The sequence below is a fragment of the Mustelus asterias genome, chromosome 21 (genome assembly GCF_964213995.1).
Source record: "Mustelus asterias chromosome 21, sMusAst1.hap1.1, whole genome shotgun sequence".
In the NCBI taxonomy this organism is placed as follows: Eukaryota; Metazoa; Chordata; class Chondrichthyes; order Carcharhiniformes; family Triakidae; genus Mustelus; species Mustelus asterias.
In genome coordinates, this window is record NC_135821.1 from 79511166 (window position 1) to 79582965 (window position 71800).

A 71800-nucleotide genomic window follows, 5' to 3' on the forward strand; every position below is an offset into this window, starting at 1 on the left:
TCCACAAATTCCTCCACACCGCCACACTCCTAAATCTGACCTATAATAAGGAGAAGTGCGTATTCCGCGCACACCGCCTCGCCATCCTTGGTTGTGTTGTGGAAAACGGGGTAATTGGTCCCGATCCCGACCGCATGCGTCCCCTCCTGGAACTTCCCCTCCCCACCAGCCTCAAAGCACTGAGGAGATGCCTGGGCTTCTTCTCGTATTATGCCCAGTGGGTCCCCAATTATGCGGATAAAGCCCGTCCACTCATCAAATCCACCTCTTTTCCCCTGACGGCAGAGGCCCACCTGGCCTTCGACCGCATCAAAGCAGACATCGCGAAGGCCACGATGCATGCTGTAGACAAATCCATCCCGTTCCAGGTGGAGAGCGATGCGTCTGACTGCGCCCTAGCCGCCACCCTTAACCAGGCGGGCAGACCCGTGGCCGCCTTCTCACGAACCCTCCAAGGCCCTGAAATTCGACACTCCTCTGTCGAAAAGGAGGCCTAAGCCATTGTGGAAGCTGTACGGCACTGGCGCCACTACTTAGCTGGTTAACGATTTACCCTGCTCACAGACCAACAGTCAGTTGCATTCATGTTTAACAACACGCAGCGGGGCAAGGTCAAAAATGATAAAATATTGAGGTGGAGAATCGAGCTTTCCACCTACAATTACGACATCTTATACCGGCCCGGGAAGCTGAATGAGCCCCCAGATGCCCTGTCCCGGGGAATATGTGCCAGCGCACAAATAGACCAATTGCAGACTCTCCACAATGACCTCTGCCACCCGGGGGTCACCAGGTTTTTGCACTTCATTAAAGCCCATAACCTGCCCTACTCCATTGAGGAAGTCAGGTCTATAACCAGACACTGCCAGGTCTGCGCAGAGTGCAAGCCGCACTTCTATCGGCCAGACAGAGCACACCTCATAAAGGCCACCTGCCCTTTCGAAAGCCTAAGTGTCGACTTCAAAGGCCCCCTCCCCTCTTCTGACCGCAACATATACTTCCTCAACGTCATTGACGAATATTCACGTTTCCCCTTCGCTATTCCCTGCCTGGATATGACCTCGGCCACGGTCGTCAGGGCCCTGCACAGCCTCTTCACCCTGTTCGGTTTCCCTAGCTATATCCATAGCGACCGGGGATTCTCCTTTATGAGTGATGAGTTGCGACAGTACCTGCTCTCCAAAGGCATAGCCTCGAGTAGGACTACCAGCAACAACCCCAGGGGGAATGGACAGGTGGAGAGGGAGAACGTGACAGTCTGGAAGGCCGTTTTACTAGCTCTGAGGTCTAAAGGCCTTCCAGTCGCCCGCTGTCAAGAGGTCCTCCCTGATACACTACACTTGGTTAGATCACCCCTTTGCACAGCTACCAATGCTACCCCTCATGAAAGAATGTTTGTTTTCCCCAGGACGTCCTCCTCGGGGACCTCGCTACCATCGTGGCTGACATCCCCAGGCCCTGTCCTGCTCCGGAAGCACGTGAGGACCCATAAGTCGGACCCCCTGGTCGAAAGAGTCCAGCTCCTCCATGCCAACCCCCAATATGCCTATGTGGCGTACCCCGACGGGCGGGAGGACACGGTCTCCATTCGAGACCTGGCACCCGCAGGTGCCCCAGGGACCACGACGATCCACAACCCCACACCCCCAACCCCCGTATACAGCACGCCTGGGCCCCAGGAGCCGCCACCATGCACCCGACAATCGGAAGGGACTACAGATGACTCGAGCGACTATGGCCTGGTGCCTGAACCAACACCGCGGCCACCGGAACCGACACCACAACCGGCACTATGACGGTCGCAGCCAGATCAAGCCCCCAGAGAGACAGAATTTGTAAATTTGTAATTCTGTAAATATCGTTCCATCCACCTTACCCCCGCCGGACTCTTTTTTAAAAGCAGGGGGTGAATGTGGTAAACCACTGTTAAGCTTATTGCCTGTGTGTGTGTGTGTGTGTGTGACATGCCTGGGCATGCCCCTGCCGGCCCTGCCTGAGACTCCTCCCCCCCTGGTCCAGGTATAAAGGTGACTGCTCCTAACCCCCCTGCCTCAGTCTCGGGACCAGTTCATCAGCATGGGTGTGCTCCAAGTCTTTTGCGAATAAAAGCCTATTTGTTCTTGCATACAAACTAGTCTTTGCTTGATTGATAGTGCATCAACCTGGCATCACAACAGCACTGAAATTCATATGCCGCATTATTCATTTTATAACTTGCAAAAATGAAAATGACCATTTAGTCTATTATATCCTTGCTGGTACAGATTCTTCAACTGCAATTATCCACACCAATCCCTGCACACTACCCATATCATTTTTATATTCCTTATTTTCAACTACTTATTCAATTCCCTTTTAAATTATGTTATTATCTTTGACTTTTATGTTTAGTTTATCCATTTACTTTCTTAATTCAACAGGCATTTACTTTCAGTGATAGCTTTACACATCCACCTCTGGTATTTCTGGCCCTATTTGGAGAAGCTTTGCAGGGCAATGCAGGGGTGTGGGGACGAGTTGAGTCCCCTTTGCAGAGCGTTGGCAGAGGCACAACTAGTCTCCATCTATCCTGTAACCATTATATTTAGTAATGGCTTAATAAAGAGCCCCATTCCCTCTCCAGCAAGTACATGAGATGGCTGCTTTGTCTCCAGGTAGTCCTAGTTTTTCTTTAATCTTTCAGACCCTTGCTAATTTCTTTTGTATTGACTACCAGTATTCCTTTGTGCTATTGTGCTGATCAGGGGTTGGGAAGCCTGTCTCCCACAATTGGTGGCATTCTGGATGGCACCAACTCACTTAGAAAGTAATCAAATCTGCAGAGTTTTGGATATAACTGCAGTTTGAGTGAATAAAACCATGTCCACTTCAATTAATTTCAATGCCTTGGTTGCAAACCTTTGTGAGATTATCTACCTCCCCACAAGAGCTCAACACCCCTCCCCTCCCCCACACTGGGAGTAATGCCACCTCCCCGCCATCAGGGGGCAGCAGCGGGCCCAGTGCAGCCTACCCTGTTAGCTGGCTGGTCCCGCCCTCCGCACTTTCTATTGGCTGGGGGCGCTGACGTCACAGAGTTTGTGGGTCGGCCCTCCCGGGATGCGGCGTTGTGATTGGTCCAGCCCCCTGTCAGTCAGGCTGACGCGGGGCCCGGTCCCCGGTCCCCGGCAGCGAGTTCGGTTGCGCGGGAGCAGGAGGCCGCGGGTAAAATGGCGCTGGCCCAGGGCGGCGGCAAGAAGAAGGTCTGCTATTACTATGATGGTAAGGCCGGGGCCTGGGCGCGGAGCGACACCCCCTCCCCCGCCTGCCCGGACCGGCCTCCCTTCCGCATCCTCCCCGGGGGCGGGAGCGACAGGCCCGCGGGGGTCAGGAGGCCGCGGGTCTGAGGGCGCTGGAAGCTGGGGGCCCGGCTCTGGGGTGAAGCCCCATCTCTGTATCTCGCCCCATCTCAGGCCAGGCTTCCCCTGAGGGCTCCTCTTATTGCTGAGGGCTTGGGGGGGGTCGGGTGCAGTGCTCCAGCCTGGGAATCTCCCCAAATGGCTGCATGCACCCAGCAGAACCCCATCACCCCCCGTTCACCCCCCTCACTGGCCGGGGATCAGCTCCCCAATACCCAGTGCTGCCTGTTCCAGAGAAACCTTCATACATTGAGCCAATCTCACCATTGTCCCCATTTCTGCTCGCTCTATTTCCAGAATTCATAATTAGTTGGGTGGGGGTACAAAAAAGAATGATCAGTTTTGTATATTTTTCCAAAGAACCTGTGTGTAAGTACTGGGAAGGTTGGGAGGGGGAATGTTTAGGTGCTAGGAAGGTTTTTCACACCGAAGGTAGTTGGGTGTCTGAAAAGTGCTGCCAGTGAAGGTGGTGGAAGACCTATGAACAGGGGGCAACCAGAGGGATAGAAGCCATGTATACGGTGCAGGCTTGGTGGGCCAAAGGGCCTGTTCCTGTGCTGTACTGATCTTTGTTCTTTGGAATACCAGCCAGCAGTATCTGGAATGAAATGGAGTGGAGATGCCAGCGTTTGACTGGGGTAAGCACAGTAAGAAGTCTCACAACACCAGGTTAAAGTCCAACAGGTTTATTTGGTAGCACAAGCTTTCAGAGTGTCGTTTCTGAAGGCGCTTGTGCTAGCAAATAAACCTGTTGGTCTTTAACCTGGTGTTGTGAGACTTACTGTGAGAAATGGAGCCAGTGCACAATTTCTGATGAAACTTAAAATAACGTGAGAAATATGAGCAGGAGGAAGCCATTCAGCCCTTTCCCCCTGCTCCCCATTTAGCAAGACCATGGCTGATGATTGTGGTCTCCACTCCCATTTTTGTGCCTGCTCCCCAGCACCCTCGATTTGACCTGTAGATCAACATTCTGTCCATCTCAGCTGTGAATATATTCAATGATCTAACCTCTGCTGCTGTCTTGAGTAGAGATTAATGATCCTCTGAAAGAAGAACTTCCTCCTTCTTGGATGAGAGACTCCTTATTTTGAGAATGTGCTCCCCCTAATTCTGTTTCCCTCGCCAAGATGCCACCGTGAGCGTTTCCAACATTTACTCTTTTTAAGGTTTCCACATTTAAAATATTTGGTTTCTTAAAGATTTCTTGGCGCGATTCCTCAGCCGTTCACACCTCGCTGCTGCTGCCATCAAAGGCAAAGAATTTGCTGCTCAACCAAATCTCCGTTCACTGCACCGGGACCAGAGAATCCCACTGGTGTGAACTTTAGCGAATCCCTCCCGTTTTTCTTCGTGGATTGTTATATATAGAAGTGTTTTGTAAGTGGATGGGTTTTGCAACAATCCAGTATCCAAGTCATCAGGCTCCAAGCCTGCTTTCTGGACAGCAGAGTTTGCTGATTCTAGCCAAGGTGTCAGTGATATTTGTCTGCGTGGTATGGAACACGAGATGCCAGAAGCATCTGCTGTATTTCATCCATTCCAAAACTAGGGAATTAAAGTCACAGCACAAATGTGGTGGATGCCTTTGACCCACCATGTCAGCGCCAACCACCATGAATCTATTTATACTAATTCCATTTTCAATACTTGGTCTGGAGCCTTCTATGTTATGGAATTTCAAGTGCTCATCCGGGGGCAGTAAGTGTTGTGAGGTTTATAGAGTTCTGGTGGGCCAGCCTTAACTTGGACGGACTTTTGGTCCTCCTTCATAGATAGTAAAGATCCAATGTAAATAAAGATATACAAGATGTGCCCAAATGATTATCTTTCATGAAACAAAATAAATAGGAGCAGGAATAAGCCATGTGATGCTTTGAGCCAACTCCATTTAGTAAGACCATTGATGATCCTCTGCCTCAGCTCCATTTTCCTGCCCATTTCCCAAAGAGATTCCCTGAGAGAGCAGTGATCTGGCTATCTCCCTCTTAAATAAGTTCAACAGTGAAACCACCACAACCCACTTGGGTAGAGAATGCCCAAGATTCACAACCCATTTGAGTGAAGTAGTTTCTCCTCCTCTCAGTCCTAGATGATCAACCCCTTATTCTCTAGCCAGCTGAAGCAACCGCTGTCTATCTTGTAAAACCTGTTCATATTCTTGTAGGTTTCAGTGAGATCACCTTTATTCTACTGAGTTCCAGAGAATATTAGCCCAATTCAGCATGGTTTTATGAAGGGTGAATCATTTTTGACTAATTTGCTAGGACTCTTTGATGATGTAGCAAGTCAAGTGGATCATGGGGATCCTGTAGATGTAGTATATCTGGACTTCAGGAAGAGTTTTGATGAGGTGCCACACAGAAGGGCAATACACAAGATAAGATCACATGGGGTTAGGGGGAAGTTATTAGCTTGGATAATTGGCAGAAAGCAGAGAGTTTGGAGAAATGGGTCGTCTTCTGGTTGGCAAGATTTAACTAGTGGGGTGCTACAGGGTTCAGTCCTTGGGTGCCAGCTATTTACAATCCATATTAATGACTTGGACATAGGGATAGAAGGTACTGTAGCCAAATTTGCAGATGACACTCAATAGGTGGTACAGTAAGTTGCACTGAGGGAATAAATTTACAAATGGTTACAGATAAGTTAGGTGAGTGGATCAAAATGTGGCAGATGGAGTTTAATGTGGATAAGTGTGAGGTTATCCATTTTGGTTAGAAAAATGGAAAGGCAGCTTACTATCCAAATGGAGAGAAACTTCAGAGTGCTTCAGTGCAGAAGGGTCAGATTTGATTTATTGTCACATGTATTAGTATACAGTGAAACGTATTGTTTCTTGAGTGCTATATAGACAAAGCATACTGTACATAGAGAAGGAAAGGAAAGGGTGCAGAATGTAGTGTTACAGTCATAGCTAGGGTGTAGAGAAAGATCAACTTAATACGAGGTAGGTCCATTCAAAAGTCTGACGGCAGCAGGGAAGAAACTATTCTTGAGTCAATTGGTACGTGTAAGAGATTGAATTAAAGCATTGTTGGAGAGTGTAAAAGAGTTAGAATATAGCTTAGAAGCATAGAACGAGAGTAAAAGATAAAAGTAGTGTGTATGCTGGGCACAGCTTGTAAGAAGTTGCCTCGCTCCGGTGCCGCCTTGAATTAACAGGTGAAGGTTCCTCCTCATGCATGAATCACAGAAAACTATGCACTCTCAGCACGTAATAAGGAAAGCAATTGGAATTTTGGCATTTAGAACTAAAAATGATCGTAGCTGCAACTATACAAGGCGTTGGTGAGACTGCACCTGGAGTACTGTATCTGGCTTTAGTCTCCTTATTTGAGAAAGAATGTAGTGGCATTGGAGGCAGTTCAGAGGAGGTTCACTAGATTGATTCCAGTGATGAGGGGTTTGTCTTATGTAGAGATTGGGCAGTTAAGGTCTATATTCTCTAGAGTTTAAAAGAATGAGAGGAGATCTAATTGAGGTATAGAAGATGATAAAAGCTATTGACAAAGTAGATGTAGAGTGGCTGTTTCCTCTTCTAGAACAAGAGTTCAAAGTTTTTGGATTTAGGGTAGCAGATGTAAAACAGATGTGGAGAGACTAATCCTTTCGAAGGATGGTGAATCTGAAATTTACGACCCCAGAATGTGGTGGATGCTGGGAGATTGAGTAAATTTAAGGAGGAGATAGACAGATTTTTCATTAGTGATGGGTTATGGAGAACGGGCAGGAAAGTGGAGATGAAGGCGAGATGAGATCAGCCGTGATCGTTTGGAATGGTGGAACAGGCTGAATTGCCTACTCCTGCTCCTAGCTCTTCTGTTCAATTCTTCTGTTCAATTTACTCAGTCTTGGAAAATAAGGAAGGGCAGGTGACAGAAGTGTTAGTGAGGGATCACTTTGGGACCAGTGACCATAATTCCATTAGTTTTAAAATAGCTATGGAGAATGATAGGTCTGGCCCAAAAGTTAAAATTCTAAATTGGGGCAGGGCCAATTTTGATGGTATCAGGCAGGAACTTTCAAAAGTTAATTGGGGGAAATCTGTGAGAAGGCAAAGGGAAGTCTGGTAAGTGGGAGGCTTTCAAAAATGTGTTAACCAGGGTTCAGGGTAAACACATTCCTCTTAGAATGAAGGGCAAGGCTGGCAGAAGTAGGGAGCCCTGGATGACTTGGGGTATTGAGGCACTGGTCAAAAAGAAGGAGGCACATGACATGCATAGGCAGCTGGGATCAAGTGAATCCCTTGGAGAGTATAGGAGTAGAGTTAAGAGAGAAAACAGGAGGGCAAAAAGGGGACACGAGATTGTTTTGGTAGATAAGGCAAAGGAGAAGCCAAAGAGCTTCCAAAAATACATAAAAGGCAAAAGAGTAACTAGGGAGAGAGTAGGGCCTTTTAAGGATCAACAAGGTCATCTATGCGCGGATCCACAAGAGATGGGTGAGATCCTAAATGAATATTTCTCACCAGTATTCACTGTGGATGTTAGGGAACTTGGGGAAATAAATAGTGATGTCTTGAAGAATGTACATATTACAAAGAAGGAGGTGCTGGAAGTCTTAAAGCGCATCATGGTAGATAAATCCCCGGGACCTGATGAAGTGTATCCGAGGACATTGTGGGAGGCTAGGGAGGAAATTGCGGGTCCCCTAGCAGAGATATTTGAATCATCGATAGTCACAGGTGAGATAGATGCCTGAAGATTGTTTATATGGAGTAAGGGGAAATATGAAGACATTAGACAGCAAATTAGAGGAGTAAATTGGAAGGAGGTATTCTCGGGGAAATGTACTGAAGAAAGGTGGCAGTTTTTCAAGGAATGTCTGTCTAGAGTTCTACAGGACAACGTTCCGAGCAGGCAGGGAGGTGTTGGTCGGTTAAAGGAACCGTGGTGCACAAAAGCTGTGCGGGACCTAGTTGAGAAGAAAAGGAAAGCGTACAAAAGGCTCAGAGAGCTTGGCGAAGATAGGGATTTAGAAGAGTATACGGCTTGTAGGAAGGGACTAATGAAGGAAATTAGGAGAGCCAGAAGGGGTCACGAGAAGGCCCTGGCAGGTAGGATTAAGGAGAACCCTAAGGCGTTCTATAAATATGTGAAGAGTAAAAGGATGAGACGTGACGGAATAGGGCCTATAAAAGGTGAAGGCGGGAAAGTCTGTACGGAACCAGTAGAAATGGCAGAGGTGCTCAATGAGTATTTTGCCTCGGTTTTCACAGAGGAGAAGGACCTGGGTGGATGTACTGCGGGCGTGCGGTGGACTGAAAGGATTGAGTATGTGGACTTTAAGAAAGAGGTTGTGCTGGAATATTTGAATGGCATCAAGATAGATAAGTCGCCGGGTCCGGATGGGATGTACCCCAGGTTACTCTGGGAGGCGAGGGAAGAGATTGCAGAGCCTCTGGCGATGATCTTTGCGTCATCGATGGAGATGGGAGAGGTGCCGGAGGATTGCGGATGTGGTTCCTATTTTCAAGAAGGGGAATAGGGATAGCCCAGGAAATTACCCACTGGTGAGTCTAACCTCAGTGGTTGGTAAACTGAAGAAGATCCTGAGGGACAGGATATATGAGCATTTAGAGAGGTTTAGTATGCTCAAGAATACTCAGCATGGCTTTGTCAAAGGCAGATCGTGCCTTACGAGCCTGGTGGAGTTCTTTGAAAATGTGACTAAACACATTGACGAAGGGAAGGAGGTAGATGTGGTTTATATGGATTTTAGCAAGGCGTTCGATAAGGTCCCCCATGCAAGGCTTCTGGAAAAAGTGAGAGGGCATGGGATCCAAGGGGCTGCTGCCCGGTGGATCCAGAACTGGCTTGCCCAAAGGAGGCAGAGAGTGGGTACAGATGGGTCTTTTTCTAAATGGAGGTCGGTCACCAGTGGTGTGCCCCAGGGATCTGTTCTGGGACCCTTGCTGTTTGTCATTTTCATAAATGACCTGGATGAGGAAGTGGAGGGATGGGTTGGTAAGTTTGCCGACGACACGAAGGTTGGTGGGGTTGTGGATAGTCTGGAGGGATGTCAGAAGTTACAGAGGGACATAGATAGGATGCAAGACTGGGTGGACAAGTGGCAGATGGACTTCAACCCAGATAAATGTGTCGTGGTCCATTTTGGTAGGTCAAATGGGATGAAGGAGTACAATATAAAGGGAAAGACTCTTAGTACTGTAGAGGATCAGAAGGACCTTGGGGTCCGGGTCCATAGGACTCTGAAATCGGCCCTGCAGGTGGAGGAGGTGGTTAAGAAGGCGTATGGTGTGCTGGCCTTTATCAATGGAGGGATTGAGTTTAGGAGTCCGGGGATAATGATGCAGCTATATAAGACCCTCGTCAGACCCCACCTGGAGTACTGTGCTCAGTTCTGGTCGCCTCACTATAGGAAGGATGTGGGAAAGATTGAAAGGGTGCAGAGGAGATTTCCAAGGATGTTGCCTGGATTGAGTGGCATGCCTTATGAGGATAGGCTGAGGGAGCTCGGTCTTTTCTCCTTGGAGAGACGAAGGATGAGAGGAGACCTAATAGAGGTGTATAAGATGTTGAGAGGCATAGATCGGGTGGACTCTGAGGCTTTTTCCCAGGGTGGAAATGTCTGCTACGAGAGGACACAGGTTTAGGGTGCTGGGGGGTAGGTACAGGGGAGATGTTAGGGATAAGTTTTTCACACAGAGGGTGGTGGGCGAGTGGAATCGGCTGCCGTCAGTGGTGGTGGAGGCGAAGTCCTGGATGAGTACAGAGAGCGTAATAGGATGGAGGGTTATAGGTAGGTCTAGAAGGTAGGGATGTGTTCGGCACAACTTGTGGGCCGAAGGGCCTGTTTGTGCTGTAGTTTTTCTATGTTGTATGTTCTATTGGAGGGTGGCAAATGTTGTGCCTTTGTTTAAAAGGGGCTGCAGGGAAAAGCTTGAGAACTACAGGCCAGTGAGCCTCACATCCATGGTGGGTAAGTTGTTGGAAGGTATTTTGAGAGACAGGGTTGTAGGAAGGGACTAAAGAGGGACTACAGGCATTTAGAGATGCAAGGACTGATTAGGGGCAGTCAGCATGGCTTTGAGAGTGGAAAATCATGTGTCTCAGATTTGATTGAGTTTTTTGAAGGGGTAACCAAGGAGGTAGATAGGGGCAATGCAGTTGATGTTGTCTACATGGACTTTAGCAAGGCCTTTGACAAGGTACCGCATGGTAGGTTGTTGCAGAACGTTAAATCTCACGGGATGCAGGGTGAGGTAGCTAAATGGATACAAAATTGGGTTGATGACAAAAGCCAGAGGGTGGTTGTAGAGGGTTGTTTTTCAAACTGGAGGCCTGTGACCAGTGGTGTGTCTCAGGGATCAGTGCTGGATCCACTGTTATTTGTCATTTATATTAATGATTTGGATGAGAATATAGGAGGCATGGTTAGTAAGTTTACAGATGACACCAAGATTGGTGGCATAGTGGACAGTGAAGAAGGTTATCTCGGATTGCAATGGGATATTGATCAATTGGGCCAGTGGGCTGATGAATGGCAGATGGAGTTTAATTTAGATAAATGCAAGGTGATGCATTTTGGTAGATTGAACCAGGGCAGGACTTACTCAGTTAATGGTAGTGCGTTGGAGAGAGTTACAGAACAAAGAGATCATGGGGTACATGTTCATAGCCCCTTGAAAGCGGAGTCACGGGTGGACAGAGTGGTGAAGAAGGCATGCAGTATGCTTGGTTTCATTGGTCAGAACATTGAATACAGGAGTTGGGACATCTTGTTGAACTTGTACAAGACATTGGTAAGGCCACATTTGGAATACTGTGTGCAGTTCTGGTCACCCTATTATAGAAAGGATATTAAAAGTGTGCAGAAAAGATTTACTAGGATGATGCCAGGTTTGAGTTGATAGTTTGAGTTATAAGGAGAGGCTGGATAGACTGGGACTTTTTTCTCTGGAGCGTAGAAGGCTGAGGGGTGATCTTATAGAGGTCTATAAAATAATGAGGGGCACAGATCAGCTGGATAGTCAATATCTTTTCCCAAAGGTTAGGGGAGCCTGAAACTAGTGGGTATAGGTTTAAGGTGAGAGAGGAGAGATACAAAAGTGTCCGGAGGGGCAATTTTTTCATACAGAGGGTGGTGAGTGTCTGGGACAAGCTGCCAGAGGTAGTAGTAGAGGCGGGTACAATTTTGTCTTTTAAAAAGCGTTTAGACAGTTACATAGGTAAGATGGGGATAGAGGGATATGGGCCAAATGCTGGCAATTGGCACTAGCTTCGAGGTTTTAAAAAGGGGCGGCATGGATAAGTTGGGCCGAAGGGCCTGTTTCTATGCTGTAACCTCTATGTCTCATCACAGGATGGCTCCCTCATCCCAGGAACCAATCTGGTGAATCTTTGCTGTACCGTTTTCAGGACAAGTGCCATATGCACCTGTGTAAAAGTCGACACATGTATTTTGGCCAAAAATTTGGTAATTTTTCATGTACTGTGTGTAAAAGACAACCATACATTTTTCAAAGATCAGAGCTCATCAGCTGCCCCACTCTTCACCTGAGGCCTCTTCACTCACTCACTGCAGAAAGGTGGCGGGCAAGAGATGCTGAGCAGGAAAGCCCTGATGTCAATCTGCTTGCCTGCTGAGAGCTGCTTGAACTGATGCTGCACTAACATCGCGAAGAGCCTCACTCGCCGCACTCCCCAGGGAGGCACAAATGTGACTGAACAATCACCCAGCCGCACTGGGTCTTGGAATTAAACAGCATAACCTGTCTGACTGCATACTCCCATCCATGTCATAGCAACAGGTCAGGGGTGGCTGGTCAGTCAGTGGACTCGTCTAGATAGCTAAATTAGGCTCTGTGCACCTAAATCAAGCATACATGTAAATCCCTCAAAGTGTTGCCCAAGAGGTTGGTGTCAAACTCAACTTCTACATGGATGTATATCCTTCCTTAAATGTGGAGCCCAAACCTGCATGTTGTTCCAGGTGGGGTGCTGCCAACGTCCTGTACCATTGTAATGAAACTCATTCTTGTACTCCAGTCCCTTCGTAATAAAGGCCAACATGTGATTTGCCTTCCTAATTGCTTGCTAACTTTGTGTTCTATGTATGAGCAATCCGAATCTCTGAACATTCACATTTACAAGTTTCAGGCTTTTGAAAAATATTCTGCTTTTCTATTAATTCTTCTGTGGGATGTGGGCATTGCTGGCCTTGCTAGTATTTGTTTCTCATTCCTAATTGCCCTTGAAAAGATGGTGGTGAACCGGCTTCTTGAACCTCTGCAGTCCATCTGGTGTTGGCACGTCTACAGTGCTGATGGGAGGGAGTTCCAGGATTTAAGACTTAGTGAAAGAATGGTGATACCTTTCCAAGTCAGGAGGTTTGGAGGAGAGCTTCCAGGTGGTGGTGTTCCTATGCAAGTGCTGCCCTTGTCCTTTTAGATGGTAGAGATTGTGGGTTTGGAATGTGCTATCTAAGGAGCCTTGGTGAGTTGTTGAAGTGCATCTTCTATATGGCACACATTGCTGCTACTCTGTGCCAGTGATGGAGGGAGTGAGGTTAGTGAATGGGCTGCTTTGTTCTGGATGATGTTGAGCTTTGGAGCTGCACGTGTGGTGTGTAACTGTAGTCTCTTTAGAGTCTATATGGCTCCGTTATGTTGTCCCCATCCAGGCAAATTGGAACAAAGTGATCCTGTGAAAAATCTGATCATCTGAGCTGGACAGTTTTACACGTTAAGGATATTGGTAATTGTTGAGCTGTTGTTAGCTGTAAAGCTTTTGGAGGATTGCATTGGTTATTAGCGATTGGAATTTTTTCTGCTTTTTTCCGGTGTCATCTAAAATCGATGTCCTAATGGATAAGTTCGCCCTAACTGGACAAGCGGATGTTACTGGTATTTTGATTGGTTGTATTTGGAAGTCCATAAACTTTGGTTGTCACCAACTTGTGTCTGTGCTGGATTTAGTAAATGAGTGTCCTGTACAGCAGGATGGCACTGTCCATAAGTTAAACCAAAAGCATATTGATTCATCATTAACTCAATTTAGTGGGTATCTGACACCTAGCTGACAAATAGGTGAATTGCCTGATCATTGTGGCACAACATGCATGAATTCATGCATAAAGACGCATGAATTCTGAAGGTTATATGTGGATTTAAATTTAACCTAATCTTGAAAATAGTTGTGTCTCCGTCTGGTTGGACTTTGAACAATACTAACAAATCCGCCTCGCTCATACCTGGTGACATCAGCAAATTAATATGAATCGTAATGCAATTTGTGTCATCTTTCATGACACATCATATAAAGGAATAAATACCAACCAGGTTTTTAGGATAAGATTTAATATTTTTCTTGTGCTAACGATAACTGTCTTCTAACTTTGCTTACAAGTGATCAGGTGTTTCTAATGTATGGGTTGTGCTTCAAGTCTTTATATGCTATTTATTGTATACCAATGTGCCAATACCTTGTTATTGTATCTTTTCATTTGTTAAATGCAGGTGATGTTGGGAATTACTACTATGGACAGGGTCATCCAATGAAACCACACAGAATTCGAATGACCCACAACCTGCTGCTAAACTATGGCCTGTACAGAAAAATGGAAATCTATGTAAGTGCCATTGAATAGTGACTGGATTATTTTGCTTGTGCTGTTTATTTTTTTTGACGTGTCCAATGCAAAAATAAAGGGTGGAATTCTCCCATTTTGACAGCAAGTGCCATGGCGGGTGTGGGAACATGCAGTGTTTCTCGCTGTGGTGGTTGGTAGGAAAGCTGGCCAAATCTTTCTGACCTTGTTAATTATGTACCTGGGTGTTTAAAGCCATTTTCCTGGGTGGGGTGGGCCTGGATGGCAGGTAGTCCACTATCATGTCTGGACGCCAAATTGAAAAGGTGTCTGACATCACTCAATATTGAAGAGGCTGGACCTCCTGAAAATGGAGAGAGATCTCCAGGAGGGCACTGAGGCTGGAAGACGCACCTCTTGAGAATGGGGATGGAGCTTGTGGAACATTCTGAGGCTGGAAGGTGGACCCTCTCCAGGAAACTGAATTTTGAAGGTCCTGCAGATGTTCCCCCAGCCTCACTGCTGTGGTGTTTCAGGGTCACGGGGCAGCCTCCTTCCTGAACTGAGGCTGCCCCGGGCTTTATTCAGGTGAGTCCTGACATCTGCAAGCCACATTGTTCTGTTTTGCTGCCAGCAGGGCGGAGAATCTGGTATTGGGGGGGGGGGGGGGGGTGTGGTGCGGTTGTGCCCTCACTCCGGCCCCTGCTGTGTTTTCTGACCTGCCACGGTGGGCACCAGTGAAATATCCCCACTGTGAATTCATGCAGGCGTTGAACTGATTTCTGGACAACCCGCCATATTTTCCTGCTGTGCCTGACATTGAATATGTCGATGAGGGCTTTGGGAGAATTCCGCCCAAAATCTACCCAGCTAATTTAGCTCTGGCCATTGTGTCCCTGTGAATTCTAAGCTGCATAAGGTTAAACTGGGAAGTACGTATGTTGCAAGTTTAGTAAAAATCTGGCACTTGTAAGTGGCAAGTACTTGATAAAGCAATAATTAGTGTATCTATTGTATGTCTGCAGTGTCACTCCGCTGGAAGGTGCTTTTTTAAAATGACTGAAAACAGTCTGTTGAAAGCCATTAACTCAAGTCCATTTGATTAATGGACGGGTGATTAAAAAGCAGTTAGCAAAGCCATGCAATCAACTTTCTTAATTATTTCCAAAACGTTTGAAAGCAGCAACCTCAACCAATCAAATTACCCACAATTTGGAAATTATGATGTTTTTGAGTCATTGACTTTAAAACAGAGTCTTATTGTTGTATGAATACAAAGGAAAACTTAAACTTAACCATACCTTGCCTGTTGCACTTTGAAACACAGCAACATCTTTCCTATCCCAGGTGCAACATAGCTTTTGTCAGCTCTTTGTCAGGTAAAATTTTCATTCTTGACAAATCTGTTCCTGCAACAAGGAAATGAAGATTTCTCATCTTGACTTTTGCAGAGGATTTCAGAAATATAGTTAGTGAAAGTAACAAGAAAGTTAAGTGAGTGAGCGGTGTTTGTCTGAATGTCCTACTTTGGTCCTTTGGAGCTCGTAGCAGCTGTGATGGAAAACTTTGGACTAGGTGTGTGGATGCACTTTCTTTTTCCTCCAGTTCTGGTGAGTTATGAATGATATAATGGTATGACACAGGAGGCTATTAGTCCCCTTGTGACTATGCTGGCTCTTCTAACCAATTAGTCCCACTCTCCTGTCTGTTTCCCAGGTGGTAATAGATATTTTCTTCACTTCGATTTGATCTGATTACCTTCTAAAAGTTAGTATCAAATCTGCTTCTATCAGCTTCTCATTGTATTCAGACCATCAATTCTCTGCCTCTTTCTAGTTCTTTTGTCGATTACTTTAAATCCATTTATCCTAAGGTTATAATTCACAAAATGGAATCCGTAACAACAGGTGCATTCTCCTAACTTTTCTTCAGGAGCCTTGTTGCTTTCCAGTTTGTTCCCTGTCTTAGTGTTGCTTGGCCTTACAGTGCCAAATCCATTCAAGCTTTCCCCAAACCCTGCACTTGACTCTCTCCCTGGAAACAATAATGACTGGCAGTTAACCCAAAACCATAGTTCGACATATGAATAATTATAAGGCTAGATAATTTGTGACAGCCAGGGCTTAAAGTGCTGAGTTGACATTGAGATTTTTACTGCAGGTGAGAGTAAAATGAGAGAGCGAATGGAGGAGATGAATTTACAATGGTGTCTTTCATGCTGTTGCTGCATTCTCTCAAGCAGTGGTTCCCAACCTTCTCAGGAACACGGCATACTTCAAGGAGACAAACAATTCCACTGCATACCCACTTTTTTTCAGCTGAATCAATTGCTCCAATGTTAAATTTGCTTGTGTGCACTATGGTTAAGATCTTAGTCGAGAGGTTTGCAACATCAGTTGAAATGTAATGGATCAGAGCAAAATACAAAACTGAGTGAATATCAACTTATTGGTTAGTTCACCATTTAACTTGCTATTTCCTTCATAAACCTCAATAATTCACCATCAGCTTTCAGATGAACATTCAAGAGTTGTATTTGTTAAATTTACCGTCACACAAATGAAAGTCCCCTCTCATTTTAGAATGAACATCTGGTTATTTGATCATTTTCTGGGTGTGGGTCTCGATGGACACGCTGACATTTATTGTCCATTCCCAAGAAGCTGGGAGTAGGCCCTCTTCCTGAACAGTGTGTAGCTGTTTTACACAGTGGCCTCCTGGGCCATTTCAGAGAGCAACTAAGTAAATAACAAATGAAAGAGTTGCATTTGTTTGGAACCTTTCATGACCACTGGAAATTTCAAAGCCAGTGAAGAACTGTTGGTCACTGCTGCTGTAATATTGGGAGCAAGACAACCAATTTCCACACAGCAAGGTTTATTTTTGTTAAAGGTGTTCCAGTTGCAGCATTGAAATAGTATTTCTGAATCGGCTGTTAATACTACGTTCCCTAATGTGGATTGCGATCACTTCAGCTGTCACAAAAATGAAATTGTCCTTTAAAAATAACAAGTTAACAATTGAAATATTCAACATTTCAATAAAAACCAACACGCCAGCAGTATTGGGGAAACTCATCACTGATACTGGCAATGAACCAAAGGATTTCTAATCGTCCCAGTCAATCTCAATGGACAATTTGCAATATATTTACCTCATTGTAAGAAATATACACACAAACACACAGATCTATTAAATAACGAGCAAACCAGTAACTGAAAACACCATGTCAATTGGGAATGAGAGTTGATATCTAAAATTAAATTAATTCTAGTTGTGAAATACAATGTGTCAATCCGCCACCATCTCCGCTTTCTATTTCGAGTTTAAATCACTTTACACTTTCTGTTGTCAACAATGCAGAAAAACAATGAGTAACTGTTGCTCGTGCAAAAGCTAATCGTCAATTCCTGAAAATCCATCAAATTGGGCAGAAATCACCCACTCATAATCATGATTGGTTTAACCTTCCCCCGATGTATCCGCTCTGATATAAATCGATATTTGCCCATGGTGTGGGCTTTCAACACACCAACTAAACAAAATATCTCATATTTTGAGATATAGATGACATTTATCTGCAGAAGACATTAATTTACAAGCAGCTCTTTTTGAACAGAAAACTGGTGAATTTGTTAACTTAGCAAGGTGCAGAGTGCGCTTCTTACAAAGTGTTTCTGGATATTAAGTAAACCGGGAGGAAATTAAATCTCCGGCTAAGAGGCACCAACTCATGTGGGCCCATTGGGTACAGCCTTTGATTGAGACAAAGGTAACACACACTCGCATTGAACCAGAGTGGGGACTGTTCACTCTCACTGGAAGCAGGTTTAGAATTGGCTTTCGATGGGCTCCTAGCCAGATACATCCTGAATGATCGGTGTTCAGACTCCTCCACTAACTGTGTGTATACCTGTCTCGGGTACCACTGAACCATGCTGTTTCCTGAGGTAACAGATGAGCATTGATGGGCAGTGAGGCGACAGGTAGGGAGAGAGCAACACAAAGGGAGTGGGTTAGAGAAAAATTAGACATCCAGAAGTAAGAAAAAAAGTATACAGGGAGGGGGAGACATGCACAAAGTCAAAGGGGGACAAAAGAATGAGCTGGTGAGGTAGATGTTGTGACTCTTAAAAGTGTGGAGACCTTTTAGCTGAGTAATGAACCAGGGCATCAACTATATTAATTAACTCATTGTGCATCTGCTAGGTCAGAGGGAGGCTTTAAGGGGACAAAGGAGTGTAGGGAGGGAATTCTCGTGGGCGGCATGATGGCACAGGTGCAGTGGTTAGCACTGCTGCCTCACAGCGCCAGGGACCTGGTTTGATTCCTGGCTTGAGTCACTATCTGTATGGAGTTCGCAAATTCTCCCCGTGTCTGCGTGGGTTTCCTCTGGGTGCTCCGGTTTCCTCCCACAGTTCAAAGATGTGCGGGTAGGTGGATTGGCCATGCTAAATTGTCCCTTAGTGTTAGGGAGACTAGCTAGGGTATGCATGGGGTTATGGGGCTAGGTCCCCGGTGGAATTATGATTGGTGCAGACTCGAACGGCCGCCTCTTGCACTGTAGGATGCTATATAAACTCAGAAATGCCTGTTCCATTCTCAACTCATAATGAAGCAGTCCGTGCCTATCTGCAGCTTGGGCTGAAGAATGGCAAGTAAATTTGAGCTATGCAAGTCTTAGGCAATGAGCATTTCCAAAAGAAAGCAGAAGCTCCTCGCCTTGACATTCAATAGCATTACGATTACTGTTTCTCTCTCGCATTATCAACACCCTGCAGGCCACCTTTGACCAGAAACTGAACTGGACAGATCTCACGAATGTCATAGTTGCAAGAACAGGTCAGGCTGGTATTCTGTGATCGATGGCTCGCCTCTCTATACTGCCTCTACAAGGAAGCAATGCTGATCTTGCTCAATCCACTGGTTTAAACATCAACACCCTCCACTATTAGTGCACCGTGTCGCTGTGTGTACTATCTACAGAACGCCCAGCAACTCACCCATTCCTCTTTGGCAGCATTTTACAAGCCCACACCTTTACTCCCTCAGACAGCAGTCATATCATCGTCACTAAGTGACACGTGATCCTGATGTGGATGTATTTCACTGTTCTTTCAGTGTCTTTTGGTCAGAATCCCGCAGCTTCGTGATGGTTTATGGGAATACCTTCACTTCAAGAAGATCACCCACCAATGCATTCTCAAGGATACTTGGGGATGGGGTATAAATGATGGTTTTGCAATGCGACGCCCACATCTACATGCTGAATTTCTCCATCCTAAACATATATCTAATGTTTTGCATTCTACTTATTTCTGTACCTACCAGTCCAAGAAGTTTGAAATGTAAAGATTTCCGTTTCTTTCTTCCAAAGCGCCCCCACAAAGCTTCAGCTGAAGAAATGACGAAATACCACAGTGATGATTACATCAAGTTTCTGCGGTCCATCCGTCCAGACAACATGTCTGAATACAGCAAGCAGATGCAGAGATGTAGGTTGCTATTTTCGAATTAAAATATAGTAGAAATACTCAGGTCGGGCAGCATTTGTGGAAAGATTGTGTTAATCTTTCAGAATGTTAGACTATGGTTTTATCAAGTACAGAGGCAGAGAAAGGAGGGGAAAAGAGATTACAAGGGAAGGTCTGGGTTATAGTGGAGAGCGGGAGAGACAAAGTGACAAAATAAAATAGATGGCAAAGTTTTAACATTCTGCATGTGCTGGTGTGCAGAATTGCTGTAAACTATCTTAATTTATTCAACAAGATACCCGTTGTTACCCGTTTTCTGCGTAAGAATTCAGTGCATGTTGTTTTTGGTCCACTGGTTACTCTCACTTCTCTCAAATATCAATGGCTAAAGGTATCACCAAAAGACTTTTATTTTAGAAAGCTGTTGGACTAATGTGCAATGTTTGCATTCTTCCTCTCCCCAGAAAAGTATTGAACTGCTGGGATAATTAAATAGTGACTTCCACAAATAAAGATTTGATGGAATAAAATACCCAAGTGCATCTTTGTATTTCAGATTCTCTCAATGTTTTATGTAGAGCACGGACTTTGTTGCTCAGTGGATAGTGGAAGTTCCAATTGAAATTGAAACTGACACCGCAGCTGGAACATACGAGAACATAAGAACTAGGAGCAGGAGTAGGCTATCTGGCCCCTCGAGCCTGCTCCGCCATTCAATAAGATCATGGCTGATCTTTTTGTGGTCTCAGCTCCAGTTACCCGCCCGCTCACCATAACCCTTAATTCCTTTACTGTTCAAAAATTTATCAATCCTTGCTTTAAAAACATTTAATGAGGTAGCCTCAACTGCTTCACTGGGCAGGGAATTCCACAGATTCACAACCCTTTGTGTGAAGAAGTTCCTCCTCAACTCAGTCCTAAATCTACTTCCCCTTATTTTGAGGCTATACCCCCTAGTTCTAATTTCACCCGCCAGTGGAAACAACTTCCCTGCTTCTATCTTATCTATTCCCTTCATAATCTTATATGTTTCTATAAGATCTCCCCTCGTTCTTCTGAATTCCAAGGAGTATAGCCTCAGTCTACTCAGTCTCTCCTCATAAGCCAACCCTCTCAACTCTGGAATCAACCTAGTGAATCTCCTCTGCATCCCCTCCAGTGCCACTTTATCCTTTCTCAAGTAAGGAGACCAAAACTGTACACAGTACTCCAGGTGTGGCCTCACCAGCACCTTCTACAGCTGCAACATAACCTCGCTGTTTTTAAACTCCATCCCTCTAGCAGTGAAGGACAAAATTCCATTTGCCTTATTAATTACCTGCTGCACCTGCAACCCAACTCCTTGAGATTCCTGCACAAGGACACCCAGGTCCCTCTGCACAGCAGCATGCTGCAATTTTTTACCCTTTAAGTAATCCATTTTGCTGTCATTCCGACCAAAATGGATGACCTCACAATTACCAACATTATACTCCATCTGCCAGACCCTCACCCACTCACTTAGACTATCGATATCCCTTTGCAGACTTTCAGCATCCTCTGCACACTTTGCTCTGCCACTCATCTTAGTCTCACCTGCGAATTTTGACACATTACACTTGGTCCCCAACTCCAAATCATCTATGTAAATCATAAACAATTGCGGTCCCAACACTGATCCCTGAGGCATGCCACTAGTCGCTGATCGCCAACCAGAATTTAATGATCCCGCCCATGTTGGGAAATGCCTTGGTCAGGACGGGAAAGCAAATGGTGCCAGAAAATCCTGGATCATACCTCTGTTAGCTTCAGGATATGAAGATGAAAAGATATATCTGACTAAGGCAAAATAATCTGTTTCTACTTCATATCAGAAACAGCGCATAACAGAACGGGTACTGCAGAGGGTTATAGTCTTGAAAATTGCAGAATTATCCCCCTTTGTATTCGGCAACCACTCTAATTGGCAACTGTGACTAGTAGTGTCCCACAATAGTCTCGGCTAGTAACCAGAGAGAGCTAGGGAACCACATATCCTAACGGGTCAATGACACAAAGATAGGTAGCTCCTCAAGCAGTGTAGATGGAAGCATTACACTGGAGACAGGTGGAACATTGAGTGGACAAACTTTGGCAAGTTTGGGCCTCGCAATGGTGTCAAGCTGGAAACAATGGGAGTCCACGCAGACTTGGGGATCTATTTGCATAAATCATTAAAATGTTAGATAAAGTGTTGGTGTGATGTACATACAAAACCCTGATTAGACCTGGAGTATTTTGTTCAGTTCTGGGCACCACAAATTGGGAAGGATCTTTGAGAGAATGTAGTGTATAGGTTTACTGGAATGATTGATGGTGTATTTCAGGTTAAATTACGAGCAGAGATGATGCAAACTTGGATTACATTCCCTGGAATTTAGAATATTCAATGGTTTCATCGAAGTTTTTAAGACATGAAGGGGAATTGATAAGTTAGAGAGAGAAAATATATTTCTGATTAGGGATTTGAAGACTAGGAAACATCACCTACCAATTAAAATCAGACCTTTCAGGGATGAGAGTAAAATACTGGGAATCTGAAATAAAAACAAAAATGCTGGAAATGCTCGGGTCATGCAGCATCTGTGGAGAGAGAAAGAGTTAATGTTTCAGGTTAATGAGTATTCTTTTGGTTATGAAGGAAGATCGCTTGTCAAAAAGTTATTAAAACTCAGATCTCTTCCTTTAACTATTGAAATTTGGTTCCATACCTCGGTTTTATATTTGAGCATTGGAGTGAGTGAGAACTAGGTATTTGATCAACCTGGTCTTCGCCTAACAGTTCTCCACAAAGCAGTGGGATTTATTGACTAGCATGGGGATTGAGGAATCGCCCCACTTTCCCTTCTCCTTAACTAGGGGATGCCCAGACCAATTATAGTTTCTCAAATCCTGCACTGGCTGAGATCCAACGGCCATGATGTGGAGATAGAACATAGAAAAGCTACAGCACAAACAGGTCCTTCTGCCCACAAGTTGCGCCAAACATGTCCCTACCCACTAGGCTTACCGATAACCCTCTATCTTACTAACTTCCATGAACTTATCCAAAAGTCTCTTAAAAGACTCTATCGAATCCGCCTCCACCACCACTCCCGCCAGCCGATTCCATGCACCCACCACCCTCTGAGTGAAAAACTTACCCCTAACATCTCCTCTGTACCTACCCCCCAGCACCCTAAACCTGTGACCTCTTGTGGCAACCATTTCAGCCCTGGGTAAAAGCCTCTGAGAATCCACTCTATCAATATCTCTCAACATCTTATACACCTCTATTAGGTCACCTCTCATCCTTCGCCTCTCCAAGGAGAAAAGACCTAGCTCTCTCAACCTATCCTCATAAGGCATGCCACCGAATCCAGGCAACATCCTTGTAAATCTCCTCTGCACCCTTTCTATGGCTTCCGGCGTTGGACTGGGGTAAGCACAGTAAGGAGCAACACTCTGAAAGCTTGTGCTACCAAATAGACCTGTTGGACTTTAACCTGGCGTTGTGAGACTTCTTACTGAGATCTAACAGCACAGGTCAAGAATTAAATGTAGAACTTTTCTAGCCTGCCTGGCTTAGTGCTGCACTGAGCTCAGCCTTTACCCATTCATTGGATCATTGGGGAACAACTGGCAATGGGTCTTATTGGGTAAAATATACATGGGTGGTGGTACTTCCAGAGCTCAATGTGACACGAGCTGCTAACAAACTTTGACAAGAAATGAGATAAAGGCTGTGTTAATAGAATAACAGGAAACTAGTAGCAATTCATGGAATTGTCTTTGGGAGGATATTTTGTCCAGTTATCTAATTGCACTGGGCAATAATGTAATCTTTCATCATCACTTTTTTATGAAATTGTATTTTAAAGCTTGTTCTTTCTGTTAGTTAATGTGGGTGAAGATTGCCCTGTGTTTGATGGACTGTTTGAATTCTGCCAGCTCTCAACTGGAGGATCAGTTGGTAAGTGATACTGCATCAAACTTGCAACACACAAACAGGCCGTTTGGCCCACCTAGTCAATGCCAGGTCTTACGCTCCATGTTTGCAGCCTCTCACCCTTCATCTGCTTCTAGCAGCACTTCAATCTACTTGTTTCACCATCTTGTACTCATCTGCTTTTCTTCATGTGATGTTTGCCCTATAGAAACCCCTGCCTATTTAAAAAAAATCTTCCGTCAAGTCACCCATAATGTTTCTCCTAGAGAAACAAGCCTGTTCGGTCTCTCCAGATTTGTATAACATCTCAGTTCTGTTAATATCCTTGTTGATCTCTTTTGCGTTTCTCCAGTGTAATGTTGAGGCTGGAACTGTGCACAGACTGTGGACTACCAAGTTAAATATAATTTATCTGCTTCTCAATTCTGTTTCTCTAGCAATGAACCCAAAAGCATTGTTTGCAGTTTTTTATTGCCAGTTTTCCAGAAATTCCTTAAGACATTCATTTAGTTATTCACCTAAATTTTTCTCAAACAGTATTTTAACTTTCTGAAACATTGCAATGGAAAACCAATTTCATTGGATAGCAGTGGGGGCTGAATTGTTTCCCAATGCCAGTTTTTTTCCTGTTTTTGAAAGTATTGCCTTCCTCTGTGTCCAGTTCCGCAGGTGCCAAGGTGTGTTATTTATTGGGGAGACACAACAGAGATTGCCTGCCAGAAATGCAGGCCATTCACATGTAGTTTGAAATCAAAGCTGATCTCAGTCCTCACCCCACTGTTGTTTTAGTGCTTCCCGAAGTGGTTGGTTCATCGCGATCAGATGCTGGAAACTTGCCAACGATTCTGTATTCCTCCCTCTTTTCTTCATCCCCACAAAGACTAGTTGTAGAGTCTAAACTCTTAACCCAGCTGATGTAAGCTAACTCGGTGCGAAACATGGATTTTCCTGCTTATCATTTCTCCTGGTTCCAACAAATGATTCAGCTTAGAGAATTTTCACAGTCAGAGCTCCTTGATGACATGATAACATTATCCTTGAAATTTTTTTGATTCAATTATTCTGTAACTTCAGCTTTTGGGAGGGGAGTTATGTAAGTTTTGATTTTAGTTAAGAAAGCTGAGGTATTAAATGAATATTTTGCATCTGTCTTTACTAAGGAAGATGATGTTACCCAGACCATGGTGAAAGAGGATGAAATTCAATCACTAGAAGGGTTTAAAATTGATAGAGGTATTGGATACACTGTCTGTATTTAAAGTGGTTAAGGCACCTGGCCCGGGCGAGATACACCCAAGGATACTGAGGGAAGTTAGCAGAAATTGCAGAGGCCATAATCTTTCAGTCTTAAACTCAGGAGTGGTGCCAAAGGACTGGAGAATTACAAACATTATGCCCTTGTTCAAAAAAGGGTGAGAGGATAAGCCCAATAACTACAGACTAGTCAGTTTAACTTTGGTGCGAAAATTTCTGGAGACTACAATCTAGAATTTCGAGAAACTACAACTACAAAATAGTTACATGGACAAATGTGGGTTAATAACGGACAGCCAGCAAGGTTTCTTTTCAAGGAAAACTTGTGTTTTACAAACTTGTTGGAAGTTCCAGCAGAGAGTTGGTGAGGGTAATGCTGTTGATGTGATATATGTGGTCTTTCAAAGGGCATTTGATATAGTGCCACACAGCAGACTTGAGAGAAGTTACAGCTCATGGAATAAAAGGGATAGTAGCAATGTGGATACACAATTGACTGAGTGACAGGAAACAGATTAATGGTTAATGGGTGTTTTTCAGGTTGGGGGAATGTTTGCAGTGGAGTTCCCCAGAGGTTGGTATTGGGACCTTTGCTTTCTCTGGTATAAATGATCTAGACCTTTTGTGTACAAGGAACAATTTTGAAATTTGCAGTTAATACAAAACTTGGATATCTGGTAAACTGTGAGGACGGTGTAGAACTTCTAAAGGACATAGACAATCGATGGATTGGTGACAGATGAAGTACAATATGGAGAAATAGGAGATGATACATTTTTGGAGGAACAACATGGAGAGACTGTATAAAATTAGGGTACTGCACGAAAGAGGGTTGACAGGAGAGAGGGACCTGGGTGTATATGTGCATTGGGCATTTAAGGTGGCAGAGCAGATTGATGGAGCAGTTAATAAAGTATACAGTGTCTGGAGTTTTATTATTAGGGGCATAGAGTACAGAGCCAGGAGGTTATGTTGAATTTGTATATGATGCTAGATAGACCTCACTGGAGTATTCCATACAGTTCTGGTGCTGAATTTTAGGAAGGATGTGGAGGCACTGGAGAGCGTGCAGCAAAGATTCACAAAAATGGTTCCAGGGATGAGGAACTACAGATAGGAAGTAAATTTGGAGAATTTGGGACTATTTTCCGTGGAGAAAAGGCAGCTGAGAGGAGATTTGATCAAGGCATTCAAAATCACGAGGGGCCTGGACAAAGTAGGTAGGAAGAAGCTGTTAGCTTTGATGAAAGGATTGAGAACGAGAGGGGACCGATTTAAAGTAAATGACAAAAGTAGCAAAAGCGATATGAGAGGAACCTTTTACACGTATGTGTTGAGAGGCTGACTGAGAGTGTGCTGGAGGCAGGTTTAATCGAGACAGCTAAGTGGCAATTAGGCATTTCTTTTCAAATAATCAATCTGTAGGGTTATGGGGAGAATGGCACTGGGTGAAATGTTCATTTGGAGAGCTGGTGCAGACATGATGGGCTGAATGGCCTCCTTTTGCACTGTAACAATTCTGTGAGCATCTTTGTTAAATACCTGTGCATTGCATTAAAACTGGGTAAAATAAATTGCAATCATTACAAGTCTTTTAAAAGTATATCTCAAAAGTGTGGAATATAGTGTGAATAAATGCAAATTGTAACTTTCTACAGCTGGAGCTGTTAAATTGAACAAACAGCAAACCGATATTGCTGTCAACTGGGCCGGTGGACTTCACCATGCAAAGAAATCAGAGGCATCCGGCTTTTGTTACGTGAATGACATTGTCTTGGCCATTCTCGAATTACTGAAGTAAGCATTTTATATGCATTGTAGAGTTCTAACTGCATGAGAGCACTTTTAGATATCTTTGCATCAAACTTGGGATTTCTTTGCCGCCTTCTCCCCACTCCTCTTTGCACCCACCCCTCACTAACTGTCCACTCTCTGCTCTCAGCTGACTGGTAATCAGGAATGCTAACATGGGTTGAATTCTGTCCCCATCCCAAGATCTGTCACAACAATGAATTCTGAGGATGGAACTCGGTCTTTGCAATCATGCAGTTGCTTTAACAGCAGAGCCATTAAGACACTAAAAGCTGTTTTTTAAGCCTTAGGTTAAATTTTGTGTTTCATACCAAATCAATTTGAATTACAATTTTTCTGCCTTTAAGGTATCATCAGAGAGTCCTGTACATCGATATTGATATTCACCATGGTGATGGTGTTGAAGAGGCTTTTTATACAACAGACAGGGTGATGACTGTTTCATTTCATAAATATGGTGAATATTTCCCTGGAACAGGAGACCTGCGGGTAAGGAGAAGTATTTTTCACAGCAGGTGTTTTTATGCCAGAGAATTTACAGGAGGGAATCGAGAAACTGTAGCTGTGTTAATAGGAGACCAGGAGGAGACTATGTATGGTTTTGAAGGGATGAATAACCAACCAACCTTCCCTCTGGTTAGGGAATCGGGACGTAAGATTGTCACTAGGAGTGAGAAGAATAGGGAAGCATTTGAGAAACACATGGCTAACCAAACAGTCACGAGCAATGTAGAAAATGCAATAGATAGGTAAATGGGGAAAAATTAGAATGAAAATTGAATAGAAGAAAAGGCCAGATAATAATGGAAATATTGTGGCTGGTGTATATATGATCTACAGGGTGCCCCGCAGCAACTCTTCACATGACCGTAAGACAGCACTTTCCTGCTTTGTAACTGATAACCAGCACTATTGTTGAAAATTGCCTCAGTCACCTGCCATCCTCATTTGGAGGTGTATTGCCATTCCTTCATTATTGTTTTATCAAAATCTTCCGATTCTGATTGAACGTTATTGCAAGGGCTCCATCACTACAAGGATGTGGTAATCTAAGGCAAATATGCACACCACCATCTCTGGGCAACTAGGTTGGGAAGTCAGTGCAGCCTTGCCAGCATTGTTCATGTCCTGGGGACAAAGGTAAAATAAAGGGGCTTTTTCAAAATGTGCAAAATTAAACATGCAAAATTATATGACAGGGTAGGGCAGCATGGAGCTGGGTGGGGTGGTGGTGATCCTTGATTCAGAGGATGATATGACATGTAATTGTTTCAAGTTGTGGAAGTCGGAAGAAAAATGTGCTGGAGCAAGATCTGGAGTGATTGTGCATAGAGAAATTATCAGTTTTGCAAATATTAGCAACTTGAGGGTGGATCTGTCACCTTGCTCTTATAGCCTACTCCGTAGACTTTTAAGAAAATGTCCAACGGTGGGCACATTGATATTGACATTTTCCCCCTCCCACTTAAGTAATGGACAGCTAAACTGGAATTTTAAAACTTCAAAGAACAAACATACACTTGGTTTTATTGGTTAGTACATTCATCAGCAGAAGACAAATAAAAACAAGCAATTTTGTTTGTGCTATTAAATGTTAATTTTGGGTTTGTTTGTTCTCAATTTGAATTAATGATCAGAATTTAAAACCCGTTACTCGCACAAGCAGAGATTTAATAAACAATTACAATATGACTTCAAGGAAAGTGACATTAACCCATCCATTCATGCTAAAATGTCTGTTGGGGGCTCTTGCGTATTGAATGTCTCTCATGATTTGCACACAATGAGTATACACAGTCTCTCTTGTTTTCTTTAATGATTCCTCTGTTCCTCAAATGATATTGCCACTGAAGTGTCAGAATATCTTGGAGCATTTTAGAAGAGTAGGAAATTGGCTTCACGGTTAATTTACTCTTTCCAACCTGTACCTTTAACAATCAGAGCCATTGACTGTAGCTGCAGAAGATCAAGTAAGAAAGAAAAATGCATTAAATTAGATGCAAGGAGCACACTGAGTTGCCTAACATAGCTGGAATGCTTAATGTTTTATGAGGTACCTTTGTAACTGATCTCTGTGACAAGCAATGGTTTCCTTAACTGACCAGTAGATAGTTGCCCGCTGCAAACAGGAGTATTTAGACATGGTTGCTTGGGGACATGGTGCATAATGTCAAACCAGCTGACAAAGCAATGGGTTTGACAAACAGCAAAGGGTACTGCAAACATTGATAGAATGAATGACAGATAGAAGATGCAATGCAAATGTAATGTGCAGGTAAGTCCATTTTTCATGTGATGTGAATTTCATTGGCAAGGCTAACATTTATTGCCTAATCCTGATTGTCTTTGAGAACATGGTGGTGAGCTGCCTCCTTGAACCCCTGAGGTGGAGATGCCAGTGTTGGACTGAGGTAAGGATAGTAAGAAGTCTCAACACCAGGTTAAAGTCCATCAGGTGATGAAGGAGCAGCGCCCCGAAAGCTTGTGCTACCAAATAAACCTGTTGGATTTTAACCTGGCGTTGTGAGACTTCTTACTATCCTTGAACCTCTGCAGTCCATGTGGTGTAGATAGTGCTGTTAGGAAGGGAGTTCCAGCATTTTGATCCAGCAACAGTGAAAGTATGGTGATATATTTACAGATCAGGGTGTGAGTTGGAGGGGAACTTGAGGGGAATGATGTTCCCATGTGCCTTTGCCTTTGTTCCTTCTGGCTGGCAAGAGTTGTCGGTTTGGCAGGTGCTACTGAAAGAACCTTGTCAAGTTGTTGCATTGTAACTTGTAAATGGTGCATACTATTCACTGGTAGTGAAGGGATGAATGTTTAAGTTGTTGGATGTAAGCCCATCAAGTGGGGCTACTTTGTCTTGGATGGTGTTGAGCTCGAGTGTTATTGGAGTTGTTCTCATCCAGGCAAGTGCAGAGTATTCCATCACACTCCTGACTTGTGCCTTGTAGTTGGTGGACAGGCTTTGGGGAGTCAGGAGATGAGTTACGTGCCTCAATGTTCAGGCTCTGATATTATGCACGGATGTTTCTTGTCACTTATAGAACATAGAACATTACAGCGCAGTACCGGCCCTTCGGCCCTCGATGTTGTGCCAACCAGTGGTACCAATCTAAAGCCCCTCTAATCTACACTATTCCAATATCATCCATATGTTTATCCAATAACCATTTGAATGCTCTCAACGTTGATGAGTCTACCACTGCTGCAGGCAGGGCATTCCACGCCCTTACTACTCTCTGAGTAAAGAACCTACCTCTAACATCTGTCCTATATCTCTCACCCCTCAATTTAAAACTATGTCTCCTCATGCTAGCCAACACCATCCGAGGAAAAAGGCTCTCACTATCCACCCTATCTAATCCTCTGATCATCTTGTATGCCTCTATTAAGTCACCTCTTAACCTTCTTCTCTCTAACGAAAACAACCTCAAGCCCCTCAGCCTTTCCTCATACGATTTTCCCACCATACCAGGCAACATCCTGGTAAATCTCCTCTGCACCCTTTCCAACACTTCCACATCTTTCCTATAATACAGCGACCAGAACTGTACGCAATACTCCAAGTGCGGTCGCACCAGAGTTTTGTACAGTTGCAGCATGACCACCTGGCTCCGAAACTCAATCCCTCTACCAGTAAAAGCTAACACACCGTACGCCTTCTTAACAACTCTATCAACCTGGGTGCCAACTTTCAGGGATCTATGCACATGGACACCCAGATCCCTCTGTTCATCCACACTACCAAGTATCTTACCATTAGCCCAGTACTCTGTATTCCTGTTACTCCTTCCAAAGTGAATCACCTCACACTTTTCCGCATTAAACTCCATTTTTCACCTCTCAGCCCAGCTCTGCAGCTTATCTATGTCCCTCTGTAACCTGCCACTTCCCTCCGCACTGTCTACAACTCCGCCGACTTTAGTGTCATCCGCAAATTTATTAATCCATCCTCCATGCCCTCATCCAAGTCATATATCCTCAGTCTGAATATTGTTCAGATCTTGCTGCATACAGACATGGACTTCATCAAGATCTGAGGAGTCATGAAGTGTGAAGAAACGTTGAAGTATACATTCAATAGAGAATTATTGAGATGTGAATGAGAACAAGATTCAAATACATAATTTGCTGAAAATTCAAGTGTAGTTAGATAAAGCCAGAAAGCATTTTGGGCTTGATAAATAGGCATCTGGATGACCAGAGTGAAAGAAGGAATAAATTTGTACAAAACATCAGTTAGGATTAGGATACAGTTATGATATCATTGCATCTTCATGTATATTAATAGAAATATTTCTTTAGTTATGCACTATAGGAACCTGATTTGAGCCTTTTTTTTACTGTACAGGACATAGGTGCAGGTAAAGGCAAGTACTATGCTGTAAATTTCCCATTGCGAGATGGAATCGATGATGAATCATATGAGGCCATATTCAAGCCTGTAAGTGTATTCCTTATTATTATATAGCAAGTAAAATTTTCCCAAAGGTATTTTTTATAGTACAACCAGTTTGTCATAGTTATTCCAGGAGTATTTGTGTGGTCTGTATTAAGTACAGGAATTAAATTGAGCAAAGAAGCTTTTGGCTATGGAATGTTCTTTGCCATGGACCATTTCTTTGCATGTTATAGATTACATGTGCAGATTGTTTGCAAGCATGCTGTCTCCAATTGCGGTACAATATAGTAAAATCTTTTCTCTTCCTCACTAGATTATATGTAAGGTGATGGAGATGTACCAGCCCAGTGCCATTGCATTGCAGTGTGGTGCTGATTCTTTGTCTGGAGATAGACTGGGTTGCTTTAACCTTACTATTAAAGGTATGATCGTTTTTAATATACGTATGTGCCTGAATACTTGAGTTCACTTAGGTGATGTTTGATTCATAGTTGCTCGTGTTTTGTTTTTCGTTTGTTTATATGAAGACCCTGTGCATTACTTTGGACCTTCCCTACATAAATATTTTCTCCCTCTCCTTACGATTCTTAGTTATTCTGGAACATTAACCTAGCATTTCAATAGCCTTCTAATGTCTTGTTTTTTAATGACCAGAGCTGTGTGACATATCAGAATGTGCATTTACATGAGATATAACAATCCACTTGTGTAGTAGCTTGTAGAGAAAGAGTAACGTTTCTTGGATAGTCCTGCAATTTTGCTGCTTTGGTTCTCCTCTGAAGGCAGCAAGCCATTGTTTGGGATCATTTTGAATAACATGCAATGCTATGGGGTCTTGTTTATCTAAAACCTACTTTACTGTAAATATCAGTTATTGGGGCTAATTGCAACTGATCTTAATCCTGTACTCTTCTGATGTGAATGTACTGTGCTGAATCTGGTCTTGTTTTGCTATATAAATGTCCACTAAGGGCTATCATTGGATTAGGCAGCTTCAGAGAGCATACTTAACAGCTTTCAATTACTCATTTCCAGTGACCCAGAGCTGAAGGCAGTTTCCATAACGTATCTGAGTAGAACAGCTGAAGACTCGAGCGAGATGTGAATTGGAAGTCCCCATTCGGGAACTATATAAATATTCAGTGTAGTTGTTGATGTTTTTTGCACTTTACACAGAAAACTCTTCCTTATCATTTTTCCTCTTGCAAGATTTGGCTACTTCTCCTAAGAATAATAGCTTCTGTACATTTAAGACATAATATTGAACCTGAAAGCCTTTAATTGTTAGAATTTTCTCGTGTGTTGAGTTTTGGAAATAACACCATTTTAAAGCTGGTTCTTATTCTTTAACCAGGACATGCTAAGTGTGTTGAATTTGTGAAGACCTTTAATTTACCTTTACTGATGTTGGGAGGTGGAGGATACACAATTCGTAATGTGGCTCGATGCTGGACATATGAGACTTCTGTAGCTTTGGACTCTGAGATTCCAAATGGTAAGATATTGCTGCTTATAAGCAAGCCTTCATTAAGGTGGCAGGAAACAGTGATGGATGGCCAGGACTCTGAAGTTCCATATTGGTCTCCACTGGTTGCCCCTGATCTGAGAGGGTTAGTTGAGCATGGTAGACAAGGTTAGGCAGGGGAGACCAAAATTAGAATTAAAAATACTGGGTGCTGTTGAAGCCAAAGCTTCTGTAAATTATGCTGCGACTTGTTAGTAGGCATTATGCACTGAATATTCATCCCAATCCCATGAAGATGGTGTTTTGGATAGATCTGGCATCTCATACTCTTCAGTACAGTATCTCATCAATAATAATGTGCTTGTCAATCATCTTTGATACTCATCACTTTAATTTGGTGATATGAATCATAGAATCATAGAAACCCTACAGTGCAGAAAGAGGCCATCTGGCCCATCGAGCCTGCACCGACCACAATCCCACCCAGGCCCTACCCCCATATCCCTACAGATTTACCCGCTAATCCCTCAAACCTACACATCTCAGGACACTAAGGGGCAATTTTAGCACAGCCAATCAACCTAACCCGCACATCTTTGGACTGTGGGAGGAAACCGGAGCACCCGGAGGAAACCCACACAGACACTAGGAGAATGTGCAAACTCCACACAGACAGTGACCCAAGCCGGGAATCGAACCCAGGTTGGACTTTCATTGTGAATTAAAAAGCTTGTGTGGCTTTTGCTACCAAATAAACCTGTTGGACTTTAACCTGGTGTTGTTAAACTTCTTGCTGTGAAGCAGCAGTGCTAATCACTGTGCTACCGTGCTGCCCCGTCTCATATGATAATGAGACGTGTTATTGACAGCTTAAGTTTAACAGAAAATACATTAAATAAATTAGAAGTCTAATTTATTTAAAGATCATTTATTTTGTGTGGTTGTGTACACCTTCCCCCTCAGAGCCTCCAGTCACTGACAGCAGCAGCCACATAAGTTGAATTTGCAGTTTCCAACTGTTTGCCTTAGAGTTCCCTCATCACTCCACTCACTCAATGCTGCTATTACTTTTTCTTCAACCAAAGTAATGGGTCTCTGGCAGAGCGTACAGTTTTGAAGCTCAGTTCAGGAGCTGGAACTTGCAGTAATTGCAAGCATGGAGGTGGCTTCGGGGAGCCACAGTGGGGAAATGTGGAGTGGGATCTCAGGAAATAGAAAGTGTTGATCTTTTCTTGTGTACAGTTCTATAGAGGAATAAAGATGCCCCCCCCTTGAATGTGCGTCATCTTCAAAGACCGGTGTTAAGGTCTCGAGAGCATTTTCACTGTAAAACTTCATCCTTTTCTCTCCCACTACCTGCTTCTCGAGCAGTACCTTGTTGGAGAAAATAAATTTTTGAGCTGGCATTTTGCTCTTTCATTGCAGCAATAAATGAGTCAAGGATAACCTGCAATCAGCCTGTATTTATAAATGTTTGCGTCTGGTGTAGTCTTGTTTGGAATTAGAAGTTTATTTTTTAAAAGCCGGTCTTTAGATAGCTATGGTAATAATTTGGATTTACCTTTGACAGGGTAATTTACATTTGACTTGGCTTTGCTCGAATGGAAGTGACTCTTTAAGTTTATCAATAAAACATTAATACTTCATTACATGGAAAACATGGAGTATATATTAAAATGCTAAAAGGTTTTGAATTTGATCCTAATAGCTGGTGCGGAGTGGGGGAAGTGGATAGACGGTTACTGGAAGTGTACTTTCTACCTGACTGGTCCCAACACTAGTACTAGTTTTAATATTTATAAAGGAAGGTATGAAGTGACCAGTTTAGTACATTTACAAAATACTTTTGATCTAATATCAATATGTTTTTAATTATTTATTCGTAAGGTGAATGTAATGAGCTTTGCAGGACACAACATTCCGGTATGAATATAGTGACAAAACTAGATTTACATATTCTATGTTGGCAATTGGTTTATTTTGCATAAAAAGGAAAAATAAATGTAAATGGAATATTCTTTGTGTTTCAGAACTGCCATACAACGATTACTTTGAGTACTTTGGACCAGACTTTAAGCTGCACATTAGCCCTTCCAATATGACAAACCAGAACACCAATGAATATCTGGAGAAGATAAAGTATATAAATTTCATTTATTGATATTAAATCTGCTATGTGAGACTTCCCTATTTAATTATCTTCCTAATAGGCAGTATAACTCACGTGCACGCCTGCCTTGTGTTTTATAAAAGTGGAAACACAAATTAGTACCTGTTCCTAAACAGTGTCTCTCTTCCACAAGTGGTAATAACTTGTCGAATATCTGATCAAATTTATCCAACTATGCGAAGTAAAATACTGTGCTGGGCAGTTTTGTAGTACTTTGTGAGCACTCACCAGGCTGAATTTCTGTACATTACTATATAACATGTACTCTAAGGTCCAACCTGATTAACTTTGGGGATATTTGTTACCTGAATTCTGTAACTTTGCAGCAGCCATACATTGATGTAACGAGGTACCAAATAGAGCCTTGCTAGCATATGTTGGAGCATTGTGTTATACTAAAGCATTGAGTTGCCTCCAATGAATTCGGCACTGAACAAGTTACAATTGTATTTTGCTTTTAAAACAAAGTTGATTGAAGAAAAGCTGACCTTGGGCCAAAGAAGGACTGGTGGTCAAAAGTTTGGTCAAAGTGATTGATGGGATCAGGAGGAAGGTCGAGGAGTTTGTGGTAGCTGCTGAAGACAATGGCTTTTTTCCCTCTGTCTGTGGAGGAAATTTCAGCTGATCCAGAACTGAGTATTGGATAAACACAGTGGAAAAGTTAAGGTGTGTGAGGGAGAGGTGGAGTTGGGTGTTATCACACACGTAGAATCTAATCCCATATCTCTGGGTGGTGTTGCCAAGCCAGAGCATGAACAAGTGGAAGTATAGATGATGCTTTGTTTGGGGGAGGGGCTCCTTGGTTTGGGGCAGCATGGTGGCACAGTGGTCAGCACTGCTTCCTCACAGCGCTAGGGGCCCAGGTTCAATTCTGGCCTCGGTCATTGTCTGTGTGAAGTTTGCACATTCTTCCTGTGGCTGTGTGGGTTTCCTCTGGGTGCTCTGGTTTCCTCCCGCAGTCCAAAGATGTGAGGGTTAGGTTGATTGGCCATGCTAAATTGACACTCGTGTCATGGGATTAGCAGGGTAAATATGCGGGTTACGGGAATAGGGCCTGGGTGGGATTGTGGTCGGTGCAGGCTCGATGGGCCGAATGACCTCTTTCTGCACTGTCGGGATTGTATGAGAAGTAATGATGCGCGGTCAGAATGATGAGTTGTTGAAAATACTGTGGCTAACTTGAATTGGTATGGGTGTGACACACTGAACTGGACAATAAAGAAAAGGCATTGAAAAAGAATGACCTAGTAGTCTGTGTCAAAAGCTGCAGAGAGGATGAGGAAGGAAAATGCACTCCACAGAGGGTGTAATTTATAACTTTGATTCAGGTTGCTGTGGTGCTGCAACCATGGCAGAGAGTTTCAACATGAAACTGGAAATATTAGCATGAATTTGGGAAGCAAATGTTGGAGGTTTAGAGAAGAAGGGAATGACGGCGATTTGTTTTTGAGGAAGGTTCCTGGCTGTTGTTTTGAAACTGAGCTGGGGCTGCTTGTGTGGTGAGGCAGTTCCCGAGGAGAGAATTCTTTGAAATGTCAGCTAACTTAGAAGTCATTGGTCAATTCAGTGAGAATGGTGGTTAAGGGAGTTAAAGGTAAAACTGTTGAAAAAGATGATCTCAGAGATTGTGATAGATATGAAAAGCTCAGAAAGAGGTGTTTATTTGTGTTGCAACTCCTGGTCAGAGAGTGGGGGGAAGGAGCACTTCCTGCACATGCACAGTGTCAGCTGCTGGGTTAAAACAAACAAGTTGGCTTGATGCAAACTAGTAATATAATTCAAGTTGCCTATTTTTAGGTTGTGCGGTCTTTAACCAATTGAAAGTTCTTGTGTCTAGTCCACCTTTCATTTAGCAACTGTAAAACATTCTGATAATTCTGTAAATGAGATTCCAACTTCCAACGTGCAGAATCGATTGTAATATTTAGCTGAAGGGCATTTTTGGTTTTTTTAAAAAAACAAATCTTGGTTACATATTTAAGAAAATAAATTTGCCCAATCTGCGACTTGAAGTGAAGAACCTGGGATTTAGATTCCCATATATGGCATTGGAGCTACTTGGCTTTATAGAAGCTTCCTGTACAACACAAATAAACACCTCTTTCTAGCACACTGGACCCATTCTAAGAAGCGCTATAATCTTCATTCCAATGTGTTTTTATTACGGGCTGCAGGTGTCGCTGGCTGGGCCCGCATGTATTGCCCATCCCTAATTGCACTTGGACTGAGAGGCATTTCAGAGGACATGTACGAATCGCTCAGGCCATGTGCTCGAAGTGCACAATCTCTGAGATCAGCTCAGGCCTATTACCTGGGAAAGTCTAACTGACTGTTTCCGCAATGGGATCCGACAGATTTTATATCTTAGGTTTTTTAAAATTTGCTTCTGGTAGTGAGATTATTTTGGTTGGAGTGCAGATGGACGGTCTGTGGGGGGAGGGTTATGGAGGGAATGCAGCTGATGATAGTTGAGCCTCAGAACCTACTACCCTCAGGAACTCCGGTAACAAGTCCTGGGACTGAAATGATTAAGTTCGAACAACCAGATGAGCACTTGAAACACCATAGCATACAAGGCTACAGCCCTTGTGCTGGAAAATGGGATTAGAATAGATAGGTGTTTGAGGACCAGCTGAGACACAATGGAGAAAGATTTGGATTACATGGCCAGGCAGTGGGGGGGGCATTGAGGAACGTTCCCCGTGGGTAAGAGGATGACAAGTGTAACTGAACAATGGTCTCACTTTTAACAACTAAGAAATCCATGAACTTGTTGGAGCTGTGGGGGTGAGGAGAGGAACTCATGGGCAGCAGCTGGTAGTGGAGAAAAATGATTCCCAATATCCCTGGAATTTTACTAATTTAAAATTAATTTTGTTAGCATTGTGACACATGCTTGGTTAAGTTTCCTAAAATAGTAAATCTGGCCACCTGTTGGTCATTATAGGAAGAAGCAGAAAATATTTAAAAACGAAAGTATCTATGAAGTTAAATGTTGTTACCCAGGTATAACTCTTGCTTGTAGTTTGGGTGAGTTATTGATTCTTCGCAACTGACAGCTGAAAATATTAATTTTGTGTGACTTGTACTTTCATCCTCTTGAAGACTTCACTCCTGGTTATACTCATCCAGCTGAGAGTGGATGCTTTTAATTTAAAGAAAATTGTGGCTTGTAATACCGCAGGCCTAAGTGGAGTGACATTGGAATAGTTAATTATACCTGGGAGGGATACCTGCTCCTCGGGCAGCTGTCCAATGCATTCAATGAGCTTAGTTAAATGGTTTAAAAGTGCAGTGGCTCACTTGTGTGATGTAGAGATGACAATCCTTCAAATTCCTAATAGAAGCTGATGGGCTATTTTCTGTATAATATAATTTGGCGGTGCCTTTGAACTGTTTCATAATTAAATGATGGTGAAGATTAAAAAGAAAAGCAGGAATGTTAACAATACACAAAACAGTTTGATTCTGTTAAGGCTTTCAGACGTAGTTCTAATCTTCCCTGAAATGTTTTATTGTGGTGATGCACATCTTTGAGAAAATTATTTGCATCCTTATGATCAGATATAATAATTGGATGTTAATTCACAGGCAGCGTCTGTTTGAAAACCTGCGTATGCTGCCCCACGCGCCAGGCGTTCAGATGCAAGCTATCCCAGAAGATGCGGTTCCAGAAGATAGTGGAGATGAGGAGGAGGAAGATGCAGACAAGCGTATTTCGAGTGAGTAGTTGAAGATTTGCATTATAAATTTAAGATTTTCGAACATAATTTCCAGTGAGATAGCTGATAGCCGAGTTCTGTCTAAGCCTGGCTGTTGTTTTGAACCGCTGCAGTCCATGTGATGTAGCTACATCCACGGTGCTGTTAGGGAGGGAATTCTAAGATTTTGACCCAGCGACTGTGAAGGACTGGCAAAATATTTCCAAATCAGGATGGTGAGTGGCTTGGAGGAGAACTTTCAGGTGGTGGTGTTCCCATGTGTTGATCAGTTAATCCAACAGTGACTATGGATTGAACTCTTCTGTTCTGAATTGCTCACAATATTGGAGAGACCTGCTGACCCAATGGGGAAGTTAAGACAGCTTCCTGAAATCAGGCTTCATATCAATAAACTGCTTATATAGATTATGACCTGCCATTAACCAAGAAATATGACCATATTTAGAATTGTAGCCCCCAATCAGAGTACAATTTAGATATAAAATTACAGCAGTTCTCTGTGAATCAGAAGATGCTGTCCCATGTACTTGGTACTGAAATGCGGGTTATCCCAGTGAACACAGTTCCAGGACTGTGAGTAAGTGGAAGATACTTTCAAACCTACTGAACATTGGGGGAACCTCCTTGCACAATTTTGATGGTCAGCAGATTTTTCATTTAATCTCTCCAAATGATATTTTGTTCTCTACTGCAGTTTCTAAAGTGAAGAAAAGTTAATGGACGGAGTCGAGACCATTGGTGCTTATAGAATCCCAAGTCCACAAGAAATACCATCTTCGGAATAAGGGAGAAATTGGGGGGAGGGGTTGGGGGGGGTGGGGGAGGGGGGGAGCGGAAGGAGCAGCCTGGAGTCAGAATAGAAAATTGGTCAGAAACATTCATTTTGTAAAAGAAAAGTATTGTTCTGACTGAAGACTTGGAGGAAGTATTTAATGGATATAAGGGCTGACTAGTCTTGTAAATATCTTGAGGCTTGAATGTTGGCAGAGATAAAATGGAGGGAATTTATAGGGAATTCTCATGCTGTCCTTGTTTCTGAATCTCCCGATTTCAGGATAAGCAGCACATGGTTACTTCAGCTACTCTTCAGACAACACCTGTTAACCCAGCACCGAATCTGGAGTCAGGTTGGGAGAGTGGGTGGTGGTGGAATATTTGGAGAGTCTAAACTAATTGCTGATGAGATTAAAATACCAGCTGCCTATCGAAACTGTGCTTTAAATGTCTACTCACACTTTGCTTTCATTCTCGACAGTCCGTGCTTCAGACAAGAGAATAGCATGCGATGAGGAGTTCTCTGATTCTGAAGATGAAGGAGAAGGAGGTCGACGAAATACTGCAAATTACAAGAAGCTAAAGCGTGCCAAAGTGGAAGAAGAAAAAGAGGGAGAAGAGAAAAAAACAGGTTGGTGCCAGTTCACTGATGGTGCTGAAATTTAGTGAAATTTCCAGAGTTCCATAACTTTAGCACTGAATAATGCGCAAGTTTTGGAGATAAGGAATTGACTAGTTCCAGTTGGTTAGTGGCAGTACCCAATTAAATAAAACACCAGCAATACAGTGTTGCCACTCTTTGTGGAAGAAAGGCCTGATAATAACAATAGGCATAACTATAGGGTTCATGGTGGGAGATATAGGAAGGATGTCCGAGGTAGTTTCTTTACTCAGAGTGGTTGGGGTGTGGAATGGACTGCCTTCAGTGATAGTGGAGTCAGACACTTTAGGAACATTTAAGCGGTTATTGGATAGGCACATGGAGCACACCAGGAAGATAGGGAGTGGGATAGCTTGATCTTGGTTTCAGATAAAGCTCGGCACAACATCGTGGGCCGAAGGGCCTGTTCTGTGCTGTACTGTTCTATGTTCTATAATAAGTGCCTGAAGCATGTAGGTGTCTAATCAGCACACAGCAGTGAAGACAGAGATGTGAAAAAGGTTTGATTTTGAAGGTTGTATCAACAAAGTTTACTGAGTTGTAAAGATACTATATTCGGTATATTTAACATTCAAAAAATTAGGGGTCACAGAAGATCTATCTCATTGATAGAGTTCTGAGCATGGATTGTCTCATATCCGTATATTGTGGTCATTTATGGGCAATAGAGGGTGTAAATACCAAAAATATTATAGGAGAAAATCCATTTCCCAACAAATGCTCCATGAACTTGATTGACAAGTGGCCTGGCTCAGTGAGGACAAAGTATAATGTTGGAGGATCAATCTAGCATGAGATCTCATAGACTGGAAGTGTCAATTATTCAGATTGATGAAGTTCCTGGAGCCCTGTTTGTACAAGATAGTATGCTGACTTGTAGTTAAAGAAACAAACATATAAATAGAAGACAGTTCAAAGATTCAATAGTATAGGTTGTAGAGCAGTTTTAAGATATTAAATGCTTGCATTTTAATGAGCAAGTGGAATGCCCGAATACTCAACTTTAAACTCGTCAAAAAGTTCACTTCACACATGTTGGATCAGCAGTGAACAGGTAGAAAGCTATATCAGACAAATATCAACACTGGGAAGGTGTTCAGGATTTATATTAACGATCTGGAGTTGGGAATAAATGACGCAATGTCAAAATTTGTCAATGAACTCATTTTTTTATGGGGGTTGCAGATCAGCAAAGAAAATGCTAGCGAATCACTGGGATTTATTTCAAGAGATATAGAATTCAAAAGTAAGGAAGTTATATTAGGCTAACATGGATCCTGGCCAGGCCGCACTTGGAGTACTATGCAGCATTCTGATTTCCATACTTCATATAGGATATAGGAACACTGGAAAACTCTATTAATTCACAAAGCTGGTACCTGAGGAACTATCTGGGAAGATTAAGGTTGTTTTTTTTTCCTTTCGATATGGAATGATTGTTTCCAACTGTAAAGAATCCCAAACTAGGGACCGTTAAAAACAGGATAATTGATAAATTCAGTAGGAAATAAGGAGATAGAATGTGAAGCTCCTACCTCAGGAAACAATTGAGGCAATTTCCACATCACAATTGGATACTCTCATAAGGAAACCTGATACCTACATGAGAGAGAGAAAATAGAAAGGTGTGCTGAAAGGCTGAGGTGGGGTAGGTAGAATGGCAGGAGAAGAATGTGGATTATACACATCATAGGCTTGTTGGCCTGAATGGACTGTTTACATGCTATATATACTTTATTCAGTTTACAGGATACAGGTGTCACTGGCTAGACCAGAATTTTTATTGCCTGACCCTAGATGCCCATGAGAAGGTGGTGGTGAGCTGCTTCCTTGAACCACCGCAGGCCCTGTGGTGTAGATACACCCACAATGCTGTTAGGGAGGGAGTTCCAGGATTTTGACCCAGTGACAGAAGGATGATGTATTTCCAAGTCAGGATGGTGAGTGACTTGCAGGGGAACTTCCAGGTGGTGGTGTTCCCGTGTATCTGCTGCCCTTGTCCTTCTAGATGGTAGTGGTCATGGTTTGGAAGGCGTGCCAGGTGGTATGACTTCAGCCCAGCAGAGAGTTTTCATCTTGATTCCCATTGACCCCAGTTTTGCGAGGGCTCCTTGATGCCTCACTCTGCCAAATGCTGCTTTAATGTCAAGGGCAGTCACTCTCATCTCGCCTCTGGCATTCAGCTCTTTAATCCACGTTTGAACCAAGGCTGTAATGGGGTCAGGAGCTGAGGGACCCTGACTGAACCCAACTGAGCGTCAGCGAGCAAATGATTCTATATTTGATCAAATATGTTTGGCATCTCAACTTCAGATTAAATAACGTTAAAATGTTTTTCCTTTTCCAGATGGGAAAGAGGAGGAAAAGGCCAAAGATGGTGTTCCAGAGAAATTAGAAGCTAAAGGGTATGGTTTTATATGTATAAAATATTACAAGTTTTTTTTAAAGATAAAAATAAAAAAGCTCAGGAAATTGTCTTTGTTTCCCTTTCTGGTTCATTTTTTATTTTCCTCTATTTAATTGCCTTCTGTCTCCCTCTCTGAATCATATTATTACTGTTTTACCTTCTCATGTCAAAGTAGTCGTTCCTGTGTATGATATCCCTTCCATCTGACTCTGTACAATTGTTAACCGCTGATGCACAGTTTGTCATGCCCTGTTATACACTGAAACCTGAGAGGACATCACAGCCTGTGCACAAGTGTTTGACATGCACGTGCTCACAGTCTGTCGGTATGTGCTGACCTCTGCATATGTGTTCTCCCTTTCTTTTACAAGTATATACTTCTCTGCATCCTGGCTTTGTGTTCCTATCATATGCACGTATCCTCTCCATCTCTTTCTCACATAATCTCTTTGTGGCTTTTCTTAATTCTTGTGTGCAAGGTTTTCCTTCTCTCTTGTGTTCTCATGCGCTCCTTTGCTTGGCTTATGCTTGTACTCTTTATCTTGTGTTTAGTCCCTCTAAGCTGCTGTGCATCCAAACTTTTTGATTTTCAGGAAAATTATTTCTTGTATGTTCAAGGGGTGAAGTTGTTTCCTGTGTGCAAGTTAGCAGTAGTAATATCTGGGACTCTTAAAGAGGTGGGGAGTTTGGGTGTGGATTGGTTGAGTGGTTGGAGAATGAACATAAAGCAATAATGGTTGTGTGATTAGCTTGACACAATTGGATTGGTCAATTATGAGTAAAACCTTTTAAATGTACCAAGTAGAATAATTTGTAATATAAGCAGCCTACAATCGAGAAATATTATAAATTCCAAACTCTATGATATAGAGTCATAGAGATTTACAGCATGGAAACAGGTCCTTCGGCCCAACATGTCCATGCCGCCATTTTTTCAAACCCCTAAGATAATCCCAACTGCCCGCATTTGGCCCATATCCCTCTATACCCATCTTATCCATGTAACTATCTAAGTGCTTTTTAAAAGACAAAATTGTACCCGCCTCTCTACTACCTCTGGCAGCTTGTTCCAGACACTCACCACCCTATGTGTGAAAAAATTGCCCCTCTGGACACTTTTGTATCTCTCCCCTCTCACCTTAAACCTATGCCTTCTAGTTTTAGACTCCCCTATCTTTGGGAAAAGATATTGACTATCTAGCTGATCTGTGCCCCTCTTTATTTTATAGACCTCTATAAGATCACCCCTCAGCCTTCTACGCTGCAGAGAAAAAAGTCCCAATCTATCCAGCCTCTCCTTATAGCTCGAACCATCAAGTCCCGGTAGCATCCTAGTAAATCTTTTCTGCACTTTTTCTAGTTTAATAATATCCTTTCTATAATAGGGTGACCAGAATTGCACACAGTATTCCAAGTGTGGCCTTACCAATGTCTTGTACAACTTCAACAAGATGTCCCAACTCCTGTATTCAATGTTCTGACCAATGAAACCAAGCAAGCTGAGCGCCTTCTTCACCACTCTGTCCACCTGTGACTCCACTTTCAAGGAGCTATGCACATGTACCCCATGATCTTTGTTCTGTAACTCTCCGCAACGACCTACGATTAACTGAGTAAGTCCTGCCCTGGTTCGATCGAGCAAAATGCTTCACCTCGCATTTATCTAAATTAAACTCCATCTGCCATTTGTCAGTCCACTGGCCCAATTGATCAAGATCCTGTTGCAATCGGAGATAACTTTCTTCACTGTCTGCTATGCCACCAATCTTGGTGTCATCTGTAAACTTACTAACCATGCCTCCTATATTCTCATCCAAATCATTAATATAAATGACAAATAGCAGTTTTCCCAGCACTGACCCTGAGGCACGCCGCTGGTCACAGGCCTCCAGTTTGAAAAACAACCCTCTACAACCATCCTCTGTCTTCTGTCAAGCAGCCAATTTTGTATCCATCCATATCTGGGCCTGAAATGAGCCAAGACTTAATAGGAGCATTATAATAGTTTAAAATGAACAACTGTACCATTTTAGTAGTATTTAAGTGTTTAATTCTTTTGATAGTGTCTGCTGTTGCACAGTGCTAGGAATTGGTCACTGTAGTTCCACCAGATTGGGCAAGTAGTGAAGCTGGACTAGAATCACTGCAGCCAAATGTGTCGCGTGTGGAATGAGCTTTGCTGGATGGAGCAAGCAGACACTAAGCTGAGCACCTGGGTGGGCTTTGGGCCAAATTCCCAGGGTAGGTGATGAATGGGGTCCATCATTGGCTAAACATGGGTTGAATCTTTTCCCGATATTCTGAACTACAGTTTTTCATGGTTAGCATGGACCAATGCAATATGAATGACACAGTTTTATCATGGATTTTTATGCAACTCACCAAATTTGATATGCTTTACTCTCTAGAATTAAGGTGGAGGAGACAAAACCAAGCAATGCATAAATCAAGACGGCAAGGTGTTGGCTCCGTTTTCCTCGCGGCATGGTTACTGTAGCGTAGCATTATTAGATGAGCCTAGAAATGCTTATTTTTTTACAACGTACAATGGACCATGTAATTTATTTGTAAACACAGTTTTGACCTTGGAAGTTGTTTAATCTGTGATCCAAAAAAAGTTAAATTGTTAATTGAAGTTGACTAAGGAGTTGTTAAACCTTTCCTGTATTTTCCAGTGTAAACAAATGGCATTTTTTTGACTCCCCTTTGCCAGGGCAGTCTTTTTGCTAAGCACTCTTAAATCAACCCTGTAAAGTTGTTGAAAATGACAACCTGGCTTCCATTTTTACTATCCCATAATGTACCATTTGTATTTCTGTGAAAATACTGAGAATCATGTAACCCTCCCTTGTTAAAAGTAGTAATCAGATGTGTGAGATGGATATTCTATTAATTTTTTTATATATTCTAAACTGGGTAAAATCAGTTGACTTATATACTTAGAGACTCCTTAAGGAAATGTTTTCCATTTTTAAAAAAACTTTATAGTAAAACTCTTATTGCCCGACTGAAACGTGGGTCAGATGTGTGTGGGGTTTTTTTATTCTTGCTATGTGTGAATTAAGTTTACTTCATGACCTTTTTGACCAAAACTTAATTAAAATATTCAGTCAAATTGTGGCTTCTGCTGTTCTCTAAGCACAGGTGTATATTTTCTTGGAAGAAGAGTTACGTTGTGGCCTTAAGTTACCCAACACCTTGGCATTTCACGTGAATGTGACACGACTGAACACACCGGGGTCGGGGAATTAATTGCAGCATTGTTTGTGATGTTTTCAGGTTTTTGAAATTGGGCAGGGTAGAGGCGTTAGGGTGGAATGGCTAAAGACTGCCTTCAGTGATGGGAGTGAGAGGGAGAAATGGATAATAGTTTCCACATTCCTGTTTATAATTAAATGAACTTCATAAGGGGCTGTGACTTTGATAGTAGTGTTCAGCATTGTGCACCATTGCAGCAGCCCTGCATTGATCTTATTGAATGGCGGGGCAGGTTCGAGGGGCTAGATGGCCTACTCCTGCTCCTATTTCTTATGCTCTTATTAGCAGCTCTCTCTCTCGGTACAGGGGATGTTTGCACATTGTTTTCAAACAGCCCTAGTTTCAAACCCATCTCCTCCACTCACCACTGCCCCCCACCTTCCCTTCACAGAGGGATGAAACAAGAGTTTGCCCTCTTTTCATGTTGCCCAAGGTAAATGAGTGAATTTTGATATTTCAGGAAAGCAAACACGGTATTGCTTTTCACTGATTATGCTGCTCATCCTTCATGGAGATCCAAAATATTCAACTGGATCAAGTTCCTGCAAAACTGAACATATCCCTCGTACAGAATGTCAACTTCAGCCCAGTTCCTGGAGGACATGACTCCATAATACAAACCTGTCTCTAATCCCATATTCATTGACGGCCTCCTCAGCCAGGCTGCTGTCTGAAATGGAAAAGATGGCAGTCAGGCATTTTAGGATTTTCTGAAGATTGGGGTAGAATAGAGAGCTTTACTCTGCATCTGATTCTTATTCTGACCCAGGTGTGTTTGATGCTGATAGAGTGCACGGAATGGAAAGGAACATCCTTCATCTTAATGAGCTTCCACATAACCCAAAGCCAATTCTCGGCTCCCATCGGCAGCAGAATGTGAAAAGACCAACTCCAAACCAGAGTACGTACATGTGTACAGCATCTCAAAGCTGGAATGGTTGAGGTTAGAAAGGTACACTGTGTATGGTCCTAACCCTGTCCCTCACAACAGCCTTGAGCGACAAGCTACAGGTAGCATGATGGGCTTTGCAGTATTACAAATCTGAGCCTCTGCCTGATATGTACAAGGTAAGAAGGAACCCTCTTCTAGAAGATGCAAGTTCGGATAACTTTCACTCTGTAAAGATTTCTTCCTACAGCCTTTCCCACAGCAGAAGGGCTTGCAAAATCTCATTGTTGTGAAGGAATGATTCCTTATCCTCCCTGATAACTGGAAGCTGCCCCTTCTCTGGGAGAATGTAGTGTACAATATGACAAACTCATAAAGATTAAACCCTTCCTGGAATTGAGAAATGATAAACAGTCTCAGAAGAGGAATTTGAATCAGTGGGGTTTGGGATCACAGTATCTCCCAAAGCACTTCACAGCTTTAGTGATTTTGAGGCTCACCGTTGTGTGGGAACATAGCAGCCAATTTACCCATTTTAGACTTCCAAAACCAGCAGAAAATAGAGAAATGAAGGTTAGATAGATTTCCCTTAGTCTAGGATCTTTTGTGTCAATCACTAAGGTTCATGATGCTATTTTGAAGAACATAGGAGTTTTCCCTTGTCCCCTGGTGAATATTCATCCTTCAGTCAACATCCCAGAAACAGATTGGTCATTATTGTGCTGCTTGTAGGAAGTTATTGTGCTAAAGTTGGCTGCCGTGTTACGGTGACAAATTCAAAAGTACTTCATTGGATATAAAGCATTTTGTGACATCTTGGGGGTGATTCTCCTGTCCTGCTGTGCTGCTTTTGTAGTGCAGTGGGCCGGGGTCTCAAGGACCCGCACAATGTATGCTGATCTTAATTTGGATTCGATTTAAATAGTGAGCCCGGGACTGAAGTCTCCAGCCCGCTAGCCTCTTCCCACCCCGCCGGGAGTGGTTCACTCCAGCAGGATTTAGTATAGCTCCCCACTTGCAGGGAGCGGCAGCCTGACCCCATTGGAGTGAAGGGGGGAATCGAGGCCCCCAAGAGGGTTGGGTGCCGGGGAGGGGGGGGGGTGCCCCTGGGCATTGCCATCTTGGCAGTGTCAGTCTGGGCCCCTGGCACTGCCCAAGGGGCAAAGTGCCAATGCTCAGGGGACATTTTGTTACTGCCCACCGGGCATAGGGCAGTGTCAAGAGGACAGGGCCTCCTGGGGATCCCACTGCCACTCTGCAGTCTGTAGTGACACAGGGGGTGGGGGGAGGCCAATGGTCAGGGCTGGCCATCGGAGAGGGGGGGGGGGGGGGGTTCAAGGCTGGCCCGGGCAAGTTGGGGAGCCAGCAATCGGGCCATTGTGTGGTCGTATGGCTGGGGGTATTGGGACACCTTACCCTCGTGAGGCCTCGATTGCCCCCTTCAGTGGGGTCGGGCTGCTGGCTCCCCGCATGTGGGGAGCTATACTAAACCCTGCTGGAGTGAGCCAGTCCTGGCAGGGTGGGAAGATGCTAGCGGGCCTGGAGATTTCAGTCCTGGGCCCGCTATTTAAATCGAATGCAAATTAAGATTTGCTGGCAGTGCGGAGCTACTGCGCATATGCTGATCTCAGCGCTGACAGATCGCCACATGCGCAGTGGCCCACTCAGCGCTATACTGCCGGCCTCTCCATCGTGAATAGGCCCTGGCCACAGATTTTCGGCGTGATTCACGCCAGGACGCTCTGCAGTGCACAGTGTGGGAGATTCATTTTGAAATTCCGCTTAAAAAAAACAGTGGGATTTACTCCAGTTTTTACACAAATTCGACACTTCAAATGTTTTTGGGAGAATCACCCCCCGCTTGTGTCTGCAAGACACTATTAGGTAGCAAGTTCCACATTCTAAACTGCATATGGAACCACCCAACTGTCCGTACCACCCTGAAATGGTAACCTTGATTATATGATAATGTAGTGATTATCTAATCGGATTGGTAATTGAGAGAACTGAGTTATTGCAGAAAATCTATTTCAAATCCTGCATGACAACTTGAGTGTTTAAGAAGTGTGAAAGTATAAAGCTGGTAAGAGTTCCAGGAGGGGTTTTCACAGAAGGTGCACAGTGAGTGCAGTCAATGGTCACAATTTAAAAAGTTCATCATATTTTCCTCAAACTAATCCTGAGAGGGGGCAGAGATTAAGGTTTGTGGAAGATTGTTCCAGTCATTAATTGTTCTTGGAGGGGGTGGGGGGAGTTAGGAAAGGAAGCATTTTGGGTATACAGTAGGAGCTGTAGTTTATGAACTGCTGGAGCGAGGTCATGTTTGGGCTTAACGTACTGCTTAGAAATTGTTCAATTCAAAATTTTATAGAGGTGTGTCTCGGCGACTGCCAGCCTAGCGATGTGAGCAACTGAGACATGAAAATCTCAAATTTTAATGCATAGAGCTGCCCAGCGTTGAGCTTTCTAAAGGAGGGTAAGGTTTTTAGCAGTGAATAGTTCCCAAGCAGCTATGCTGTACTCTAATTGCTGCCTCAGCAATGGTACAACGTTTCCTGTGGGATTGAAATTCCATTTCACAAACCCAAGCATTTTTAATGTCTTGCAGCTGCAGATTGGCTTTGTACATTCTACTTGATTTTGGATGTGGATTCCTGAGTAACAACATTTTTTTACTAACCTCATGCGTCGTGTGGTTGGGTACTGGTGGACTTGAGAGTATTGCTGACTTGCTTGATGTTACGTTTCTCTATGTTGAATTTCATTGCCCATTTGATGAGGTTATTTGGATCTTCCTGAAGGTTTATCCTCACCTGCTACTTCAGCAGAAGCTCTGTAAACTCAGCTGTCATTTGCTAAGAGTCTGATCTGGTTTAATATAGTATTCTGGGCGGCATTTCTAAAGTGAAGCCAATGTAAGACCAGGACGTTATCTCAGGAAGTTGCATAAGACTGGTTTCCAGTTTGAGGCTTTTTCGTTCACTGAGACTCTTTTCTGTTTGGTAAGAAATGTTCTTATCCATTGATTTGTATTTTCTTGGGTTCCATAAAAATTGGCAAGTCATGTTGCAGCTTTATAGAATCTTAGTCAGGCCGCACTTGGAATATAGTGTTCAATTCTGGTCGCCACACTACCAGAAGGATGTGGAGGCTTTGGAGAGGGTACAGAAAAGATTTACCAGGATGTTGCCTGGTACGGAGGGCATTAGCTATGAGGAGAGGTTGGAGAAACTTGGTTTGTTCTCACTGGAATGACGGAGGTTGAGGGGCGACCTGATAGAAGTCTACAAGATTGAGGGGCATGGACAGAGTGGAAGCTTTTTCCCCAGAGTGGCAGAGTCAATACTGGGGGGCATAGCTTTAAAGTGCAAGGGGTAAAGTTTAAAGGAGATGTATGAGGCAGGTTTTTTTACACAGAGGGTGGTGGGTGCCTGGAATTCGCTGCTGGGGGAGGTAGTGGAAGCAGATACGATAATGACTTTTAAGGGGCGTCTTGACAAATATATGAATCAGGTGGGAATGGAGGGATATGGTCCCCGGAAGGGTAGGGTGTTTTAGTTCAGTCAGGCACATGGTGGGTGCAGGCTTGGAGGGCCGAAGGGCCTGTTCCTGTGCTGTAATTTTCTTTGTTCATAATGATCAAGTTTGTCCAATCGCTTCGCATGGTCAAAAGCCTTGGAAAAATCTAGAAGTCGGATCTGTGGTGATGCAATTATCATGGGTCTTGATCAGATAGTGGACGGTGAGGATGCGTTTTAATTGTTGGTCTGGCTTCACAAAGTCATACTGCTCACCAAGGTATTCTGCATTTCAAGATCTCCCATTAGCTGACACCAAATGATGTCTTCTAATAATTTACAGCAAACACGAGTAAGTGAAGTCAGTCAGTATTTTGCTGGAAGGGTCCTTGTAAATTGGAGAGTCATCATCAGCTCGGAGCCTGTCAACAGGTAATTCTGTGTTCCTAGATTTTTGAAAGATGTAATACTGGTACAAGGCCACTTGCTGCAGTTTTCAGTGTGTGATTTGGGATGTCAGCAGAACCGCAAGCTTTTAGATGGATCAACATTTTGGAGAAATTTCTTAACATTTTTTGTTATATCAGACATGTTTTTGGAAGGCTGCTGTTATACTACGGATTCTTCCTCTGATGCCTTGCAGGAAACTGAGCTTAGAGCTTCAGCTTTTTCCTCATCATCCAGCAGCAACATATCTCCTACGTACAGAATTGCTATTCCGGGATTATCCTTTCTGATTTAATATACCTCCGATTTCCTGAGGTTTTCTGTCCTGCCCAGTTCAATTTTGTATCTACGTTTGGCAGATCAAATCTCCCTGTTGACCACAGTGTAATGCTTTCCAAACTCAATCCAGCTTTCCTCTTTCTTCAAAGGATCGTCGTTCTACCAGGAATGTTTAGCTCAGGAATATAGTTTCCTTCTTGCAGACTTTCTTTCCAAACCATGGTGTAGATTTTGTGGGGAACATGATGATTTACACACGGGGTTAACATTTTCTACTGAGCTACTCTCAGGATAGTTACTGGAAAACTTGTTACCCAAGCAGCTTGGGCTCTTGAAAACATCGATGTTGATAGGCTGTTACTGTGACACGTATGGTTTGCAGTGGTGGTGCCTTAACACAATTGCCCACCCCAGATTGCTGAGTGGTCACTTATCCTGCAGTGAGGCCTAACACATCTCAACAAAGCAGGAGTTCTGACAAAAAGAAAATCCAATTCCATTGCTGTGCCTCCGAGCAGTAAAGTTCAGCATCGACATTAAAAAGTGGTTGTTTACAATGTTCATTTTTCCTGGAGTGGGTTTATTGCACATTGGAGGCCATCTTTACTCCTAGGAAGATCAGGGACATTACAATTCCCACTTCATATAATAGTGGGGGGGCAGGGTGACAATGTTATTATAAAGACGTGTGTGGCGAGTGTCATCCAGATCATTTAGTGAATACTTGGGGCTGTTGGGTTTCTTTAGTAAACTCCATCTGGATGGTCAGTTGGTGCCACCTTCTGTGGCTCCAAGATGAATCATGTCTTATGCAACTGGGAGTTAAGTTCTTGACGGTGGTAAAGACTGCTCCTCCAATCTTTACCACACTGAGAAATCCGGCTTCTCGTGGCTAATGAGTAACTCTAATTAAACTACTCCCCTTGAAAGCTATTATAATTTATATTGACAACCTTGTTCGATATTGAAGAGAAGCTTTGGTCTTTTTTGTGTTTTGGGATTTGTCTTGGTGTTGATAGGTTGCTGACCTTGGCTCTGATTACATGTGACCGTTGATCTCCTGATCCTGTCCATTTGACCATCACTTTGAATTGACTTGCATTCACCCACCCGTTTTCGGTTTGTTTTAACTTTGCTGGCGTAACTTTCCTTGTTGCAGTTTGGCTGTTAGTACATTTGGCTTGTAGGCTGGTATTAGCCAATCAAATCTATTCATGGAATCTGGGCTGGATTTGACCATTCGTATTTTCAAACTATCACCAGTAAGGCAACAATGAGCCTGAAGTTCAGAAGACTGCCAATCAGAGTGGGATTGCCATTGCACCCCTACTTAACGGATCCTCTCTCACCTGACCTTCCAGTTTCGCCTGGGTGAGATCTGGGTGGTGCAGTGTAGCCCTGGGGCCTGATGTTGAGGGCAGCCCTGATGGGATGTAAGGAGGCCCAACCCCCTTTCTTACTGCACTAACTGCTGTAAATCAGGTAAGCTAAAGGTCCTGAGAAGGCCAGGGGGAAGTGTATAGGATTGGGTGGGGAGAGTGGTCAGTTTGGGTTGGGCCTCTGGGGTTGGGGGGTTGTGTGTGTGTGTCAGGGGGTGTGGAGATGAGAGTTGGGGTTTGAGGGGGAGAATCACCTGGGGGTGGGTGTAGGGAATCCCCCTGGGGTTTGGGGATGTGGGAGGAGTTCAGTTGGGGGTGGGGGGAAGAGAGGTGGGAAGAGTTGGCCAGGGTGGAACTATACAATAGTTACCCAGAAGTTAGAATTGGTTTTAATCCTAACGTTTTCCAGTTAATTATTGGTGTAACACTTTGGAACATCTGTGGTTTGAGACTTAAATTGCATTTTGGATGGTTCCCAATACAGGGTAATGTCCCAAAAGAAGTTTGCACTTCCCGGGTAATTGCCATGTCAACCTTACCTGGGAATGTCCGGGTGGGGGGGGGGGGCGGAGGGATTACTGCCCCTGACCCCCAGTACACTGCTGTGGAGCTCTGAGTTTACCGTCCAATGTTTCTTTATTCCGATGCCCCTCAGCAGCTGTTATGATGCCACCTCGAGCAACTTGAACATATACAGTCTGGTATCAATAATAAGGACCTAGAGGTGTCATTTAAAACCCCCCTGACTCACTTGTGTCCTTTAGGGAAGGGAACATACAGTTGTTACCTGGTCTGGCCTCTGTGACTCCAATCCCACATCAGCAGACTCTGATATGAGCCAACAAGGCACTCACTTCGTGAAATTACAGCTTCCCTAAAACCCTTTGGACGGCAAGAGATAGACAATGATGCTCGCCATCTCAATCATGCTCAGATCCAGAGAGCAATTTTCCGACTGGAATTTGAATCCACAACCACCTTAACCCCCAAGGACAAAATAATTTGGTAACTTTGAACAAACTCTAAATTTCCGTTGATAATCGGTTTTGTGACTTTTTTAAAACAAAGGTGTTTAACAAGATATTGATTTAGTGCTTTATCACGGTGGCACAATGGTTAGCACTGCTGTCTTGCATCTCCAGGGACCCGGGTTCAATTCCGCCCTTGGGTCACTGTGTGGAGTTTGCACGTTCTCCCCGTGTCGACGTGGGTTTCCTCTGGGTGCTCCAGTTTCCTCCCACAATCCAAAGGTATGCAGGTTAGGTGGGTTGGCCATGTGAAATTGCCCTTTAGTGTCCAAAATGTGTAGATTAAATGGATTAGTCTCGGATAGGGTGGGGGAGAGGACCTGGGTAAGATACTCTGTCGGAAAGCTGGTGCAGTCTTGATGGGCTGAATGGCCTTGTGTACTGTAGGGATTCTGTGATATCTAGGAATTTTAAATAGAGTCATAGAGATATACAGCACAAAACAGGCCCTTTGGCCCAACTTGTCCATGCCGACCAGGTTTCCTAAACTGAACTAGTCCCATTTGCCTGTGTTTGGCCCCTATCCCTCTAAACTTTTCCTATCCATGTACCTGTCCAAATGGCTTTTAAATGTTGTAATTGTACCCGCCTCTACCACCTCCTCTGGCAGCTCATTCCATACACGCACCACCCTCTGTGTAAAAAAGGTGCCCCTCAGGCCCCTTTTAAATCTTTCCCCTCTCACCTTAAACCTATGCCCTCTAGTTTTGGACTCCCCTCGTGAAAAGACCATGGCTATTCATCTTACCCATGTACTGCACGGTTTTATAAACTTTTACAAGGTCACTCCTCATCCTCCCACGCTCCAGGGAAAAAAGTCCTAGCCTATCCTCGCCTTATAATTCAAACCTTTCAGTCCCGGTAACACCCTTGTAAATCTTTTTTGCATCCTTTCCAGTTTAATAACATCCTATAGCAGAGCGACCAGAATTGTACGCAGTACTCCAAATGTGGCCTTACCAATGTCTTGTATGATTGTAACACAACGACCCAACCCCTGTACTCAATGCTCTGACTGATGAAGATAAGTGTGCCAAACGCCTTCTTCACCATCCTGTCTACCTGTGATGCCACTTTCAAGGAATTATGTACCTGCACCCCTGGGTCATTCTGTTCGACAACACTCCCCAGGGCCCTGCCATTAAATATGCAAGTCCTGCCCCGGTTTGTCTTACCAAAATGCAACACCTCGCATTTATCTGAATTACATGCCATCTGTCATTCCTTGACCCACTGGCCCAGTTGATCAAAGTCCCATTGTAGTCTTAGATAACCTTCTTTACGATCCACTGCACCACCAATTTTGGTGTCATCTTCAAATGTACTGACCATGCCTCCTATATTCTCATCCAAATTGTTTATATAAATGACGAACAACAGTGGATCCAGCACCGATCCGTGCGGCACACCGCTGGTCACAGGCCTCCAGTCTGAAAAACAGCCCTCTGCCACCACTTTTGATTTGATTTATTATTGTCACATGCATTGGGATACAGTGAAAAGTATTGTTACTTGCGTGCTATACAGGCAAAGCATACTGTTCATAGAGAAGGGAAGGAGAGTGCGCAGAATATAGTGTTACAGTCATAGCTAGGGTGTAGAGAAAGATCAACTTAGGACCATTCTAAAGTCTGATGGCAGCAGGGAAGAAACTGTTCTTGAGTTGGTTGGTACGTGATCTCAGACTTTTGTATCTTTTTCCTAATGGAAGAAGTGCAAGAGTGAATGTCCAGGGTGCGTGGGGTACTTAATTATGCTGGCTGCTTTGCCGAGGCAGCAGGAAATGTAGACAGAGTCAAAGGATGGGAGGCTGTTGTGCATGATGGACTGGGCTTTGATCACGGCCCTTTGTAATTTCTTGTAGTCTTAGAGTAGGAGCCATACCAAGCTGTGATACAACCAGAAAGGATGCTTTCTATTGTGCATCTGTAAAAGTCAGTGAGAGTCATAGCTGACATGACAAATTTCCTTAGCCTCCTGAGAAAGCAGAGGCATTGGTGGACTTTCTTAACTATAGCGTTGGCTTCCAGGGACCAGGACAGGTTGTTGGTGATCTGGACAACTAAAAACCATTTCCACTTTGTCTCTGTTGGTGTAAACAGGGACCTCCACTACGCTCGCAGTGGTGTCATCAGCAAACTTGAAAATCGAGTTGGAGGGGAATTTGGTCACACGCCCTCTGTCTCTACCGCAAACCAATTTTGTATCCAATTGGCTGGTTCTCCCTAAATCCCATGAGATCTAACCTTACTGACCAGTCTACCATGCGGTACCTTGTCAAAGGCCTTGCTAAATGTCATGTGGACAGCATCCAGAACTAGGGGTCATAGTTTGAGGATAAGGGGTAAACCTTTTAGAAATAAGGTGAGGAGAATGTGTGGAATTCACTACCACAGAAAGTAGTTGAGGCCAAAACATTGTCTGATTTCAAGAAGAAATTAGATATAGCTCTTGGGGCTAAAGGGATCAAGGGATATGGGGGTGAGGGGGGAATTGGGATATTGAATTTGATGATCAGCCATGATCAAGATGAATGGGGGAGCAGACTCGAAGGGCCGAATGGCCTACTCCTGCTTCTAGTTTCTATTTGTACTGCACTGCCCTCATCTATTACCTTGGTCACCCCATATAATGTATGAATTTGAAGTGCAAAGATAGTTAAGTCGACAAATTTATAGATTGAGCTATTTAATTTAATAAAGGTAGTTGTTGATAAATTGACTTTAAACAATATAAGCAGTAAAATTCATTCAAAAACACGAACATTTAATGAAACGTGAAATTGGCCTCCTGTACTTCCACTTATGGACACTAGATGGTGCTGAAAGGCCATTATTCAATGTTTCCTTCAAGCTTACTGGTGATTGTTAGTGGGTAAGTATGATCAAAGTCTACAAGTTATATGCATTTTCTGAAGACTTTAATTGAATTATTAGCATAGAGCTTGATTTGTACATACAATGCCAATATCATTTAGGCTAGATAATAACTTCATTATAATTTTTAAGTAAGTTCAAATATCCTATGAGAGTTGGTGCACACTCGATGGGTTGAATGGCCTTTTCTATCCTTGTGGGGATTCTATGAGTTTAACAGTGTTGTACTTGTTGCGTGTTGAAGTGCTGGTTGAGTCTGCATGCTCAAAGCCCTGGCGATAATTTAAAATATTTCAATGTAAACTGCTTTTGAGAGCCACCATATTTCAATAGCTTAATGTCTAAAAGTTCTTGTTACAGTTTTTAACAGAAGGATAAGGCCCTAACCTCTTTTTAATATCCAGCAAGAAAAGCTCCAGTTAGTATATCAGTTGAAGCAATTTCTTAGATGTTTAGCTGATCCCGGCACACTGTACGCTGTACAGGACGAGTCCCAGAATAAAATGTCTCGTCACATTTAGATTTTTAAAGGAATTGAAGAATTCAAACCTAACATTTATGTGTAAAAAAATTAACAACATAATGTTTGTGTGACTTTCCCGTGTCATTAATTTTTTTCCCTCGTTTTCATAGTCCTTCAGCGATGAAGAGACCCCAAGCTGACTGTGAATCTTTGCTGTTTATCCTGTTTTTATTATGCTGACAGTTTGATTTTTCTCCTGTCACCACCCCCCCCCCCACTTTCCCAGACCTGCCGGTTTGCCCAAACAGTTCAACGAGATAGTGAACATGTTTCTGCCACTCTGCATCACAAACTCCAGTTTTATTCAGCGTGTGGGATTTACACGGCGAAAGTCTGTTTCTTTTCCAGATGTGAATTTTGGGAAGATGTTTGTCTCCGTGTGGATGTTTCTTGTCCCCCTGCCCTGCCTCTGTGTATAATCAAGAATCAGACAGCATTGTGAAGCACTTTGTCCATTCACAAACTGAGCACTGGGTGGTGTCAAAGACCTGTCTTTGCTTCATTCTGTACCAGGTGTGTGTCTCAGAACCCAGGATAGTGCTCTGGAAGGTTCTAGATTAAAAGGATATAAAACAAGTTAGCGGATGTGACAGTGCAAATGCTGCAGATGATCTGAATGTCTAGAGGTGGGGGGGAATAATAAGGCTGGATATTTTTTCTACTGTAAGAGTTTTAACAACACCAGGTTAAAGTCCAACAGGTTTATTTGGTAGCAAATGCCATTAGCTTTCGGAGCGCTGCTCCTTTGTCAGATGGAGTGGAAATCCGCTATGATTGTGCCTGTGTGAGAGATGGAGCAACAAGACTCAACACTGCTGCTTAAGTTTACTACGATTACTGTTCATTTTCACACATGAAGAGGAGCGAATTGAACCAAGGATGAGAATGCCCAGTGTCAGTGAGAACATTTCCAACAAGCAGTTCAATGCTTCTTCTGTCACCTGTACAAGCACAAAGATAGTCTTTCCAGGACAAGTGGAATATCCCCGTGTGGGTTGTCAGTTCACATTCAGATTCGTTCCAATGAGGCTGGTATTGTTATAAGGGAACACTCTCACCTGGCTGGCTGGTGAGATTCCTGGGCTTGAATCCAGGTTTACTCAGGCAGGAGTTGGGATATTAAACGAGGTCCCTGGTTGTCTTTGATTAACTCTATCCCTTTGCAGGAGTCTGATGGTAAATGGAGGGTGTTTTCACGCAGGTGTGGCTTCATTGCAATAAAGCACTTTGAGATGTCATGTGACCAGGAAAGGTCTTATTAGAAATTCTCTTCATGCAAGAGCTTATTCTCAAAAGAACAAATTTGTATTTTGAGACCAGAATGCACAAAGGAAGTCTGCAATAACTATAATTGAATGCAACCCTGAATGAATGGTTTAACGGAGAGGTTGATTAAAGTAAATAATCACAATCTTTGCTGCCTGAGTTGGTGAGCCACAAAGTGGAGTCGGATTTAATTCCCTTGTCCCCGTTGCTGCTCTTTACCACTGGCCAAAGAATGTGGCTGGAACTATGGGTGTTGACCTTGGGCTGGAGGGAAATGAAATTAAGCTAAACCTCCTCGCCATAATCTGTTATCTCAGATTATATTATTTCAGAATCTTGGGCAACATTCTTTCCTCCACACCAAAGATTAAAAATGATTTTAAAATTTTGAAATGATGTATATGAGGAATTCAGACATATTGATCCATCAGGAAGATGCCCGATCTGATCCCTGCTTTACGCTGTTGACTTCCCACCAGAATAACGGGGTCGAGGCTTCTTTGAAATTCTCTGTCCCAGAGCTGTTGTTGCTCAGTCAGATTATTCAAGGCAAAGCTTGACCAGATTTTTAGATATTAAGGGAATAATGGATAGTAAAGTGGAAAATCAACCATAGGAACATAATAGGAGGAGGCCATTCAGCCCCTTAGACTGCTCTGCCATTCAGTATCATTATGGCTGATCTGATGGTGGCCTTAACTCCACAATTGCACTCCCGTGTCTGCCTCTATAATACTCAACTCCTTCATTATCTCCACTGGTTGAGGTCATACCTGGCACAGAGGAAGATGGTTGTGGTGGTTGGAGGACAATCGTCTCAGCTCCAGGACATCTCTGCAGGAGTTCCTCAGGATAGTGTCCGAGACCCAACCAACTTCAACTGCTTCACCAATAACCTTCCCTCCATAAGATCAGAAGTGAGGATGTTCGCTAAGGATTCACGACTCCTCAGATACTGAAGTAGTTCATGTCTAAAGGCAATAAGACCTGGAAAATATCCAGGCTTGGGCTGACAAGTAACATTTGTGCCACAAAGAGCCAGGCAATGACCATCTCCAACAAGAGAGAATCTAACCATTGCCCTTTGACATTCAATAGCATTACCATCACTGAATCCCCCACTATCAACATCCTGGGGGTTACCATTGACCAGAAACTAAACTGGCCATATAAATATCATGGCTACAAGAGCAGGTCAGAGGCTTGGAATCCTGTTGAGTAACTCACCTCCTGACTCCCCAAAGCCTGTCCACCATGTACAAGGAACAAGTCAGAAATATGATAGAAACACAGAATAGAAGAGGATTAGGCCATTCAACCCTTCAAACTGCTCTACCATTCAGTATGATCATGGCTGATCCTCCCTTAAAAGAGCTACCATTCAGTATGATCATGGCTGATCCTCTAACGTAACACCATATTCCTGCTCTCTCTCCATACTCCTTGATACCATTAGAGTCTAGAAATTATTTCTTTCTGAAATATATTCAGTGAGTTGGTCTCCACAGCTTTCCTGAGGTAGAGAATTCCACAGATTCACTACCCTCTGAGTGAAGAAATTTCTCCTCATCTCAGTCCTAAATGGCCGACCCGGTACCCTGAGACTGTGACCCCTTGTTCTAGACCCCCAGCCCCCCCTCCCCCCCCCCCCATCAGAGGAAACAATATTCCTACGTCCAGTCTGTCCAGCCCTGTCAGAATTTTATACATTTCAGTAAGATCCCCTCTCCTTTTAAATTCCAGTGAATACAGGCCCAGTCGACCCAATCTTTCCTCATATGACAATCCTGCCACCCGAGGAATCAGTCTATTGAACTTTCACTGCACTCCCTCTGTGGCAAGTATATCCTTTCTTAGATAAGGAGGCCAAAACTGTTCACAATATTCTCAAGTGTGTTCTCACTAAAGCCCTGTACAAAACACCCTTGTTCCTGTAATAAAGTCCTCTTGCAATGAAGGCCAATGTAGCATGTGCCTTCCTAACTGCCTGCTGTATTTGCATGCCTACTTTCAGTGACTGGTGTACTAGGACACCGAGGCCCCTTTGTACATCAATATTTCCCAATCTCTCACCATTCAAATAATACTCTGCCATTCTGTTTCTCTGTCAGAAATAGATAACTTCACATTTATCCACATTGTACCAAATCTGCCATCTGATTGTCCACTCACTAAACTTGTCTAAATCACCTCGAAGCCTCTTAACACTCTCCTCACTACTCACATTTCCACCAAGTTGTGTCATCAGAAAACTTGGAAATACATTTGATTCCCTCATCCAAATCATTGATATATATTTTGAATAGCTGGGTCCCAAGCACTGATCCCTGCGGGACCCCACTAGTCACTGCCTGCCACTCCAAAAATTTATCCCTACTGTGTCCTGTCTCCTAACTAATTCTCAATCCATGTCAATATATCCCCCCAATCCCATGTGTATTAATTTTGCGCACTAACCTCCAATGTGGAATTTTATGAAGTTTTTTGAAAATCTGAATACATCACACCCACTGGTTCACCCCTTATCTATTTTGCTGGTTATGTCCTCAAAAAAACTCCAATAGGTTTGATTTTTCTTTCAAGTTCTTGTTGACTTTTCTAATCCTGTTGATATTTAAGTATCCTGTTAAAACATCCTTTATAATAGACTCTAGATTTCCCTACCACTGCTGTTAGTCAACAGCTCTGTAATTCCCTGCTTTCTCCCTCTCTCCCGTTTTAAATAGTGGGGATACATTTACCACCCCCCAATCACCCTGGACATTTCCAGAATCTACAGAATTTTGAAAGAGACAACTAATGCATCCACTCTGCCCATGGCTGCCTCTTTTAGTCCTACATCTCTGGACTGTAGATTATCAGATTCTTGAGGATTTATTGACTGTCAGTGATGATTGCAACTCCAGTAACACCTCAAGAAGCTCAACGCCATCCAGGACAAAGCAGTCTGTTTGATTAGCACCCCTTCCACAAACATTCAATCCCCCTGCTACCTACGAACAGTGGCAGCAGTGTGCCCCACCTCCAAGCTGCACTGCAGAAACTCACCAAGACTCCTTGGACAGCACTTTCCAAACCCACAACCACTACTATCCAAGAAGACAAGGTCAATAGATACCTGGGAACACCACCATCTGGAAATATATTGCCATTCCTTCACTGTCACTGGGTCAAAATCCTGAAACTTCCTCTCCAACTGCACTGTGGATGTACCTACACCTCAGTGGCTGCAGCGGTTCAAGAAGGAAGCTCACTACTACCTTCTCATGGGCAATAAATGCTGGCCAGACAGTGATGCGCGCACATCCCTTGAATGAATAAAACTCATTAAAAAACAGCAGACTCGAAGGGCTAAAATAAAATGCTGAGACAAGTTTATAAATGCTGGAAAAACTCAGCAGGTCCGGCAGCATCTGTGGGGAGAGAGACAGAGTTAACATTTCATTCAGGGTCAAAGGTCTCTCGGCCTTATTCCTTATGCAAAAATGACACTTGGAACTCTGTGACCTCGGATTAGGGGAAACTTACAATAACCTGTTAAAATAAGGAGTGAAATGAGGTTCTCCGCGATGCTCCGTCTCGGTTCCTGTCACTACCCAAAACAGAGTGTTTCAGGCACGAGCAGAAATGAACCATCATCAATCAATATCTTTACAGGATGGGGGAGAAATGTCAACTTTATCTCAACATTGAATATGTGGAAACCGACGCTTTTGCGATCTTGTCCAATCGGGAAGTTATGAAATGGGATTCAATCATTGATGTTCCATTCCTCCAACCGCCAATGAACAATTACATATGTCTGCCATATTCCACACTGCTTGGAGGGATACAAACGATTGGTCTAGTTGGACCAAGGAGCGGCACAGGCTTGGAGGGCCGAAGGGCCTGTTTCCTGTGCTGTACTGTTCTTTGTTCTTTCTGTTTGCTTGGACCTTACCTCTTACAGCCACCTACATCATTGTTTGTTTCCAGTTAGTCCCTGATTTTGAACAATTGCTTTTTCCAAGGACCATGTTGAGTCACTAAGCAAACTGTTCTCCAATGTGATGAGCCTATTAAAAAAGGGAGAATGTAATGGGGAATGCCCTTGCATCAATAGCAGCCCAGTGCGGCAAGCAATGGAAAACAATTGATTTCAAAAGTCCAATGGATCAGTTAACTCATCCAATAATAGTACAAACTAAAGGAGTTTACAACTTCAATACCTGATCTTTGGTGAAAGACTCCTCTCCACAAGGTCAGTAATAGTCTTCTAATCAGCTTGTCAGGTCTGGAAATAGACCAGATTCCTCTCCCGATTCTTATCCATTGGTGAAAATTCATATCTAAACATTAGAGAACTGGGACATCCCCTGTGGTAAAACCTCCGAGTACACACACCATCAACAACACATGGCCATTTGGATATTCTACCAGCCACAGAAACAGGAATATTCATGGGTCCTGCCACAGAATTGGAAGGTTAAGTCAATGCTCTCGCACCCAAATTGATGACTTTTAATTGTTTGGAATTAAAGGGCGGAATTCTCAAAACCAGAGAATCCCGCCCGAGGTCAATAGACCTTTGCACGGACCGCTTCCTACAATTCCCATGGCAGGCCGGATGGGAGAATTCTGGCCAAAATGCCCTCAGCAACGTCAAGAACCATTTTGAAACAAGGCCTCAAAAACAGGATAAGACACCAAAAACACGGAAGTATAAATAAAGTTAACTGGGCTTGGAGGCCCATTGATTCCAATTAGTAGATTCTAAAGAGGATTAAATACAAGAATTGCCATCATTTCTGAGCACAATTGGAAGATTGGGGATGCACAAGTTTAGAAGCAGAGTCATCACGAAACAATACCAGCCAGGAACAGAGTTCCTCAACTGCTATGAATTGTTTGTAGGAGGTCAAATGGCCACAGCACAGGCTATGATTCTGTCAATTTAGTTTATTGGGATTTTCAGTCTAAAACTGTACAATTATTCTACTGAGTAACAACTGCACCGTGGAAATCCATTTCCAATTTTTGACAAAAATCAGTATTATTTGTTTAAAAGCCGTTTGTGAAATTTCACTTTTCTTCCCAAAACATTTCTACCCATTGGTAATTAAGAGTATGTAACGTAAACTGCCGTAAATGGACCAAGGATGAAGTTACTGTACCACCGATAAGTCAACTCAACATAGCAAGGGGAAGTTAAAAACAGTCCACAGGTGAAATTTATTTTCCCTTTTTAATGTTACAATAGTTACCACCTTAAAAGTTAGCAATAAAAAATTGCAAATCAATTTGGCCAAAGTTTTATTTACAGGACAAAAAACAGCAAAAAACAGATCACATTTAAAACTCTTGCACTCCCCCTCAAAAAATAATCAATGGGAACACAGTATACTTAAAATTTCAATAGTGTTGTAGTCACTGTAAAACTACAAAAAATCTAGAAGCTTCAATCAAAACTGCTGTTTTCCTAAAAAGCACAAAAATGTCTCAAATCGGGAAACAAAGCAGGAATGCAAATGCGAAGGAACTGATGACAGGGATTCTCCAACGTGTCGGTCAAACCCACGTCCAATTAGGATGTCAACGTTCTCAGATCATGTGACTAAAAGGATTAATGCCACGTGTCAACAAATGAAGGAATTCAGCACTGGCCAGGTTACATCCTCTCATTTCTTCAATAAACTTAATTTTAATCCCAAAACTAGGGAAGTGGATATTTATTGCACCCAAGCTGTTCCCAGGAAAATACATTTTAAAATTCAATGGTGAAAAAGGCAAACTTTAATACTGAGACAATTTGAAGACTATAGTTGTCTGGACAGATCTAACAACAAAAGAAGTGGGTGGGCTGTGAGTGTGTCCGTGATTCGGGCTGACTGCTTGGTGGGGCAATTGGTCTCGTGTGAACACGTGGCACCGATAAAAGTTTGTAAACAGTTTCAGATTTACTCTTCTTTTTGCTCAGCTGCTGCAGCTGTTGAACTCGGTTCTTCGCTCTCTGCTGGTTTTGTAGGTTCCTCAGTCGCCTCCTGCTTGACTTCTTCTCCTGAAGTTTGTTGCTGTTCCTCCTTTGCAGGGGCCGTCTCCTCCTTAGTCTGAGATTCTTCATTATTAGCTTTGGTTTCTTGTCCCTCAGAAGCACTGGCTTCTGCTTGTTTCTCCTCCTTCGCCTCCTCTGCGGCACTCTCCTTAACCTCACTGCTGTTCCTTTTAGTTTCTTCAGCAGCCTTGCTGTCACTTTTATCTTCAGTGGGGCTGTTTTCGGCCGCGTCGGATTTCTTGGTCTTCTTGAAAGACATTTTGCCCAGTTTAAAGGACTTGAAGGACAAGGTCTTTTTCTTCTTCTTCTTGGGGGTCTCTGCAGTTTCGGTTTTGGTGGCTTCTCCCTCTGCGGCTGGTGCCGGTTCAATGGCATCGCCTGAGCTTTCAGCTGCTTCTTTAGAGCCCTCGGTGGTGCCACTTCCATTGGCTGGCACGGCTGCGGCATCTCCGTCAGGTTTAGTGGGAGATACATCACCGTTGATCTTTACGTGGCCATTTTCCTGGAGGGGAGATTGGGCAATGGATTAGAAGCTTTTATTAAATTCATTGATATCCTAAACCAAGTTAAATCTGCTGTTTAAACTCTACAGTTTGTCAGCAAGACCCCCAGTGGGCACCCCCCCCCCCCTCCCCGCAGGCTGGACAGTCAAATTAAATACAAACTGGAATGAACTGGGTCAGAAAGAAAGCAATAATTTCCCGGGGTTATTTTGGATTAGTTCCCGCAGTTAGTGGATTTAATCGGGAAAGTACCAAAAACCCCAGGCAGCGATTTAAACATTGACTAAATGAAAGTCAGGCTCTCAGCGGGCGGGCGGGATTCCCCCCGCTCCCCGGCGAGATTTAACACACCGCAGCCTGCGGCGCGGCTTCGCCGCCACCAACCGGGCGCACTTCCCGCCGCCGGGGAGGGAAATCGGGCGGCGGCGGGAGGCAGTGCCGCTCTCCGCCGCCGGGCGGCGCTGTTACCCTGCGACGGAACTCCCGCCCGGATTCGGCAAAATCCCGAATTCTGAGCAAGGCGCGGGCGGCGCGCTCGCTGCGGAACCCCGGGGCTCCCGCTCGGAATTCGGGGTTTGGGGGGCGGTGAGATTCTCACCCTTTTATCGGCGTTAAATCAGTGAAAATCCGGCGCAATCTTCCGCCCCACTGCCGGCCCTTTGTTCTCAGCGGCTCCGGCGCCAGTGTGGAGCGGGCGCGCTGCAGGAACTCATCCCGGATTCCCCAGGAAACCATCCCAAAAACTCCCAGAGAAACCCCACAGCGGGCGGGGGAGGGGAGGGTATGAGGAGGGGAAGGAGGGAGGGATTGAGGGGGTGTGTGAGGGGGGTGATGGATTGAGGGAGGGGGTGTGGAGGGGAGGGGTGATGGATTGAGGGGGTGTGGAGGGGGTGTGGGGTAGGGAGGGGAGGGGAGGGGGTGTGGAGGGGTGGGGGTGATGGATTGAGGGGGTGGGGAGGGGGTGTGGAGGGTCCCCGGGTTCCAGGGGAAGAATCTCTCCCGGTTTCAGGAACAATGATTCCTGAATTCAAACCCGGAATTTACAATAAAATTCCCAAAAAACATCTTCCCGTCCATTGGAAGATTTGAGTAAAAATCCACAGAGTTTAAAATCTTTCAGCATTTGAGAAATTCTGGCTTTTCCCAGTTTAAAGCAGGATTCCCAATCCCAGCATTTGTCCAGATGGATCTGAATTCTCCCTCCTCCCGTCTCCCGCTCTTTGCTGCCGGGGGGAAAATCTCATTGTCTAAAAAATTTCAGCTGAAAGCAGAATGTGTCGCTCCTACCTGTCCATTGGCTTTTCCAGCCACTGCTCCACCGGCCTCCTGGCTTTTTGGTTTAGTCAGAGTGCTTCCCATTCTCTTCCCTGCTCTCTCCCACACCGACTCAAACAAAGAAAGCTGTCTGCAATTCGAAGCTGCTCACAACTCTGAGAGCGAACAGCAATCTCCAGCTGAAGAGTGTGTGCAGCAGACAGTAGGGGGGTGGGGGGACTGCAAACCACCAGGAGCCCACTCTCAGTCACACAAACATCCAGAGGGCAGGCACCCAGTCAAGCCCCTTTTGTTCCAGTCTCTCCACTCTCCTGTGTGAAAGCCTCTGCCTCTCTGCTGCGATCACCAGTTCCCCATCCAAAGAAATGAACTGCGTAAAACCCCAGTCTGTCTAATATGCACCAACGCCCCAACAGATAAAGGAGGTGGAGAAAGAAGGCTAGGCTCTGAAGACTTGTCCAATCATCAACCTCCGGGGGCTGGAGCAAGCATCAAACAATAGAAAAAACCCCCAAAGTCTCTCATTGCAACCAAAACCCCCCATTTCCCAGGGGGGGAATTGGGGTAAAATCTAAACCATTTGGTGATTTAATAAAACATTTTTGAAAAATTAACATTTTATAAACTGCAAATAACAAAAATAAGCTGCAGACGGGGGTGGGGGGGGGGTATTTGCAAGATGAGGTTTGATTGACAAGGGGGAATTAAATATTCTTTACACACAAAATAAAGAATTTATCTGAGGCTTCGCAATTGACTCCAGTTATTTGACTGGATGCTTGGTAAATCTGCCCAGGACTAACATTTGAATTGTGAGATTAATCATGTCTCTCTCTCTCATTCTGTGACTGTTACCAGGGTGAAGACTGGTTTAATTGGACACCTTGGCTTTGCAAATGGACAATGTGGGCATTTAAACCGGATTCATTTCGGAATGAATCGCTGCTGGAAAATGATTGCATTACTTCTTCGGGAAATCCTACAAAAGGAGGGTATGTCTGACCATCTACCAGCCCCCTTTCGCCAAATCAGTGAATCCTTTTGTTCCTCTGCCGGGATCTTGCGAGTTGTGGATGTGATTCACCAAACAATCCGCCGGATTATTCAGCAGATACACAGCAGCTGATGCTGTTTCTCGGAGCGAGAGAGAGAGCGACAGAACTTTATTTTTATTTTCCAGCCTTTCTGATGTCCAATATCGCGGTGATCTGTTGGAAAATTTTCATTCGAAGCCATCTATTCCTCTTGTGTTCCTTATCCAGGGGGCAGTGTCTCTCAACAGCCCTGTTACACAGCCACAGCTCGGAGGCGAGCGGACTGCAAGGGGAAACGTCAGTATTTTCACTTTAGGAATATTAAATGATCAAAACTGGACATTTTCTTTTTTTAAAAAAACACGCTAGGAAAGTAAAATAAATTCCTTCTGATTTGATCTGACTTATTATTGTCACATGTATCAGTATACAGTGAAAAGTACTGTTTCTCACGTGCTATACAAAGCATACCGTTCATAGAGAAGGCAAGAAGAGGATGCAGAATGTAATGTTACAGTCATAGCTAGGGTGTAGAGAAAGATCAACTTAATGTGAGGTAGGTCCATTCAAAAGTCTATTGGCATCAGGGAAAAAGCTGTTCTTGAATAGGTTGGTACGTGACCTCGGACTTTTGTATCTTTTTCTCAATGGAAGAAGGTGGAAGAAGGAATGTCCGGGGTGTGTGGGGTCCTTAATTATGCTGGCTGCTTTTCCGAGGCAGTGGGAAGTGTAGACAGAATCAATGGGTGGGAGTATGGTTTGTGTGATGGACTGTGCTTCATTCACGACCCTTTATAGTTCCCTGTGGTCTTGGGCAGAGCAGGAGCCATACCAAGCTGTGATACAACCAGAAAGAATGCTTTCTATGGTGCATCTGTAGAAGTTGGTGGGAGTTGTAGCTGACATGCCAAATTTCCTTAGTCTCCTGAGAAAGTAGAGGCATTGGTGGGCTTTCTTAACTATAGTGTCGGCATGGGGGGACCAGGACAGGTTGTTGGTGATCTGGACACCTAAAAACTTGAAGCTCTCGATCATTTCTACTTCGTCCCCATTGATGTAGACAGTGGCATGTTCTCCACTACGCTTCCTGAAGTCGTTTTGTTGACATTGAGGGGGAGATTATTGTCGTTACACCAGTTCACCAGATTCTCTATCTCTTTCCTGTACCGTGTCTTCTGATTGTTTTGCGAACAATTTTTCTCCAGAATATGGTTTTCAGCGCTTTAATTGAACCAAGCCCTTTAAAGACGGTTTAGTCTCCTGCTTACCAATGTCCCTCAGGATTACTGTGAGACCCAGAGAGAGATATGCTGGTGTAGAGTATGTATCAATGAAGATTGAGGGCTTTTAAAGTTTATTTATTTGTGTCACAAGTAGGCTTACATTAACATCGCAATGAAGTTACTGTGAAAATCCTCTAGTCGCCACAGTCCGGCGCCTGTTCGGGTACACTGAGGGGGAATTTAGCATGGCCAATCCAACTAACTTGCACATCTTCGGAGTGTGGGATGAAACCGGAGCACCCGGAGGAAACCCACGCAGACACGGGGGAGAACGTGCAGTCTCCACGCAGACAGTGACCCAAGCTGGGAATTGAACCCAGGTCCCTGGCACTGTGAGGCAGCAATGCTCACCACTGTGCCACCGTGCCGCCCCTGAGTGAGATACACTGGTGAAGAGTGAGATGTACTGCTGCCTGTTTGCTCCTCCTGACCCCACCCCCACCCTCCACTGGACGACGCTGCTAATGGCTGTATAGAGCACACTGAAGTTGTCCATTGAGTTCACCTGACAGGATTTGCACCTCTGAGGGAGAAGGTTCCGGATTTAAGATCTGCTTTAATACTTCAACACATAACACAGACTGATCAACGCTGAGGGTGTTGTTGCTTCACTAGAGTTACTGTCCTTTGTCTAAGGTTTTATCCAATAGCTCTGCCAATTCTGGTGAATCATACAGAGGTCAAAATTCTCAAAGTTCTGTCTGAATTCTCACCCCCTGCGCATCCTCAATTTTAATCACTTCACCATTTGTGGCAGAGCCTTCAGCTGCCTGGGCCCTAAGCTCTGGAATTCCCGAAACCTCTCCATCTCTCTTTCTGTCTTTATGTCACTCCTTAACCAAGCTTCTGGTCACCTGATCTAATATCTCTGCAAGTGCACCAGTGTCAGATTCTGTTTTATTACGTTCCTGGGAAACACTTTGCGACATTTCCTTACACCAACAGCACTATATAAATACTGCAAATTGTTGTTGAAGGAGGTGCAGTTTCCTAGCCAAGGTTTCCAAAAATAGATTCAACAGCTTGCTGTCTGTGGAATCTTGCTGTGCATAAAACAGCTGCTATGTTTATGAACATCACAACAGTCACCATCCCACAGCATTTCACTGGGAGTTCAATGTAAAAGACACAAAAAGAGACAAGAAACATTTAAGATCAGGGTGAGGAACATTGGGAGGTGACGTAGATAGAGTGACCAGCTATCCCGATTTTGCTGGGATAGTCCTGGTTTTCATTAAATGTCCCGATCATTTCTTTAAAATAGTTCAAATGTCCTGCTTTTCACCTTTTCCTTTCTGTCGAATATAAACTGGGCCTGTGGGACTGGGGAGAAATCTGCGTGAAACTTGGTCATTCTTCCTGTAAACACCCATCACATTGCTTTGCAACAGAGCAGAATCACCGCTCCCCCCCTCCAACCACCCCCTTGGCATTTCCAGGGGAGTTAGAGTCATGGGGTTTTACAGCACGGAAAGAGGCCCTTCAGCCCATCATGTCTGTGCTGGCTATCACGCACCTATCCATTCTAATCCCATTTTCCAGCACTTGGTCTGTAACCTTGTGTATGCTGTGACATTTCAAGCGCTCATCTGGGGAATTGTCACAACTTTTTTGGTTCTGATGATCCATTGCAGATGATGTATTTTAAATGATCGACACAATAAGGTTGCCACTCAGGCGGGACATTTTCTAGGTGATGTCATCAACTGCCCCTCCCCCAGACTCCTGCCATTGGTCACCCAGCATGTCCATCGTCACAGTGCCCCACCTTCCTATAGCTTTTCAATGTGTCCCAGTTTTGGTGATTGGAAATCAGGTCAGGGGTCACAATTATGGAGGGTTTTGATGTGGTAATTGGAAGAAGCTTCCCATTGGTTGCCGAGTTAGTAATTGCAGGCAGCAAGTTAAGATCATTGTTGAAAGAATGAAGGAAGAGGTCAGGGAAATTTTAAAAAGTTTTTTTTTGGAAATGGAATTCCCAACCAGGGATCCCAACCAATAGGGATGGAAGTTGAATTTATAATATCTTACAAAAGGATGATTCATAAATATGTGAAGATGAAAACAATTAAAGAATGAGGAAAGTTATGAGATTAATTTCCCTTTGACAAACAACACAGACATTTGCTAATTGCCATCTCCTGTCTTTTAAAATTCTGTGATTATAGAAACATCAAAAATAGGAGCAGGTGGAGGCCTTTGAGTCTGCTCCACCATTCAGCGTGACCATGGCTGATCCTCTAACTCAACACCATCCTCCCATGTTCTACCCATACCCCTTGACGCCTTTATCGTCCACAAATCCTTCTATTTTCTTCTTAAATATATTCAGTGATTTGGCCTCCACAGCTTTCTGTGGTAGAGAATTCCACAGGTTCTCCACCTTCTGAGTGAAGATGTTTCTCCTCAGCTCAGTCCTAAATGACCTCCCCCGTATCCTGAGACTGTGACCCCTTATTCCCCCAGCCAGACGAAACATCATCCCTGCATCTGGTCTGTCCAACTTTATCAGAAGTTTATACTTTTCAGTTAGATCCTCTCTCATTCTTCTAAATTCCACTGAATACAGGCCCTGTTGAGCACATCTCTCCTCATAGTGGCATAGTGGTATTGTCACTTGACTAGTAACCCAGAGATTCAGGGTAATCCTCTGGAGACCCGGGTTCTAATCTCACCACAGCAGATGGTGAAATGTGAATTCAGTATAAATCTAATGATGATGAAACAACTGTTGAAAAACCCATCTGGTTCACTAATATCCTTTCGGAAATCTGCTACATGGTCTGGCCTACATGTGACTCCAGACCCACAACAATCTTAAATGGCCTCGCAAGCCACTCAGTTCAAGGGCAATTCGGAATGGACAACAAATGCTGGCCCAGCCAGCGACACCCACATCCCATGAAAACAATAAAGAAATATGAATCCTGTACCTAATGATTCTGTAGACTCACAAAATATCCCCAGTTATACAACAATGACTATTCATGCACTTAAAAGGCAGTAGATTAAGTAAAGAGAATAAAATCACATGTTGATGGAATGAGAGTAAGCAAACAGTGCGAGGAGGCTCATGTGGTACATAAAACCCAGTATGGATCAGTTGGGCCGAATGGCCTGTCCATGCAATAAGTTCGATGTAATAATTGTCATCTCAAATTTTAAACCTGGAGGGAGGAAAAAAAATCACCTTGTTGGAGCTTTTATTTTGTTTGAGGGAGTTCTGCATTACTTAAAACTATCAGTAAATGTAATGAGTCGCTAGCTTCCTCGAACAGTTTGTCTTATTTCAGTTTGATGGAGAGCGTGTTTCTATGGCAATAATTGTGCCAAATTTACCAGATAGCAATAGTCTATCGCCAAATATCGTGAGAACCATATTAGATTTCACACTCTTTCCAAAAGGGTCAGTTGCGGTTTAAAATGGACAATGGTTTTGAAATGTACTTCATGCAGTTGTTAAAAAAAAGAACTAAATACAAAGATTTGAGACAGTGATGATCACTTTTACCCAGTGTAACATTTCAGTTTCTATGGAAACAGTAAATGCAAATTCCAGAAACCAGGATAGGCCTGATGAGCTGAGCTAAAAATATCTTTTTCCAATAACACAGGTTGGTTTTGATCTCTGAACAGCAACGAGCAAATGCTTTTTGTTCCTATTGAATGTTTTAGGAGGGATTTTTGCTCGGAATCAGGTTGTGATCTTGGGGTAGTTTATTCCAAATTTCCTTCAACTGTAAAGCTCCTGGTCACAGTTTGTTTTTTCAAGTTTGCCCTCATTTTTTTCCAAAGGTCCCAACTCTCACGGAGAAATAGTTTCAATGGCAGCTTTCAAATACCTCAGCCGTGTTGTTATCTGACATATGTAAATCTAGACAGGTAAGGTTGGTGGCAGTTATTTGATTATGAGAACATTCAGCAAACACAAACTCATTGTCACCTGCTATCCTTATGATCCTTCCAGATAATGTTCATTCCTTCTCGACTCTTCAAGATGATCACAAATCAATTTCAGCACCTGGTGATGAGCGTGAGGTAAATCACCCAAACACCAGCTATCATTAGGAGGGAGCAATACTATCCCCTCCATGCTCAACATTTGCAGTAAATCTACACTCACTGCACCAGTCAGCAACTGATTCCAAAAATCTATGAAAGAAACA

General features: G+C 43.6%; 2 protein-coding genes and 1 long non-coding RNA gene across 3 annotated transcripts in view; 2 read left to right on the forward strand and 1 right to left on the reverse strand.

Annotated features, from left to right (window-relative positions):
• The first annotated feature begins 3140 nt into the window (after positions 1 to 3140).
• On the forward strand, positions 3141 to 45063 carry LOC144509446 (putative histone deacetylase 1-B). Its single transcript, XM_078238347.1, has 14 exons — positions 3141 to 3261; positions 13882 to 13994; positions 19330 to 19447; positions 23322 to 23396; positions 26285 to 26423; positions 26786 to 26927; positions 30796 to 30888; positions 31160 to 31268; positions 32201 to 32341; positions 34342 to 34450; positions 38073 to 38203; positions 39459 to 39608; positions 41986 to 42043; positions 44454 to 45063. The coding sequence occupies exons 1-14, from the start codon at positions 3210 to 3212 to the stop codon at positions 44488 to 44490; spliced, it is 1467 nt and encodes a 488-aa protein (XP_078094473.1). The 5' UTR covers positions 3141 to 3209; the 3' UTR covers positions 44491 to 45063.
• Positions 45064 to 62783: 17720 nt separating this feature from the next.
• Positions 62784 to 66747, reverse strand: LOC144509447 (uncharacterized). Its single transcript, XM_078238348.1, has 2 exons — positions 65330 to 66747; positions 62784 to 64041 (listed from the first exon to the last, which is right to left on the reverse strand). The coding sequence occupies exons 1-2, from the start codon at positions 65399 to 65401 to the stop codon at positions 63445 to 63447; spliced, it is 669 nt and encodes a 222-aa protein (XP_078094474.1). The 5' UTR covers positions 65402 to 66747; the 3' UTR covers positions 62784 to 63444.
• The window catches only part of LOC144509448 (uncharacterized), a 9346-nt gene continuing 3721 nt past the window's right edge, over positions 66176 to 71800 (forward strand). Inside the window, exons 1-2 of the long non-coding RNA XR_013500463.1 lie at positions 66176 to 66648; positions 71430 to 71531. This is a non-coding gene — a long non-coding RNA (uncharacterized LOC144509448). The remainder of the gene's footprint in view (positions 66649 to 71429; positions 71532 to 71800) is intronic.

What these genes read in the sequence shown, in the direction of transcription:
- LOC144509446 (XM_078238347.1), top strand. Translation starts at nt 3,210, where the DNA reads ATGGCGCTGGCCCAGGGCGGCGGCAAGAAGAAGGTCTGCTATTACTAT. An exon ending in ACAGAAAAATGGAAATCTAT is followed by an intron (nt 13,995 to 19,329) that starts GTAAGTGCCATT and finishes TTTCTTCCAAAG; the next exon opens with CGCCCCCACAAAGCTTCAGC. An exon ending in GAATATCTGGAGAAGATAAA is followed by an intron (nt 34,451 to 38,072) that starts GTATATAAATTT and finishes GTTAATTCACAG; the next exon opens with GCAGCGTCTGTTTGAAAACC.
- LOC144509447 (XM_078238348.1), bottom strand. Translation starts at nt 65,401, where the DNA reads ATGGGAAGCACTCTGACTAAACCAAAAAGCCAGGAGGCCGGTGGAGCA. An exon ending in CTGGAAAAGCCAATGGACAG is followed by an intron (nt 64,042 to 65,329) that starts GTAGGAGCGACA and finishes TCTCCCCTCCAG; the next exon opens with GAAAATGGCCACGTAAAGAT.